Source organism: Lycium barbarum, chromosome 1 (genome assembly GCF_019175385.1).
Source record: "Lycium barbarum isolate Lr01 chromosome 1, ASM1917538v2, whole genome shotgun sequence".
NCBI classification, from domain to species: Eukaryota; Viridiplantae; Streptophyta; class Magnoliopsida; order Solanales; family Solanaceae; genus Lycium; species Lycium barbarum.
In genome coordinates, this window is record NC_083337.1 from 98,203,622 (window position 1) to 98,275,710 (window position 72,089).

Here is a 72,089-nt window from a genome sequence, read left to right on the forward strand (position 1 = left end):
GCTGCCTGCTATGACTTCGTTCGTCGGTACCCGGGCCGACTTTGTGATCGTGCGCACTATAATATATTCGGGAGTTATGATGTGTTACGGTTTCCGAGGCCTCGCCATAGGGCCGGTTACCGTTTATGGAGTTATGATGTGATATGGCATTTGATACGTTCTGATGATATGATGTGTGTGTGATATGATGTGTCTGGAGATTGTACGGAGATTTGAAACCTTCTGGAGTTATGATGTGGTGGCACCAGCGTCGGGGGGTGACCACGTTCCTAAACCCTATACATGATTTGATTTGCATTTGTACGTTCGCCTCCCGCACAGGTTTGCTTTGTTTGCGATGTTGGTGTGTTGGTTCTTTCTGACTCCAGCTGTGTTTGTGATTTCTGTACCTTCTGCTTTGCATACTCAGTACTTCTCCCGTACTGACCCCCGTTTCTTCGGGGGCTGTGTTTCATGCCCGCAGGTACAGAAGCTCTTTCGGGTGGTCCTCCAGTTAAGGCTACTCATTCTGCTGTGTTGGAGAGCTCCCCTTGATCCGGAGCCTACTTTTGGTATATATCTTTTGTTGTGTCTGTATCCTGTATATTTGGATGAGTGGGTACGGCGGGGCCCTGTCCCGTCATATGTTCATATGTTCTGTTTTGATTAGAGGCCTGTAGTCAGAATTGTGGGTCGTGGGTCCGGTGTGTGTGCATGTGAGTCTGTTTTGCATTCTTAAGCGGCCCGTACGCTGCTATGGCCAAGTCGGCCTCTGAGTTTGTATGTACTTGGGGGCGATGTGCATTCCGCCACCCTTCTGATGTGTGTGTGTGAAATTTGGCGATGTATATTCCGCCTCCTTTCTGATTTGTGATTTGTCTGATCTGTACGGGCGACTGCTTAGGATAAGTGTTCGGTAGAGATCTGATTACGATGTTGAGTTCGAATAACGTACATTGAGTTTGGTCGAGTCTGATTACGATAATCTGGGTGTGAGTTCGTTTGGGGTGTCCCGGAAGGGCACCAGTCGCGGCCCACGGGGCTGGGTCGTGACAAAAGTGGTATCAGAGCGGTTTGTCCTCGGAATGTCTACAGGCCGTGTCTAGTAGAGTCTTGTTTATCGATGTGTTGTGCACCACATCTATAAACAAGGAGCTACAGGACATCTAGGATGTTGTGTTGCCCTTTCTTTGGAATCTTAGATCGTGCGATAAAGCTATACTGTTAGGATGGTTCCTCCCAACGAATTGTTGTGTTCACAGCAAGGCTCCGAAAAGAGTGTTAGCGTCAGTATTTTGGGAAATTATTTCTGACCCTCTCCGTGCAGGTGATTGTAGGTTGGTGAAGGATGAAGAGGACGGCTTCCGACGATGAGGATGGGGGTGCCAAGAAGGCCCCCAGGCTGTCACCGGGGCCGAGTAGGCAGGGCCCCAGTTACTCGATCGAGACGGACCCTTCGGAGGATTCCCCGGAGGATAGCTACGATACGGATCCGTCGGAGGACCCCTCTACGACTCCTCCAGAGTCCCCGATTCCTGGGGCGGAGGATCCCGTGGAGGATGGCTACGACACAGATATCTCAGGGGATCTGGTGATGACCCCTCCGGAGCTTCTTACCTCCGCGGAGGAGGATAGTGATGAGGCAGGCCTATCGGAGCATTCTTCTGGGATGACTCAGGAGGAGATTTTCAAATATGCGCCAGCTCTTATCGTTAGGGAGAACCCTGATAGCCCATCCACCTCGGAGAGTGCTATGGATTTCTCCGGTTCTTGGCCTGGGTCGTCAGTGAGCCGGGATTTGACTGATCGTCCGTATCCCTCCGATTCAGATGCGGGTGATAATGGAGACCGGATAGGCAGGGAGCAGACAGATGTGGATGATAGTGGACATACCTCTCACGGCAGCTCCCCAGGTCAGACCCGATATTGATTATTTATAAGTGTATGAGTTTTTAGAATTTTCTATATGTGTATGATATTCGCAAAACGTTGTCCTATGAAGACGACGGAAATTTAAAGGAATTAGAGACCGGGTGACCCAAGGCAAGGGCGACTAAATATCCCCACCGTCCGAGTGATTTTGGAAATCCTGGATGAAGGTAAACAGGAAAACGCCTCCGATGCCGTTCGAGTTGGGCACGTGTGGTAAGTGTCGACGATGTTATAATTCCTATTTGAAGTCATCAGCCCTGTGTGGCTGCGTTACGACGTGATATGATGTGTATGTGTGTACATATGTGTTGGCCCTGTGAGGCGTGGTTGGTATTTCTGGTGTACAGGTTTCGGATAGTAAGAAATACAGAGGAAACTCTGCCCAAATTTTTCCAGAAATATAGAAGTAAATATGTAGACTAAGTACAAAAGGCCCCGCGATACTTATCGGGCTTTAGTTTTCTTCTGTCGGTGGCCAGAGAACACCTTACGGTGGCATTTCTATCGGATCACATCGACTATTTGGAGGCTTAAATTCGTGGGTTAGTTGTGATCATATGTATATGTGTATGAAAGTGAATGTTGGGAATTCAGAAAGGCGACAAGGTAATGGTACGGCTTAGCCGAGAGTGGGACCCGCTACGAAAAATTTCCGAAAGATTTGCTAAGACCCCGTTTGGCCAAAAATTGCGTGACAAAGGTCGTGCACGGCAATTGATGGAATTATAGCAGCCCTAACGCATCAAAATGCGTGAAAGTTTCGGGGTTAAGCGTGCTCAAGCCAGAGCAATTCTGGGATGGGTGACCCCCTGGGAAGTAATGCAAAATTTTGCACAAGTGCAAGTATGATTTATGTAATTGAAAATTTGGGGTAACCAAAAGGTAAATAGACTGTGTGTGGAATAATTAGTGCCCTTTCGGGAGTCGCGCGGAACGAGGCGGACTAAATGGGCACAAAGAAAAGGGTACAACACCTCTTGGGAAATTGAACGAATTTGAATAACAGCCAGAGATGTTCGCCAGTAAGGTATGAGTAAACGTGTGTATGTGTGTGTGTATGATTTTCATTCAGGGCCATGAGGGCTAAGAGCCGAGCCCCGGAAACTAATGTTGTGATAAATAAAAGATAAGCAGTGTGAGTAATTGGAATCTTTGGAGGAGTTGGTACGTAAGACGCAAGGTAAATTGTGTGACGACTTGGTGAATGAGTTTGCAAATCAAGGGGCATTCTCATGAATTATTGGAGCTTTAATATGAATGATTTGATTCTAAATTGACATCCCATCTGTGGTGCTTCTGCACTTCCGATTCCGATGAGGCTCTACCTAGTACACCTCTGTACTTCTGCGCTCGACTAGGTTCCCGTCCGATGAACCTTTTGTGCGCTTTGATTCCGAATCCGTTTCTGTCTGGCGCACCTCTGTGGGTCTGACTCTGGATATAAATCCGTCTGATATGCTTCGATGCGTTTGATTTTGACCGCGTGTGTGTTTGATACCCTTCGGTTTGTCTGATCACGATTCGGTATGAAACCACTCTGTATGTTTGCTTCTGAATTCGGGTTTGTTCGATATGATTCCGTACGACTGGCTTTGATTGTGAATCTGTTTGGTATATCTTAGTGTGTCTGATTCTGCCTACGAGTTCGTTTGATACGCCTTTATACGTCTGATTTCGATCTCAGATGTGTCTGATATGCTTCCGTACCTTCGATGTTGACTACGAATCCAACCGCCATAGTTGAGTATGTCTGCTTCCGATTATGAATCCGTTCGGTTTTAGTTCTGAATCTGTTGGGCATGAAGTGTCTGATATGAAGTAAAGTGAGATTACGACGATGTGGTAAGGAAACTCAGGAGTGTGAAAAGAAGATGATATTGACGATGATGTCTGGGAAGCGTCCGTCCCTTACAAGAATATAGTGCAGAGTTCGGTGATTACGTAAAGTATGAGAAAATGTATTATGGAGGTATTTGGGTCAGTGATGTGAAAAATCTACCCCAAGTATTTGTAAAGGAGCCATGTCGGAGAGAAATCAATAAAGGACAACTATCAAAAGAACCCCCCCAGAGTTGTACGACACCCATGAGGTCGATTCAACATTCGAGGACGAATGTTCTTAAGGGGGGGAGAATGTTATGTCCCGTATTTTCGTATAACGGGAAATCAAGAAATAAAGAAGACTTGTGTGTTGAGGAAATATTTTGATTTTGGTGAATATGAATATGTTGGTTATGGAGTTATTAATGTTAAGACGTCGGGGAAGGCCGAGGGTAAATTTGGAACTTCGGAAATTAGTTTCGGGAATTACAAAACGGGACATTTTATGAATTGGGCTAAGAAAATGGAATACAAAAATTGAGGCCCAAAGGAAGTGAAGTGGCCGGCCATTGTGGAGGCCCAAACTCAATTTAAATGGTCATGTACTATGCACATGACATCTATGTAATGGATATATACAAAGCCATGAGTTGGAATTATCAAGATCAAGATAAAAAAAAAAAAAAATCTCAAGAACACCATTGAAGGTGCTCTCGGCCGAAAAAGAAAGAGAAAGAAAAAAAAATTTCGTGGCTTGTTTCTAATCCAATCACCTAGTCTCTTTTGGAATGATTGATGAGTTCGAGGTGCTCTTCGTGGTGGTATAATTAGATTGGCGTAAGGTGCTCGTTTGCGGCAAATCGGAAATTCAAGAAAAAGGTAAGATCTTTATGTTTTAATGCTATGAAATGGATACATATGTGTTAGTGATTGAATTGGCATGAAGATTTTGGAATGTTGTTGTGTTTGTGCATGGCGTGTGTGTGCAAAAAGAGTGTGTTTGGCCGTGGGTTTTATAAGGTTTAAGGCATAAGAATTCGATCTTATTTAGCTTGAATGATGTGTTGTTGTGGTCATTATGTTGTAAAGGATTGATTAAGGAATTGAGTTGGTGTTAGAAAATAATTTCGGACGTTATCGGAAAGTGTATACCTTTGGTATATTTGTGTATATCATAGTATATATATGATACTAAAGACTTTAAATATGATTTATGGTTGATGATAATGAGTTTGGAATGAAACGACGCAAGTTAGAACGTTCGTCGTAACTTTTGGTGTTTTGAATGAAAATTGGAAAGTAGTGAACTTTGGGGAGGCTTGTATGTGGTTTGGAACTTGTTTGTTATGTAATGGAATAATCTTGAATGAATGAATACAATAATGTGGATATGAGTTGAAATTGTGAAGTTTGGAAATAGGATTACCAACTTATGGAATAAGGTGCAATTGTGAAGTTAGTGTGTTTGATTGTGATTTGTATTGTGTATTGATGTTTGGGCTGTTGATGTTGTTATATTTTGAGCCGAGCTAAGTCTCGGGGGTGTTAGATTTATAGGGGAAGTGCTGCCGAAATTTCGGTAGCCAAATATAGCCCAAAGACTAAAATGTTAATTCTCATGAATAGTAACTGGTAAAAGTGACCATTTGCAGTTTCTGGACGAAACGGGAATTGCGATTTGAGGAGCGTAAGGCGCCAACCAGGTATGTAAAGCCTACCTATCATTCTTTTGGCATGTCCTAGACATACTAGGTTAAGATCGGCCCCTCGGGAATAATCCTACTCTTGGAAATCGAGGTTCAAGTTCGAGCACTATTCACTCAGCGCGATTGAACCCTCTTTGTCACATTTTGGTTAAAAGAATGTGCGTACCTCCATAACTTGTGCTGTTGTGTCCGAAACTCTTCGAAACTTTTGTAGATGGCTCTATGGAGCCGAAAGTCTGTGATTTGTGTCCGCCACCTCAATTTGACTCGAGGTGGGCCCGCGAGCCCCGAGGCTCCCCTTATTCGGTTTGTTTGATTCATTTGTGTCCGTTATGATCCGCAACCGTCTGTTTAGGACCCAAGGATGTGTTTGAAACTTTCTATGCCATTAATGTACGTTCTGTACTTTGAATGATGTGAGATTTTCGGAAAATGACTTAGGAACAGTTTTCTTGCGAATTTGGCAGTTTGGAACTTCGTAACTTTTATACGCATACTTTGATCAGTCTGATTCCTACTCCGATCCTTCGGGCGTCAGTATATACCTCTACGTAAACTATATGTTAAATCCGACAAATTATTTTTGATATGCATATGATTTCTGCACTACTCTGTTCGTGCTGCCTGCTATGACTTCGTTCGTCGGTACCCGGGCCGACTTTGTGATCGTGCGCACTATAATATATTCGGGAGTTATGATGTGTTACGGTTTCCGAGGCCTCGCCATAGGGCCGGTTACCGTTTATGGAGTTATGATGTGATATGGCATTTGATACGTTCTGATGATATGATGTGTGTGTGATATGATGTGTCTGGAGATTGTACGGAGATTTGAAACCTTCTGGAGTTATGATGTGGTGGCACCAGCGTCGGGGGGTGACCACGTTCCTAAACCCTATACATGATTTGATTTGCATTTGTACGTTCGCCTCCCGCACAGGTTTGCTTTGTTTGCGATGTTGGTGTGTTGGTTCTTTCTGACTCCAGTTGTGTTTGTGATTTCTGTACCTTCTGCTTTACATACTCAGTACTTCTCCCGTACTGACCCCCGTTTCTTCGGGGGCTGTGTTTCATGCCCGCAGGTACAGAAGCTCGTTCGGGTGGTCCTCCAGTTTAGGCTACTCATTCTGCTGTGTTGGAGAGCTCCCCTTGATCCGGAGCCTACTTTTGGTATATATCTTTTGTTGTGTCTGTATCCTGTATATTTGGATGAGTGGGTACGGCGGGGCCCTGTCCCGTCATATGTTCATATGTTCTGTTTTGATTAGAGGCCTGTAGTCAGAATTGTGGGTCGTGGGTCCGGTGTGTGTGCATGTGAGTCTGTTTTGCATTCTTAAGCGGCCCGTACACTGCTATGGCCAAGTCGGCCTCTGAGTTTGTATGTACTTGGGGGCGATGTGCATTCCGCCACCCTTCTGATGTGTGTGTGTGAAATTTGGCGATGTATATTCCGCCTCCTTTCTGATTTGTGATTTGTCTGATCTGTACGGGCGACTGCTTAGGATAAGTGTTCGGTAGAGATCTGATTACGATGTTGAGTTCGAATAACGTACGTTGAGTTTGGTCGAGTCTGATTACGATGATCTGGGTGTGAGTTTGTTTGGGGTGTCCCGGAAGGGCACCAGTCGCGGCCCACGGGGCTGGGTCGTGACAGTTTACCAAAACTCTTATTAGGGTACTTAGAGTTGAATTCTTAATGAAACATTTGGCTACCGAAATTTCGGCAGCACTTCGACTATAAATACTCCATCCCACCAAGCTCAACTTGGCTAATTTCAATCAACAACAATCCCGGGAATTCAAACCCGGCCAAAATATCAACCACAATTCCAACAACAACAATACTAACAACTTCCATATTCAATCAACTTACTACTTCTTCCAAAAACTATCTAACTTTAATGAAAACAATAACAACCTCATAATCTATATTCCAACAACATCATACTAAATAAAATTAACTCATTCTCTTCCATTTTTTCACCATAACCACACGGCCAACACCAACATACACACTACAACTTCTCAAAATTCATTCAACTTCCATTTTCCACATATCATTCACAACAATAACAACCAAACACTAATTAAAATAATTGAAGCATGACTCCTACACATATATACATACACACGGCCATGTACTATATTTCTCTCCTTCATGAATTTCATTCATTTTAGCATACTACAACACATATAAACCATATATAACACATAAAACAAGATCAAAACTCACCTTTCTTCTTCAACTTCTAACTTGACTACAACTTGATAATTTGTATGATTTTGAATTTTTCTTGCTCCAACAACAACTCCACCTTGTTAATCACCCTTTAATTGGTAGAAAATGATTTTTGAAGAATTTTTATCAATATTTCCTTGGAAATTTGATCTTGGCCGAAATGGCCTTCAACTTTTCTCCTTCTCTTTCTTGTTCTTCAACTTCTTGAATATTCTAGAGGTTGTGTGATAAAGATGACTTAGACATCTTATTTACTAACCAAATTTTATGTAATATGGGCTTGGGCCATAACCATGGCCGGTTGGGCCTCACAAATTTGGGCCTTATTATATTTTTTGATTTTTTTTGGGCCAACTCGGTTTGGTCCCGAGTTGGGCCTAGCCCACTGACCTTTCGGCCTTAAAACGTTCATATCTCCTTGTACCGACGTCACCTGGGGACCCACGACTTATGGTTGGAAAGCTAATTCAATTATCTACAACTTCTAGTTCTTGGTACTTTTCCAAATTCGAAACTTATAATACCGTCTTTTCCCCTTGAAGTCAGATCACCCGAAAACGTTTTCTTAAAATATTCGTTTGGAGGACTTCCACTTTGATTTGGCCCAAGGGTCCTTCTTGAGTTGTGGTTAACTTCTCATATGTGATTCATATGAATTTTCAGATGTCCCAAAAAAATCTCGATGTGTGGGTCCCATCTCAGCAAATAATCTGACGTTCAAAAATACGGGATACAACATTCTCCCCCCCCCCCCCCCCCCCTTTAGAACATTCGTCCTCGAATGTTAAACTGGCCTCATAGTGTATCATAATACTTCGGGGAGGTCTCCTTCGTAGACATCTCACATGTCGCTTAGGTCGCTTTTATGTCGTAAGTCCATTGAGTAAGCTCTGAACGTTGGCCCTACGTTAATAAGTCCCCTTTCTGTCACGCTTTCTCCTCTTCCGTTAGTCTTGTCCGTCTCAGCCTACATGACTTTTATAGGGTTTGTAACCACTCCACACACTCTAATTTACATTGGACTACCTAGCTTCACATTCGTCTCTTGTTCCCACATTTGTGAAAATTTCAGCATATTTCCCAGGGGGTCACCCATCATGAAATTACTCTCACCCTAGCACGCTTAACCTTGAAACTTTAGTGCATTTCAGCGTTTTAGCGTTAGTATTTTCGCCCCCACTCCCTCGCACTACTTATATCACATATTATGGAACGAGTTGGGGTCTTAGCAGTTTTCGAAACGCCGCGTAACACATCTCTTCTTTTATTTACGGTTCTAACCTCCGCAATCTCTAGTATTCGTCTTTTTACCTGTGCGTATGGCTACCTTTCGTCCTAATTTCTGAATTCTTAATATGATCAGCAATATAAAGGCAACGTAGGATAGGATAGAATCCGAATCAATTAACATACACATCATAGAAGGTGCCGAAAAAGTACCTGTGGCCGCGTCTGCGGAAGGCTCAGGGTCCTGTCGTCCTGTCAATGCATATAGGCGGTGCGGAGGACCAGCTGAACTAGGTGTCCCTCCTCTACCTCGGCCGCGGCCCACTGGAGCTTGGGAAGTCTGTCCAAGAGGGCGTACGGTCGACGATGAACCAACCGCAGACCCGACGGGCTGGGCTTGGTCTCCCTCATACCTCAGTGGGCAATCACGCATCAAATGGCCAACCCGCCCACAAGTATAACATGCACCTGTACCTGCGCGACACTCTCCAGAATGTGGTCTACCATATCGCGCACACCGTGGCGGGGGTGGCATCATCCTGCTAGAATCAGCTCTATACTGGGATCCTGACGCCTTAGTACCCTGATCTGGTCGCGAGTGAGTAGAACGATCAAGTCCCCTATCCGTAAATCGAGGCGGTGCACTGGCCGCCGGTTGTTCTTAATGCCTGAATAGCTCTTGTGCCTGTCCCCCTCTGTACTCGCTTCTAGTCCTGGAAAACCTGCCCCTTTTTTCTGGAACCCCTATCTGGGTAACGCTCCTCTCGCCGTGGCTGATATTGTTCCTCCAGATTTTGGGCGTGGGCCTGGATTCGACTAATAGTCATCCCGTCCTGGAGTGAAGCTGTCAAACATTCCTTAACCAAATGTGGCCCTAGCCCACTCACAAATCGGTGTACATGATCTCCCTTATCCGCTATCATGGCTGGGGCATACCTGGCTAATGAATTAAAACGGAGGTTGTATTCTCGAACGCTCATATTTCCCTGTCTCAGGTTCAAGAACATATCGGCTCGAGCCCGTCGAACCTCTGGCGGTAGGAAATGTCGCAGGAACGCCTCAGTGAACTCCTGCCAAACCGGAGGGGGTGCATTTGCTCCCCTCGATGATATCCAGCTACTGTACCACAGAACTGCCACATCCCGCAGCCTGTATGAAGCCAAATCTACGGACTCCGTATCCGAAGCATGTATGATCCCCAGAGTCCTCAGCATCTCATCTATAAAACTCTGCGGGTCCTCCTCTGGTTTTGATCCACAAAACTCTGGAGGCTTCAGGGTGATAAAGTCGCGGGCCCTTGCACTTACCGCTCTGCCTCCCAGGTCTACATCTTGCCGTTGAGCCTGTGCGGCAACGAGCTGGGTTAATAACTGGATGTCCTCTGCCATATGCTGGCCCAGAACTGCTGGCGGTGGAACTGGAGGTGCGGGGGCTGGAGCTGGAACTCTTTCCTGCTCTGCTGGTGCAGGGGGAGCAGGAACAGTCTGAGGGGGAGCCTCATTATGAGATTCTTCTTCTTCTAGCTCCCGTTCAACTCTGCTAGCCGCCACCCCCTTGGCTTTCTCGGCCATCGTAGCCTTTTTTTTCGGCGGCATTACTGAAACCATAACACAGGTTTAGGAAAAGGAATATGGAAGCCTGGCAACTTAGCTCTATCGCACGATTTCAGAATGCAAAGAAGGTCACATTTCCTAAATGCCCTGTAGCCTCCTGTTTATAAGTGTGGCGCGCAACACACCCATAAACAAGACTCTACTGGACACGGCTCGTAGACAAACTCCTAGGACCGAACTGCTTTGATACCACTTCTGTCACGACCCGTCTAGGGGCCGTGACGAGTACCCGATACTTGTACCGAGCACCCCTTGTCTATCGTTTTACCTTTACCTCTTAGCAAGCCATGTAAACAGAGCCATTTGTTTTTTGAACATTAACATTAGCGGCGTCATTCTGAACATAGACTAATAAACTTCGTTATCACTTATACATCAACATTAACATGCCAAAACACCATATATCTAACTGTACTTAACTGACTGTACATAACTGTCTACGAGCCTCTAGACGTAGTACACTTATACATAGAAAGGGCTGAGTACTACCATGCCCGAATATATATACACAAAATAGTACCAAAGAAGTGAGGCTCCGGAATAACTGGAGCACTGTCAACACTGCTGGTAGAGCTTCTAAGGATCAAATCCGCCTGTCTGCTGACCTGCGCGGCATGAAACGCAGCGTCCACAAGAAGGGACGTCAGTACGAATAGTGTACCGAGTATGTAACGCATGAATAGTAATATACAGAAAATATGAATCATGTATAATGACATAAGAGAGTTACAACACATGTCCTGGGATAGAAACATAACCTGTATATATATATACCCTTGGCAGGTGCTATGCGTACTTAGCTTTCCTTTAAGAATCTTTCCTTGTTCATATACATATACATATAAAATAGGACATCTCATATTGCCGAGGCGTCGGCAGCCGATCCATTTAACCATAAATATACACATCCCGCGTCCGGGCATCCCGCGTCCGGGACGATATCACAACATGTAATGCCAACTGATCAGGTGGATATGCGTTCATAACGCTCTGCCCTTACCTCCATTTTTCCCGTATACACTTGCATATATCATGTACATATATCAGCGTCTATAGCGCTCTAGCTCTTTTATCATATACATATACGTGTGTCGTGTAGGTACATCAGCGTCTATAACGCTCTAGCCCTTTCGTCATGTGCATGTTTTAAAAAAATATATACACATATCTTACATACATTTACATGTCTTATATGCATTTACGTATCCTATATACATATGTCTCATAGGCACGCAGGAAAGCCCAAAGAAGAATCATGTAGTCATCGGAGTGACGTAAGGTCGGTGACCTCCAATTATATTATAGAATACTCGTGATCGCTTTGTCTCACCTTGAAGGAACGAGTATTTTAAGGTGAGACTACCAACGGGGAATAATATTAAAGTAAACGTAGAATGAAATCGGGGCACCATAGATGACAGTTCATAGACTTTGAAATCTTTTAGAAAATAAAGTCATAGCTAGGAAATATAAATAAGATTCAAAAATTAGTTTATCATTTTCATGTTTACATAAGATACTTAGCTTAGGCATCTTAGTCATAGAGTCATTCCGGTAGTACGTATCATAGGCATATTCTCTTATCTAACATCAATGTTATCGTTATCGTCATGGAAGTGCCCTCGTTAGAGGAGTCATAGTATTTATCATTTGGTATCGAAATCGGGATCAAAGGTTCCCTTTGGATTCACTTCAAGTAAGTCAAGCAAGACTGTAAGGAAAAATCCGAGAGTAGCGGGCCCACCTCGGGCCGGATGGGGTGACGTATATGATTTACATATATTACGTGTCATGTCATTACTTGTGAGGGTCCTAGTGTAATCGGGTTCCACTTATGCAAGTTCTAAGGGTTTAAGAGGTCTTTCCATCATTTGCACACTTTCTAGTTCAATTCTATTGAACAAAAAGTGGAAAACTTTAGGTGCGGATTCCGGGGGCTAGGGTTGTCCCCGAGGCTCGTATCCGACTTATTACATCTAAGACATGCCATAGAAAGAAGAGTGAAGCCTTACATACCTCTTTCCGCTCCTTTTGCTATTCCAAATTCACGTCGCAATCTCGTCAAAATCTGCAAATTGGTCATGTTTACCAAAACTCTTATTAGGGTACTTAGAGTTGAATTCTTAAGGAAACATTTGGCTACCGAAATTTCGGCAGCACTTCCCCTATAAATACTCCATCCCACCAAGCTCAACTTGGTTAATTTCAATCAACAACAATCCCGGGAATTCAAACCCGGCCAAAATATCAACCACAATTCCAACAACAACAATACTAACAACTTCCATATTCAATCAACTTACTACTTCTTCCAAAATTTTCTAACTTTAATGAAAACAATAACAACCTCATAATCTATATTCCAACAACATCATACTAAATAAAATTAACTCATTCTCTTCCATTTTTTCACCATAACCACACGGCCAACACCAACATACACACTACAACTTCTCAAAATTCATTCAACTTCCATTTTCCACATATCATTCACAACAATAACAACCAAACACTAATTAAAATAATTGAAGCATGACTCCTACACATATATACATACACACGACCATGTACTATATTTCTCTCCTTCATGAATTTCATTCATTTTAGCATACTACAACACATATAAACCATATATAACACATAAAACAAGATCAAAACTCACCTTTCTTCTTCAACTTCTCACTTGACTACAACTTGACAATTTGTATGATTTTGAATTTTTCTTGCTCCAACAACTCCACCTTGTTAATCACCCTTTACATGGTAGAAAATGATTTTTGAAGAATTTTTATCAATTTTTCCTTGGAAATTTGATCTTGGCCGAAATGGCCTTCAACTTTTCTCCTTCTCTTTCTTGTTCTTCAACTTCTTGAATATTCTAGAGGTTGTGTGATGAAGATGACTTAGTCATCTTATTTATTGACCAAATTTTATGTAATATGGGCTTGGGCCATAACCATGGCCGGTTGGGCCTCACAAATTTGGGCCTTATTATATTTTTTGATTTTTTTGGGCCAACTCGGTTTGGTCCCGAGTTGGGCCTAGCCCACTGACCTTTCGGCCTTAAAACGTTCATATCTCCTTGTACCGACGTCACCTGGGGACCCACGACCTATGGTTGGAAACCTAATTCAATTATCTACAACTTCTAGTTCTTGGTACTTTTCCAAATTCCAAACTCATATATTCGTTTGGAGGACTTCCACTTTGATTTGGCCCAAGGGTCCTTCTTGAGTTGTGTTTAACTTCTCATATGTGATTCATATGTATTTTCAGATGTCCCAAAAAAATCTCGATGTGTGGGTCCCATCTCAGCAAATAATCTGACGTTCAAAAATACGGGATACAACAATGATAGAAGTTATTTCAATGCTGACTCAGTTAGTAGCCGCCCAGGCTCAGCAGCAGGGTGCGAGTCAAGGTGACAAGGAAGTTAGTGCAAGAGCCTGTGATTTTATCAGCCTGAATCCTCAAGAATTTTATGGGTCAAATTCGGATGAAGACCCGCAAGGTTTTATAGATGAGATATTGAGGACGTTAAGGATAATACATGCTTTCGATACTGAGTCAGTGGAATTAGCTTCCTATAGGTTACGGGATGTAGCCGTTCTTTGGTAAAATAACTGGATATCTTCGAGAGGGGAAAATGTGCCTTCCTCGGTATGGCAAGAGTTTGTAGACGTCTTTCTTCGCCATTATTTACCTCTCGAGGTTCAACGGGCTCAAGCCGACAGATTTTTGAATCTCTGACAAGGGAGTATGAGCGCTCGAGAGTATAGTCTCGGGTTTAATTCCTGGCTAGATATGCTCCAGCCATGGTAGCCGACATGGGGACCGTATCCATCAGTTTGTTTGTGGCTTGGGCCCATATTTTATTAAAGATTGCTTGATAGCTTCACTCCAGAAGGGGATGGACATCCCCCGTATTCAGGCCCATGCTCAGAATTTGGAGTAGCAGCAGCAGCCGCACAGTAGTGAGTGTGATCTTGATAGAGGGCATAGTAAGAGGGCCAGATCTGCAGGTGCTAGTAGCGAGTATAGAGGGGGTTAGAGGCAGCAAAACTCCAGGTATTCAGGTCAGTCTGCGACTACTGCACCTCCTCTAGAGTTTTAGGTTCCCAGTATGGAGACGATCCCAGTCAGAGGAGACTGCCAGTACTATGAGGTAGCCAGTGTGGTAAGATGAGTTCGGGACAGTGTCGCCGAAGTTCTGATGCTTGTTATGCCCGTGGTCATATTAGGCATATGATGCGTGACTGCCCATTAGTGGGTGACAGAGGTAGAGTTCAGCCTGCAGGATCAATAGCCATTTCCTCATCGTCTGTACGCCCTGTGGGGCAAGGCTTGCAGGCACCATTGGGTCGTGGCAGCGGCAGAGGGGGAGCATCTAGTTCGAGTTGCCCTCCGCCCCATATCTATGCATTAGCCGGGCGACAGGATCTTGAGTCCTCCCCAGACGTTGTTACAGGAACATTATCAGTATTCTCTCTCCTCTCTCTTCACCAACGGTAAGTGGCTTCCCCCCCCCCCCCCCCACAACCCCCACCCCCAACCAAGCCACTCAAAACGGCCACTGGCAATGACGAGACCACCACTGGTAGCCAGCCAGATCACTCTCTCCCTCTTCTGTTCTGTCTTTTCTCTCTTTTTTCCTTTTTTTTTTATTTTTTTTCCCTCTTTTCCTCTCTCTTTTACCCTGCGACCGGAAATCCTCCACCAGTAGGTTTCCGGGCAGTTTCTGCACAGGTACTCGAGTTTTTCGGCAGTTCCTGGCGGTGAACAGTGATTCCGGCCAGTGATCAGTATTTTCCGGTAGAGAACAACATTTCCGACGGCGAATAGATATTTCTCGGTGGTGAACAGGTTTTATTAACTTGGAGTTGGTACCTCCAATAGCAGTTGAACCTGCAGGATCAACAGTCGTTTCCTCATCGTCCGTACGCCCTGTGAGGCAAGGCTTGCAGGTACCATCGGGTCGTGGTAGAGGCAGAGAGGGAGCATCTAGTTCGAGTTTCCCTCCGCCCCGTATTAGCCGGGCAATAGGATCTTGATTCCTCCCCAGACGTTGTTACAGGTACATTATCAGTATTCTCTCTCCACTCTCTTCACCAACGGTCAGTTGCTTCTCCCCCCCCCCCCCCAACCTCCACCCCACCCACCCCCAACCAAGCCACCCGAAACGGCCACCGACGATCGGCAACGACGACCACCACCACTGGTAGACGGCCAGATCTCTCTCTCCCTCATCTGTTCTCTCTTTTCTCTCCTTCTGTCTTTTTTTGTTTTTTTCCTCTTTTCCTCTCTCTTCTACCCTGAGACCGGAAATCCTCTACCAGTAGGTTTCCGGGTAGTTTCTGCATAGGTACTCAAGTTTTCCGGCAGTTCCTGGCGGTGAACAGTGATTTCAATCGGTGAACAGTATTTTTCGGCAGAGAACAACATTTCCGGCGGCGAACAGAGATTTTTCGGTGGTGAACAGGTTTTATTACCTTGGAGTTGGTACCTCTAATAGCCCATTTCCTGTATTTTAGCCTTATAAATTTTTCCTGCTCTGCCTATTTCACTGCCTATAGACTATTGCGAACTTGTGCCTTTGTATTGATCCTTCGTTTGTCTTAGATTAACCCTTCACTAGCGTATATTTGCTTTACTAGCTTTCGTGAGGGATGGTAAACTAGGGTCATGTTCTCGGTTGGGATCGGGTGCCAGGGTTGGGGGGGCTAAGGGGGTTGAGGGAGCTTCTAGGTTGAGAGTAGGGTCATGGAATATTGGGACTTTATCGGGAAAGTCCATTGAGATAGATAAGATTCTTAAGAAGAGGAGGATTAATATAGCTTGCGTCCAAAAGAATAAATGGGTAGGACCTAAAGTTAAGGAGGTGGACGGGTACAAGCTTTGGTTCTCGGGCAAGTCGAGGTATGGGAATGGGGTAGGGATCTTAGTAGATAGTGAGCTTAGAGATCAGGTGGTAGAGGTTAGGAGGATCAATGACAGGATGATGGCGATTAAGTTAGTTGTTGGAGGATTCACCTTGAACATTATTAGTTCCAACGCGCCACAAGTGGGTTTGGACGAGGAGGTAAAAAGGTGCTTTCGGGAGGACTTGTGTCACACCCTAACCTTACTAGGGTGTGATGGGCACCCGACCCCATATTCGGAGCCGAGCGAACCCGCGGACTCTTATTAGATACATAATCTTTTGGACTTTTTAAATCAAATAAAGATGAAATGCATAGCACAACTTTCAGAAATATTCTTTTTCGTTGCTTCCAAATCAAAAAAATCTGTAATCACATAGAACCATTATCATAACACAAAACGACACATCGGCTGATGGAGCCGCTTACAGAACTGACAACCAATACCCATGACTCTGGCTGCAAAGTCTCTAACTTCGAACGAAACATCGTAGCATAATACTCTGACCCCGCAACACTCCAGGGTGAATGGAGCTTGCCAATCCAGCTGATGCATCTTCTAGAAATGTGCTTTACTCATCTGGGTGTACCTGCGTGGCATGAAACGCAGCCCCCGAAGAAAAGGGGTCAGTACGGAAAATGTACGAAGTATGTAAGGCATGAAATACAGATGGCAGAACCAAAACCGAAACAACCAATACCAGAGTAAGTACACTATCCAGAATACCAAAATGTTTACCTTCCAAACACAAATCATGTATGCCGACGTCGTATGTCAGAAAAAATATAGAAAATAAGTGAATCATCCAGAGTGCCAAAAGAGCTTACTTTTCAAACACGGATCATGCATGTCAGAATCATATATCACATATGCATATAACGTTCCCCGGCCGTCTAGTGAGGGACACGGTAAGTCATATATCATGTATGCATATAACGTGCCCCGGCCCTCTAGTGAGGGACGCGGTGAATCAAACCATGTATGTCATCATCACGTATCATATTTGCATATAACGTACCCCGGCCCTCTATTGAGAGACGCGGTCAATGAAATCATGTATGCCAATGTCACGTATCATATATGCATATAACGTGCCCCGACCCTCTATTGCGGGACGCGGTGAATGGAGTCATCATATGCCATCCTGGCCGCCATCCCCATGCCATCATATCATCATATACATATACATATAACGTGCCCCGGGAGGGTCCCTCTCATAGTTATTCTTTTCTTCATGCCCATTCCTTATCTTTACATGAGTCCTCATTTCGTGTTATGGGTTTTCCAATCCATTGCGCCAATTCATTATCCTTGTCCTTCCCAGGTCATCTCTTCTCTGTTACTGTTTCGTTACAATACCTTAATAGAAGCCACGCCTTTGGTATGCAATCTTCACTTAACGATCCCATATGGCTACAGGTTGTTCCTTGCTCTCATTTATCTATAGTATTGCAGTCCAGTTATACCTATGGTAACTTATGATCCGAGTTCACTTATCTTCTTAGTTCGCAACATCCTTGAGTTCTTACGACAACTTTTCCTTTACTTCCTTCTCTCGCATTTCTCAACTCAAGTATACTTGTGTTTAATTTCTTTGTGTTGGCGCTCGTTTCATCCATCGTCATTCCTTGTTGGCTCTTCGGTGTGGATTCCTTATAAATATGATCGAGCATCACTTCACATCGATGGTTCATATAATTCCATAGCGTATCTTCTGATGTTTCGTATAATTAATAGTCCACGAACTATTTTCTCGTGCCCGATGAACTCTTTTATTTCAATCATAGGTGCTGCGTTCTTTCTTCCTCTCAAACATTTCAGACTACCAATTGTTGATACTTTCGTTGAAATAGTCGTTGTCATCCAAAATATCCTTTGAGTCTTATTGTTCTCTTCATTATCCATCGTGAGTTAAGCTTGTAGATCTTTCTTGCTCCCTCTGTTACCCCTTAAAGCATGTCGCTGCCTACTTAGGTACGGCGCCAATTTGCCCGATGTGAGGGATTCAAATTGTAGCATAAACATAGCATAATTTCATGTTGGCATGAAGCATTCTCTTAAGGTGTCTTCTATACTTTCCCTTCATGTCGGCTTCTACTTCTTTCAGATATCGTTGTGTTAAGACTTTTCCATTCTTAACCTATAGCGAAAATAACATCAGCTTATTTTATAACACTTGCACCATTTATTTTTGCTGCCACTCGAACTTCGGTACCCTTACTTGGTTAATGCCTTCTTTACCGTAGCGCCGGTTGCTGGGACTCACATGTCCACCGATACAAGCACATGTGGGATATCCTACGTATATATATATATATATATATATATATATATATATATATATATATATATATATATATATATATATAATTGCTACTACCTTGCCCACGCTATTCAAGCCTATCCTAATTCCAAAGGATAGATCCCATTCTTAGGCCACTCTAGCTTCCCATTTGCCTCTTATGTCTAGATCTATAGGGTTTCTTGCACACTTCCCAGGGGGTCACCCATCCTGAAATTTCTCTCACCTTAGCACGCTTAACCTCGAAACTTTGATGGAATCCAGTGCCTTAATGGTGATGTAATCGCGTTCGCTTCCTCGCATGACCTTTATTACATGATTTGGGGAGAGTCGAGGTCTTACAGATTCCGAGACATTCTCGTAACACGTCCTTTCCTTTACATTTATTATTTTACCCTTTTCACTCCTCAATATTCACTTTTCGCTTCTGTATATAACTACCTTCCGTCCTAGATTCCCAGATTCCCGATGGTAGCAAATATACCTTCTTTGCCGTTAACTATGAATACTTCGGGTATCAGCCGGTTCGGATTTGTACTCACCATCCTTACATAATAATCCTCAGCAAAAACTGATTGTCGACTTTCTCTGAATCCTTTAACAAACCTTCCTCTTGCTAAACCTCGAATGTTATCCATTTTGATCCTTCGGACTGCTAATTGTCTTTCTCGAAATTTTTCTTCATGCCATGCCCAAATCCGTAGCTCCTCTAAGATATTACATCCCGCTTATTGTCTATTTACGATATTTCCTCTCCACGCTCTTCCTGTTAGGTGTTCCAGATCAAGTAACCTGATTTTTGAAAAATTCTTCCCGGGTCTCCTTTACAAATTCTTACCATTCAAAATCTGTACGCAGAAAATACCAACAATGCCTTACAGAACATACGGCTATATGACACATCCCAACCATCCAGAGCATCCAGTTTCGGATAACAGAACAAGTATATCAAAACATACCTTTATGACTTTTCCATATCATCACTTGCCTTTTTCCGTCTTATGTAAGGCTTACATAAGGAATCTCATTTCCTGTGACTTGGCTCTATCGCACGATATATGACAGAAAGAAGGTCAACAATCCCTAGATGCCCTGTAGCCTCCTGTTTATAAATGTGTTGCGCTTCACACCATAAACAGGACTCTACTGGACACGACTTTGCAGACAACCCCTAGGACAACCCGCTCTAGGGGTGTGATGGGCACCAGACCCCATATTCGGAGCCGAGCGAACCCGCGGATGGAGCCGCTTACAGAACTGACAACCAATACCCATGAATCTGTGTGAAAAGTCTCTAACTTCGAACGAAACATCATAGCATAATACTCTGACCCGGCAACACTCCAGGGTAAATGGAGCTTGCCAATCCAGCTGAAGCATCTTCTAGCAATGTGCTTTACTCATCTGGGTGTACCTGCATGGCATGAAACGCAGCCCCCGAAGAAAAGGGGTCAGTACGAAAAATGTACTGAGTATGTAAGGCATGAAATACAGATGGCAGAACCATAACCGAAACAACCAGTACCAGAGTAAGTACACTATCCAGAATACCAAAATGTTTACCTTCCAGACACAAATCATGTATGCCGACGTCGTATGTCAGAAGAAATACAGAAAATAAGTGAATCATCTAGAATGCCAAAAGAGCTTACTTTTCAAACACGGATCATGCATGTCAGAATCATATATCACATATGCATATAACGTGCCCCGGCCCTCCAGTGAGGGACGCGGTAAGTCATATATCATGTATGCATATAACGTGCCTCGGCCCTCTAGTGAGGGACGCGGTGAATCAAACCATGTATGTCATCATCATGTATCATATTTGCATATAACGTACCCCGGCCCTCCATTGAGGGACGCGGTGAATGAAATCATGTATGCCAATGTCATGTATCATATATGAATATAACGTGCCCCGACCCTCTATTGCGGGACGCGGTGAATGGAGTCATCATATGCCATCCTGGCCGCCATCCCCGTGCCATCATATCATCATATACATATACATATAACGTGCCCCGGCCCGCAAGTAAGAGGGACGCGGTGAACAATGTAGTGGACGGCGCACGAGAACGTATCCTGGCCCGGGCTCAGTGAAGGACATATTGAGGCTTGCACGAACAGAGTAGTGCAAAACCATATGCACACAAATCAAGACTCGATAGACAAGTATACTTACCGGCACCTGAAGGCTCAGAAACAAGTTTCGGGTCAATCCGACTTAGTATAAGAGAGTTATGAGCGTTTGAAGTACAGAACCTTCTACAAGCGTTTCAGAAGTCATTTTTGGAAAATTAAAGCCACTATCATGTTAGGTACCTTTCGAATATCGTTATGGATCAAATCAATATACCGACATCATATATCATATATACATATAACATATTCATGAATGCATACTCATAGAACATCATACAGTATATTGCTGCGGAACGTGCAGCCCGATCCATAAATATATTGTATTACTGCCGAGGAACCTTCGGCCCGATCCAAGACTATATGCAAAAGTTAGAAACATTAATACTTACAGAACCATTTTGAGGACATGAACTCTTATACTTGGCTCGTTATCCAATCACGCAACAAACTCAACCATACTACGTATATTCATATCGATAGGAAAATAAGAATCAGAGACAAACTCGGAAACATATCCAATAGAACTTTGGAAATCATGGATCCGTATCACAAACATATGAAATGGCTCATGGAGGTCAAGAATATTAGCCATCCTAGTGGCTCTAAGAATAGGAGTTGCTTTGGAATCATACATATACGTCATATGTTCGTCTCATAAGGATCATGCCAAAAGAAAGAAAGGGTAAGCCTTACATACCTGCTCCACGTCCTATTAGCTACGCTTACTTGTCCAACTTGCTAGTCTACATTCAAAAGAGGTTACACAATCATTAGATTCGTCGTCACACTTGCCTTAGTTTCTCAAATAAATTCACTTATAATCTGCCGAAATTTCGGCAACATTTTCCCTGTAAATACAACAACCCCGAGAAATCAACTCGGCCAAATCATCAACAACAAATACCAACAACCTTACTCACAACTTCAACAATCAATCCAAATATATTCTAACATTACAACCCGTGTCACAAAATTCCACGACATTTCACTCATGTTCAATTCAATCACATATAGTCAAGCTAACATCAATGATCTCACATTCAAGTATTAATCCGAAATCATCCTAACATGGTTCAAGAATACTTCAAACAATTCTCATAATTTTCCAAACAACCCAATCAACATATTACTTCGTCCGAAACCTTCCAAATTATATAAGAATAATAACGACACATTTCATTCTTTCAAATTCAAACACAACAACCCAACTTACAATATTCCAAACACCTGTCTCATTTCCAAATTCATGAGTTATATTTACAACCTACACATTAGCAACTCTATTCTTATAATTATAAGGAACCATGCTAATATCACATTAGCTTCTTCCATAATCCACAAACGATTACAACTTCACTTCAAACCATTAAATCCTTATTTCACATCATGGAATTCACAACTACAACAATCAAATACTAAATAAAAATTAGTTCATCATTCCTACAACATAGCATGTACACGGCCAACACCCCAACACACCAAATTCATGATTTTCATTCATTTCTACACACTACAACATGTACAAATCACCCATAACACATGTAAAAGAAGATTAAAGACATACCTTTCTCCACTTATCTCTTCTTGCTCGGCTAGGTTCACAACTTGCACAACAATTGCTTTACTTACTCAAACAATCACTCCACGTTTAAGAGGACCTTCCAATTAGTAGAAAAGCTATAAGAAAATAAATTTTCTTGATCAATTTCCATGGCTTCAATTTGGGCCATGGCGGCCGAATGCTTCTCCATTTTTCTTCTTCTTGAACTTTCATGAACTTGTGAGGGAATATTATGTCTTATTATTTTCTCCACCACTTATCTATATTTATAATTAAGTCCCTCAAATAAAATATGGGCACATGGTCATGGTGGGGCCCCCATCTATGGTACACGGCCAAAGTGGCCTTTTTCAAGAATTTTCTTGAATGTTGTTTTTGTGAAATCCCCATTTTGCCCCTAGCCTACCACAATATTACCATGAACCTCTTTGCGAATTTCCCTTTTTACCCTTAGCAATTCACAATATTTCCATACTAATAATATTCATAAATAATATTCATAACAACTTGTACATTAAAATAATTTTTGAAAATGGACTTGCCCCCAACTTGTCACGACTATCGCGAATTATCCGAACGTACAAAATACGGGCTATAACATCCTCCCCCCCCCCCCTTTAGAACTTTCGTCCCCGAATATTCAACTGACCTCATGGGGTGTCATAATACTTCGGGAGGGTCCCTCTCATAGTTATTCTTTTCTTCATTCCCATTTCTTATCTTTACATGAGTCCTCATTTCGTGTCATGGGTTTTCCAATCCATTGCGCCATTCATTATCCTTGTCCTTCCTAGGTCATCTCTTCTCTGTTACTGTTTCGTTACAATAGCTTAATAGAAGCCACGCCTTTGGTATGCAATCTTCACTTAACGATCCCATATGGCTACAGGTTATCCCTTGCTCTCATTTATCTATAGTATTGCAGTCCAGTTATACCTATGGTAACTTATGATCCGAGTTCACTTATCTTCTTAGTTCGCAACATCCTTGAGTTCTTACTACATCTTTTCCTTTACTTCCTTCCCTCACATTTCTCAACTCAAGTATGCTTGTCTTTAATTTCTTTGTGTTGGCGCTCGTTTCATCCATCGTCATTCCTTATTGGCTCTTCAGTGTGGATTCCTTATAAATATGATCGAGCATCACTTCACATCCATGGTTCATATAATTCCATAGCGTATCTTCTGATGTTTCGTATAATTAATAGTCCACGAACTATTTTCTCGTGCCCGATGAACTCTTTTATTTCATTCATAGGCGCTGCGTTCTTTCTTCCTCTCAAACATTTCAGACTACCAATTATTGATACTTTCGTTGTAATAGTCGTTGTCATCCAAAATATCCTTTGAGTCTTATCGTTCTCTTCATTATCCTTCGTGAGTTTAGCTTGTAGATTTTTCTTGCTCCCTATGTTACCCCTTAAAGCATGTCGCTGCCTACTTAGGTACGGCGCCAATTTCCCCGATGTGAGGGATTCAAATTGTAGCATAAACAGAGCATAATTTCATGTTGGCATGAAGCATTCTCTTAAGGTGTCTTCTATACTTTTCCTTCTTGTCGGCTTCTACTTCTTTCAGACATCGTTGTGTTAAGACTTTTCCAATCTTAACCTGTAGCGAAAATAACATCAGCTTATTTTATAACACTTGCACCATTTATTTTTTCTGCCACTCAAACTTCGGTACCCTTATTTGGTTAATGCCTTCTTTACCGTAGCGTCGGTTGCTGCGACTCACATGTCCACCGATACAAGCACATGTGGGATATCCTACGCATTCATATATATATATATATATATATAATTGCTACTACCTTGCCCACGCTATTCAAGCCTATCCTAATTCCAAAGGATAGATCCCATTCTTAGGCCACTCTAGCTTCCCATTTGCCTCTTATGTCTAGATCTATAGGGTTTCTTGGACACTTCCTAGGGGGTCACCCATCTTGATATTTCTCCCACCTTAGCACGCTTAACCTGGAAACTTTGATGGAATCCAGTGCCTTAATGCTGATGTAATCGCGTTCGCTTCCTCGCATGACCTTTATTACATGATTTGGGGAGAGTCGAGGTCTTACAGATTTTGAGACATTCTCGTAACACGTCCTTTCCTTTACAATTACTATTTTACCCTTTTCACTCCTCAATATTCACTTTTCGCTTCTGTATATAACTACCTTCCGTCCTAGATTCCCAGATTCCCGATGGTAGCAAATATACCTTCTTTGCCGTTAACTATGAATACTTCGGGTATTAGCCGGTTCAGATTTGCACTCACCATCCTTACATAATAATCTTCAGCAAAAACTGATTGTCGACTTTCTCTGAATCCTTTAACAGACCTTGCTCTTGCTAAACCTCGAATGTTATCCATTTTGATCCCTCGGACTGCTAATCGTCTTTCTCGAAATTTCTCTTTATGCCATGCCCAAATCCGTAGCTCCTCTACGATATTACATCCCGCTTATTGTCTATTTACGATATTTCCTCTCCACGCTCTTCCTGTTAGGTGTTCCAGATCAAGAGCTTCCAGTTTCGGATAACAGAACAAGTATATCAAAACATACCTTTATGACTTTTCCATATCATCACTTACCTTTTTCCGTCGTATGTAAGGCTTACATAAGGAATCTCATTTCCTATGACTTGGCTCTATCGCACGATCTTTTGAAAGAAAGAAGGTCAACAATCCCTAGATGCCCTATAGCCTCCTGTTTATAAATGTGGCACGCTTCACACCATAAACAGGACTCTACTGGACACGACTTTGCAGACAACCCCAAGGACAACCCGCTCTGATACCACTTTGTCACACCCTAACCTTACTAGGGTGTGATGGGCACTCGACCTCATATTCGGAGCCGAGCGAACCCGCGGACTCTTATTACATACATAATCTTTTGGACTTTTTAAATCAAATAAAGATGAAATGCATAGCACAACTTTCAGAAATATTCTTTTTCGTTGCTTCCAAATCAAACAAAATCTGTAATCATATAGAACCTTTATCATCATAGAGAATTGACAACCAATACCCATGAATCTGTCTGCAAAGTCTCTAACTTCGAACGAAACATCATAGCATAATACTCTGACCCGGCAACACTCCAGGGCAAATGAGCTTGCCAATCCAGCTGAAGCATCTTCTAGCAATATGCTTTACTCATCTGGGTGTACCTGCGTGGCATGAAACGCAGCCCACGAAGAAAAGGGGTCAGTACGGAAAATGTACTGAGTATGTAAGGCATGAAATACAGAAGGTAGAACCATAACCGAAACAACCAGTACCAGAGTAAGTACACAATCCAGAATACCAAAATGTTTACCTTCCAGACACAAATCATGTATGCCGACGTCGTATGTCAGAAGAAATACAGAAAATAAGTGAATCATCCAGAGTGCCAAAAGAGCTTACTTTTCAAACACGGATCATGCATGTCAGAATCATATATCACATAAGCATATAACGTGCCCCGGCCCTCCAGTGAGGGACGCGGTAAGTCATACATCATGTATGCATATAACGTGCCTCGGCCCTCTAGTGAGGGACGCGGTGAATCAGACCATGTATGTCATCATCATGTATCATATTTGCATATAACGTACCCCGGCCCTCCATTGAGGGACGCGGTGAATGAAATCATGTATGCCAATGTCATGTATCATATATGCATATAACGTGCCCCGACCCTCTATTGCGGGACGCGGTGAATGGAGTCATCATATGCCATCCTGGACGCCATCCCCGTGCCATCATATCATCATATACATATACATATAACGTGCCCCGGCTCGCAAGTGAGAGGGACGCGGTGAACAATGCAGTGGAGTGCGCACGAGAACGTATCCTGGCCCGGGCTCAGTGAAGGACATACTGAGGCTTGCACGAACAGAGTAGTGCGAAACCATATGCACACAAATCAAGACTCGATAGACAAGTATACGTATCGGCACCTGAAGGCTCAGAAACAAGTTTCGGGTCAATCCGACTTAATATAAGAGAGTTATGAGCGTTTGAAGTACAGAACCTTCTACAAGCGTTTCAGAAGCCATTTTTGGAAAATTAAAGCCACTATCATGTTAGGTACATTTCGAATATCGTTATGGATCAAATCAATATACCGACATCATATATCATTTATACAGATAACAAATTCATGCATGCATACTCATTGAACATCATACAGTGTATTGCTGCGGAACGTGCAGCCCGATCCATAAATATATTGTATTACTGCCGAGGAACCTTCGGCCCGATCCAAGACTATATGCAAAAGTTAGAAACATTAATACTTACAGAGCCATTTTGAGGACATGAACTCTTATACTTGGCTCGTTATCCAATCACGCAACAAACTCAACCATACTACGTATATTCATATCGATAGGCAAATAAGAATCAGAGACAAACTCGGAAACATATCCAATAGAACTTTGGAAATCACGGATCCGTATCAAAACCATATGAAATGGCTCATAGAGGTCAAGAATATTAGCCATCCTAGTGGCTCTAAGAATAGGAGTTGCTTTGGAATCATACATATACGTCATATGTTCGTCTCATAAGGATTATGCCAAAAGAAAGAAAGGGTAAGCCCTATTCTAACATTACAACTTCAACAATCAATCCAAATATATTCTAACATTTCAACCCTTATCACAAAATTCCACGACATTTCACTCATATTCTATTCAATCACATATAGTCAAGCTAACATCAATGATCTCACATCGAAGTATTAATCCTAACATGATTCAAAAATACTTCAAACAATTCTCATAATTTTCCAAACAACCCAATCAACATATTACTTCGTCCGAAACCTTCAAAATTCAATAAGAATAATAACGACACATTTCATTCTTTCAAATTCAAACACAACAACCCAACTTACAATATTCCAAACACCTGTCTCACTTCCAAATTCATGAGTTATATTTACAACCTACACATTAGCAACTCTATTCTTATAATTATAAGGAACAATACTAATATAACATTAGCTTCTTCCATAATCCACAAACGATTACAACTTCACTTCAAACCATTAAATCCTTATTTCACATCATGGAATTCACAACTACAACAATCAAATACTAAATAAAAATTAGTTCATCATTGCTACAACATAGCATGTACACGGCCAACACCCCAACACACAAAATTCATGATTTTCATTCATTTCTAAACACTACAACATGTACAAATCACCCATAACACATGTAAAAGAAGATTAAACACATACCTTTCTCCACTTATCTCTTCTTGCTCGGCTAGGTTCACAACTTGCACAACAATTGCTTTACTTACTCCAACAATCACTCCACGTTAAAGTGGACTTTCCAATTAGTAGAAAAGCTAGAAGAAAATAATTTTTCTTGATCAATTTCCATGGCTACAATTTTGGCCATGGTGGCCGAATGCTTCTCCATTTTTCTTCTTCTTGAAGTTTCTTGAACTTGTGAGGGAATATTATGTCTTATTATTTTCTCCACCACTTATCTATATTTATAATTAAGTACCTCAAATAAAATATGGGCACATGGTCATGGGTGGGGCCCCATCTATGGTAGATGGCCAAAGTGGCCTTTTTCAAGAATTTTCTTGAATGTTGTTTATGTGAAATCCCCATTTTGCCCCTAGCCTTCCACAATATTACCATGAACCTCTTTGCGAATTTCCCTTTTTACCCTTAGCCTTTCTCAATATTACCATACTAATAATATTCATAAATAATATTCATAACAACTTGTACATTAAAATAAATTTTGAAAATGGTCTTGCCCTCAACTTATCACGACTATCTCGAATTATCCGAACGTACAAAATACGGGCTATAACATCCTCCCCCTCCCCTTTAGAACATTCGTCCTCGAATATTCAACTGACATCATGGGGTGTCATAATACTTCGGGAGGGTCCCTCTCATAGTTATTCTTTTCTTCATGCCCATTCCTTATCTTTACATGAGTTCTCATTTCGTGTCATGGGTTTTCCAAGCCATTGCGCCAATTCATTATCCTTGTCCTTCCCAGGTCATCTATTCTCTGTTACTGTTTCGTTACAATACCTTAATAGAAGCCATGCCTTTGGTATGCAATCTTCACTTAACGATCCCATATGGCTACAGGTTGTCCCTTGCTCTCATTTATCTATAGTATTGCAGTCCAGTTATACCTATGGTAACTTGTGATCCGAGTTCACTTATCTTCTTAGTTTGCAACATCCTTGAGTTCTTACTATAGCTTTTCCTTTACTTCATTCCCTCGCATTTCTCAACTCAACTATACTTGTCTTTAATTTCGTTGTGTTGGCGCTCGTTTCATCCATCGTCATTCCTTGTTGGCTCTTCGATGTGGATTCCTTATAAATATGATCGAGCATCACTTCACATCGATGGTTCATATAATTCCATAGCGTATCTTCTCATGTTTCGTATAATTAATAGTCCACGAACTATTTTCTCGTGCCCGATTAACTCTTTTATTTCATTGATTGGCGCTGCGTTCTTTCTTCCTCTCAAACATTTCGGACTACCAATTGTTGATACTTTCGTTGTAATAGTCGTTGTCATCCAAACAATCCTTTGAGTCTTATCGTTCTTTTCATTATCCTTCGTGAGTTTAGCTTGTAGATCTTTCTTGCTCCCTCTGTTACCCCTTAAAGCATGTCGCTGCCTACTTAAGTACGGCGCCAATTTGCCCGATGTGAGGGATTCAAATTGTAGCATAAACATAGCATAATTTCATGTTGGCATGAAGCATTCTCTTAAGGTGTCTTCTATACTTTCCCTTCATGTCGGCTTCTACTTCTTTCATATATCGTTGTGTTATGACTTTTCCATTCTTAACCTGTAGCGAAAATAACATCAGCTTATTTTATAACACTTGCACCATTTATTTTTGCTGCCACTCGAACTTCGGTACCCTTACTTGGTTAATGCCTTCTTTACCGTAGCGCCGGTTGCTGGGACTCACATATCCACCGATACAAGCACATGTGGGATATATATATATATATATATATATATATATATATATATATATATATATATATATAATTGCTACTACCTTGCCCACAAAATATCTCCAACGCTATTCAAGCCTATCCTAATTCCAAACGATAGATCCCATTCTTAGGCAACTCTAGCTTCCCATTTGCCTCTTATGTCTAGATCTATAGGGTTTCTTGCACACTTCCCAGGGGGTCACCCATCCTGAAATTTCTCTCACCTTAGCACGCTTAACCTCGAAACTTTGATTGAATCCAGTGCCTTAATGCTTATGTATTCGCGTTCGCTTCCTCGCATGACCTTTATTACATGATTTGGGGCGAGTCGAGGTCTTACAGATTCCGAGACATTCTCGTAGCACGTCCTTTTCTTTACAATTACTATTTTACCCTTTTCACTCCTCAATATTCACTTTTCGCTTCCGTAAATAACTACCTTCCGTCCTAGATTCCCAGATTCCCGATGGTAGCAAATATACCTTCTTTGCCGGTACCTATGAATACTTCGGGTATCAGCCGGTTCGGATTTCCACTCACCATCCTTACATAATAATCTTCAGCAAAAACTGATTGTCGACTTTCTCTGAATCCTTTAACAGACCTTGCTCTTGCTAAATCTCAAATGTTATCCATTTCTCGAAATTTCTCTTCATACCATGCCCAAATCCGTAGCTCCTCTAAGATATTACATCCCGCTTATTGTCTATTTACGATATTTCCTCTCCACGTTCTTCCTGTTAGGTGTTCCAGATCAAATAACCTGATTTTTGAAAAATTCTACCCGGGTCTCCTTTACAAATTCTTACCATTCAAAATCTGTACGCAGAAAATACCAACAATGCCTTACAGAACATACGACTATATGACACATCCCAACCATCCAGAGCTTCCAGTTTCGGATAACAGAACAAGTATATCAAAACATACCTTTATGACTTTTCCATATCATCACTTGCCTTTTTCCGTCGTATGTAAGGCTTACATAAGGAATCTCATTTCCTGTGACTTGGCTCTATCGCACGATATATGACAGAAAGAAGGTCAACTATCCCTGGATGCCCTGTAGACTCCTGTTTATAAATGTGGCGCGCTTCACACCATAAACAGGACTTTACTGGACACGACTTTGCAGACAACCCCTAGGACAACCCGCTCTAGGGGTGTGATGGGCACCCGACCCCATATTCGGAGACGAGCGAACCCGCGGACTCTTATTACATACATAATCTTTTGGACTTTTTAAATCAAATAAAGATCAAATGCATAGCACAACTTTCAGTAATATTCTTTTTCGTTGCTTCCAAATCAAACAAAATCTGTAATAATATAGAACCTTTATCATAACACAAAATGACACATCGGCTGATGGAGCCGCTTACAGAACTGACAACCAATACCCATGAATCTGTCTGCAAAGTCTCTAACTTCGAACGAAACATCATAGCGTAATACTCTGACCCGGAAACACTCCAGGGTAAATGGAGCTTGCCAATCCAGCTGAAGCATCTTCTAGCAATGTGCTTTACTCATCCGGGTGTACCTGCGTGGCATGAAACGCAGCCCCCGAAGAAAAAGGGTCAGTACGAAAAATGTACTGAGTATGTAAGGCATGAAATACAGATGGCAGAACCATAACCGAAACAACCAGTACCAGAGTAAGTACACTATACAGAATACCAAAATGTTTACCTTCCAGACACAAATCATGTATGCCGATGTCGTATGTCAGAAGAAATACAGAAAATAAGTGAATCATCCAGAGTGCCAAAAGAGCTTACTTTTCAAACACGGATCATGCATGTCAGAAACATATATCACATATGCATAATGCGTGCCCCGGCCCTCCAGTGAGGGACGCGGTAAGTCATATATCATGTATGCATATAACGTACCCCGGCCCTCTAGTGAGGGACGCGGTGAATCAAACTATGTATGTCATCATCATGTATCATATTTGCATATAACGTACCCCGGCCCTCCATTGAGAGACGCGGTGAATGAAATCATGTATGCCAATGTCATGTATCATATATGCATATAACGTGCCCTGGCCCTCTATTGCGGGACGCGGTGAATGGAGTCATCATATGCCATCCTGGCCACCATCCCCGTGCCATCATATCATCATATACATATACATATAACGTGCCCCGTCCCGCAAGTAAGAGGGACGCGGTGAACAATGCAGTGGAGTGCGCACGAGAACGTATCCTGGCCCGGGCTCAGTGAAGGACATATTGAGGCTTGCACGGACAGAGTAGTGTGAAACCATATGCACACAAATCAAGACTCAATAGACAAGTATACTTACCGGCACCTGAAGGCTCAGAAACAAGTTTCGGGTCAATCCGACTTTGTATAAGAGAGTTATGAGCCTTTGAAGTACAGAACCTTGTACAAGCGATTCAGAAGCCATTTTTGGAAAATTAAAGCCACTATCATGTTAGGTACATTTCGAATATAGTTATGGATCAAATCAATATACCGACATCATATATCATATATACATATAACAGATTCATGAATGCAAACTCATAGAACATCATACTGTATATTGTTGCGGAACGTGCAGCCCGATCCATAAATATATTGTATTACTGCCGAGAAACCTTCGGCCCAATCCAAGACTATATGCAAAAGTTAGAAACATTAATACTTACAGAACCATTTTGAGGACATGAACTCTTATACTTGGCTCGTTATCCAATCACGCAACAAACTCAACCATACTACGTATATTCATATCGATAGGCAAATAAGAATCAGAGACAAACACGGAAACATATCCAATAGAACTTTGGAAATCATGGATCCGTATCACAACCATATGAAATGGCTCATGGAGGTCAAGAATATTAGCCATCCTAGTGGCTCTAAGAATAGGAGTTGCTTTGGAATCATACATATACGTCATATGTTCGTCTCATAAGGATCATGCCAAAAGAAAGAAAGGGTAAGCCTTACATACCTGCTCCACGGCCTATTAGCTACGCTTACTTGTCCAACTTGCTAGTCTACATTCAAAAGAGGTTACACAATCATTAGATTAGTCATCACACTTGCCTTAGTTTCTCAAACAAATTCACTTATAATCTGCCGAAATTTCGACAACATTTTCCCTGCAAATACAACAACCCCGAGAATTCAACTCGGCCAAATCATCAACAACAAATACCAACAACCTTACTAACAACTTCAACAATCAATCCAAATATATTCTAACATTACAACCCGTGTCACAAAATTTCACGACATTTCACTCATATTCAATTCAATCACATATAGTCAAGCTAACATCAATGATCTCACATCCAAGTATTAATCCGAAATCATCCTAACATGGTTCAAGAATACTGCAAACAATTCTCATAATTTTCCAAACAACCCAATCAACATATTACTTCGTCCGAAACCTTCCAAATTATATAAGAACAATAACGACACATTTCATTCTTTCAAATTCAAACACAACAACCCAACTTATAATATTCCAAACACCTGTCTCATTTCCAAATTCATGAGTTATATTTACAACCTACACATTAGCAACTCTATTCTTATAATTATAAGGAACCATACTAATATCACATTAGCTTCTTCCATAATCCACAAACGATTACAACTTCACTTCAAACCATTAAATCCTTATTTCACATCATGGAATTCACAACTACAACAATCAAATACTAAATAAAAATTAGTTCATCATTCCTACAACATAGCATGTACACGGCCAACACCCCAACACACCAAATTCATGATTTTCATTCATTTCTACACACTACAACATGTACAAATCCCCATAACACATGTAATAGAAGATTAAACACATACCTTTCTGCACTTATCTCTTCTTGCTCGGCTAGGTTCACAACTTGCACAACAATTGCTTTACTTACTCCAACAATCACTCCACGTTAAAGAGGACCTTCCAATTAGTAGGAAAGCTAGATGAAAATAATTTTTCTTGATCAATTTCCATTGCTTCAATTTTGGCCATGGTGGCCGAATGCTTCTCCATTTTTCTTCTTCTTGAACTTTCATGAACTTGTGAGGGAATATTATGTCTTATTATTTTCTCCACCACTTATCTATATTTATAATTAAGTCCCTCAAATAAAATATGGGCACATGGTGATGGGTGGGGCCCCCATCTATGGTACACGGCCAAAGTGGCCTTTTTCAAGAATTTTCTTGAATGTTGTTTTTGTGTAATCCCCATTTTGCCCCTAGCCTTCCACAATATTACCATGAACCTCTTTGCGAATTTCCCTTTTTACCCTTAGCCTTTCTCAATATTTCCATACTAATAATATTCATAAATAATATTCATAACAACTTGTACATTAAAATAATTTTTGAAAATGGTCTTGCCCCCAACTTATCACGTCTATCTTGAATTATCCGAACGTACAAAATACGGGCTATAACATCCTCCCCACCTTTAGAACATTCGTCCTCGAATATTCAACTGACCTCATGGGGTGTCATAATACTTCGGGAGGGTCCGTCGCATAGTAATTCTTTTCTTCATGCCCATTCCTTATCTTTACATGAGTCCTCATTTCGTGTCATGGGTTTTCCAATCCATTGCATCAATTCATTATCCTTGTCCTTCCTAGGTCATCTCTTCTCTGTTAATGTTTCGTTACAATACCTTAATAGAAGCCACGCCTTTGGTATGCAATCTTCACTTAACGATCCCATATGGCTACAGGTTGTCCCTTGCTCTCATTTATCTATAGCATTGCAGTCCAGTTATACCTATGGTAACTTATGATTCGAGTTCACTTATCTTCTTAGTTCGCAACATCCTTGAGTTCTTACTACAACTTTTCCTTTACTTCCTTCCCTCGCATTTCTCAACTCAAGTATATTTGTCTTCAATTTCTTTGTGTTGGCGCTCGTTTCATCCATCGTCATTCCTTATTGGCTCTTCGGTGTGGATTCCTTATAAATATGATCGAGCATCACTTCACATCGATGGTTCATATAATTCCATAGCGTATCTTCTGATGTTTCCTATAATTAATAGTCCACGAAATATTTTCTCGTGCCCGATGACCTCTTTTACTTCATTCATAGGCGCTGCGTTCTTTCTTCCTCTCAAACATTTCAGACTACCAATTGTTGATACTTTCGTTGTAATAGTCATTGTCATCCAAAATATCCTTTGAGTCTTATCGTTCTCTTCATTATCGTTCGTGAGTTTAGCTTGTAGATCTTTCTTGCTCCCTATGTTACCCCTTAAAGGATGTCGCTGCCTACTTAGGTATGGCGCCAATTTGCCCGATGTGAGGGATTCAAATTGTAGCATAAACAGAGCATAATTTCATGTTGGCATGAAGCATTCTCTTAAGGTGTCTTCTATACTTTCCCTTCATGTCGGCTTCTACTTCTTTCAGATATCGTTGTGTTAAGACTTTTCCATTCTTAACTTGTAGCGAAAATAACATCAGCTTATTTTATAACACTTGCACCATTTATTTTTGTTGCCACTCAAACTTCGATACCCTTACTTGGTTAATGCCTTCTTTACCGTAGCGCCGGTTGATGGGACTCACATGTCCACCGATACAAGCACATGTAGGATATCCTACGCATTCATATATATATATATATATATATATATATATATATATATATATATATATATATATATATATAATTGCTACGCTATTCAAGCCTATCCTAATTACAAAGGATAGATCCCATTCTTAGGCCACTCTAGCTTCCCATTTGCCTCTTATGTCTAGATCTATAGGGTTTATTGCACACTTCCCAGGGGGTCACCCATCCTGAAATTTCTTCCACCTTAGCACGCTTAACCTGGAAACTTTGATGGAATCGAGTGCCTTAATGCTGGTGTAAACGCGTTCGCTTCCTCGCATGACCTTTATTACATGATTTGGGGAGAGTCGAGGTCTTACAGATTCCGAGACATTCTCGTAACACGTCCTTTCCTTTACAATTACTATTTTACCCTTTTCACTCCTCAATATTCACTTTTCGCTTCTGTATATAACTACCTTCCGTCATAGATTCCCAGATTCCCGATGGTAGCAAATATACCTTCTTTGCCGTTACCTATGAATACTTCGGGTATCAGCCGGTTCGGATTTGCACTCGCCATCCTTACATAATAATCTTCATCAAAAACTGATTGTCGACTTTCTCTGAATCCTTTAACAGACCTTGCTCTTGCTAAACCTCGAATGTTATCCATTTTGATCCTTCGGACTGCTAATCGTCTTTCTCGAAATTTTTCTTCGTGCCATGCCCAAATCCGTAGCTCCTCTAAGATATTACATCCCGCTTATTGTCTATTTACGATATTTCCTCTCCACGCTCTTCCTGTTAGGTGTTCCAGATCAAACAACTTGATTTTTGAAAAATTCTGCTCGGGTCTCCATTACAAATTTTTACCATTCAAAATATGTACGCAGAAAATACCAATAATGCCTTACAGAACATACGGTTATATGACACATCCCAACCATCCAGAGCTTCCAGTTTCGGATAACAGAACAAGTATATCAAAACTTACCTTTATGACTTTTCCATATCATCACTTACCTTTTTCCGTTGTATGTAAGGCTTACATAAGGAATCTCATTTCCTATGACTTGGCTCTATCGCACGATCTTTGACAGAAAGAAGGTCAACTCAACCTTCAATCACATATAACAGATTCATGCATGCATACTCATAGAACATCATACAGTGTATTGCTGCGGAACGTGCAGCCCGATCCATAAATATATTGTATTACTGTCGAGGAACCTTCGGCCCGATCCAAGACTATATGCAAAAGTTAGAAACATTAATACTTACAGAACCATTTTGAGGACATGAACTCTTATACTTGGCTCGTTATCCAATCACGCAACAAACTCAACCATACTACGTATATTCATATCAATAGGCAAATAAGAATCAGAGACAAACTCAGAAACATATCCAATAGAACTTTGGAAATCATGGATCCGTATCAAAACCATATGAAATGGCTCATGGAGGTCAAGAATATTAGCCATCCTAGTGGCTCTAATGTCACGACCCAACCCCGTGGGCCACGACTGGTACCCTAACTGGGTACCCATACGTATCTACCCGACCGAATTTCGAATCATACGGATTTTTTTTTTTTTTTTTTTTTTTTTTAAAACAGAAATTACAAAAGTAGGCCGATACAATTACGGCACGCGCGTAACTTACATATATATATATACATATACCTGAACATACAGACATTTACAGATAAGCCGATAAGGCTAACATACAGACGAAACCCGTAACCCACACATCTATCTACAGGCCTTTACAGACATACAAATTCATATGGCGGGACAGGGCCCCGCCGTACCCAGAATATACACACATACGGAGTACACAGAAGACAAAAAATATATACCAAAAGATATGCTCCGGGTCAAAGGAGCTCTTCAAAAAGCAGAGTCGGAAACCTACGCGGGCGGCGTATCACCTGGTGCGTCTGTACCTGCGGGCATGTAGCGCAGCCCCCGAAGAACGGGGGTCAGTACGAAAAATGTACCGAGTATGTAAAGCAGAAACATAACAGATATAAACATAGTCCGAACCGGAGTCACAGAAATATAACGGACAGAACCATAAATCAGACTGACGGACAGAGTTATGATCCAGACAGACATACAGAATCGTGTTCCATACAAATAAACAGAATTATAGTTCGGACAGACAGACGGAATCATAATACGGACGGACGGGCAGAATCAGAACCCATACGGACATACAGAGTCAGAATCCATAAGGACATACAGAAATAGTCGAAGCACAGACGGACAGACAGTAGTATGTCGGACAGAATTATGCATGCAGAGTAGCACAGAGTCATACAAAATCATACAGAGGCGTGTGCTTTATAAGTACAGATAGCACACGCATATATTCATACAGATCCCGGCCCTGTCTGGGGGCGCGGTAACAGAACCCGACCCTCTTAGTACGGGACGCGGTGGACAGACAGAATCAAATCAGATCATATGCCATCCTGGCCGCCATCCCCATACACAGATTATACAGACATACAGATCCCGGCCCGTACGCCGAGGGACGCGGTGAACAATTGAGAGAAATGTGCACGATAACAGAACCTGGCCCGGGTCGCAGTGAAAGAATGCATTGAGACAGACACGAATCGATAAATGAGAAACCACCTACCTACAGACTCAACATACAGACTCAATCAAACTGAAGGGTGCCAAACGGCGAGCCAAAATCAGAATGTCCAGATAGTATGCATAGTACGCGCCTATAACCTAGTTGGGAAGGCACGACAGATTATCAGAATGGGATGCTCAGATGTTCAGAAAGCATGTTATATAGATTACACAAAAATAGCCATAATATACACAAAATAATAATTCAGAAGTTTTTAGAGAAAATCGGACCCGAAACAGAAGTATTTAAAATCGTACCGGAATTATCGGGCCTTATGGGCCCACCTCGGACCAACCCGAGGCTATATACGTAAATTATTGCTAATTGACCTTATGAGGTAACCCATACTCATTCGGAAGTGTTCCGACTCCGTTTGGGGAAGTTTTGTACAAAATCTCACTTTAAGGGCAATTTGTAAGAAAATAGGTTCAATTGAATTGAAGGAATTGGAGCGGTTTTCCGTCTCGAATTTCGGGGAACGGAGTCGGACCTAAGGCTCGCGGCCGAGCCTACCACATCCAGAACATGCCTAGGAACGTAGAGAAGTGCTTCACATACCTCGATGGCGCCTTATGCTCTCTTGGCGTCAATCCAAATTTCGCCCAAAATCTGGAAATGGTCAAGTTTACCATTTGGTTAGTTCCATTCTTTCAATATTCTAACTTTACACATAATTGCCTACCGAAATTTCGGCAGCATTTCCTCTTTATATACGACATCCCCGAGACTTAGCTCGGCTCAATTTAGCAACACAACAACCCAGAGGAGACATCCAAACAACAACAAACATCAATAAACACTAAATCATACCCTGTGGCATTATTAGCCACCTTTCGACACGACGAATTATCTTTCGTTTCAAACTTACATTTCCAACCAAAACTTATTATTTTCATAGCCATTATCCATCAAAATCATTACGACATACATCGGAGGCATCCATAACATGTTCACATAATATTCACAAGATATTCATAAAATTCACAAACATTCAACTTTCCATCAAGTCACTACTTTTCCAATCCCTTCCTAACTTTCAACATGCAAACTCATCAACACATTTTTATATTCCAAGTTCATTGTCATAAGCATAATTTGCCTCTTAACACTTTCATTTTCACTTATACACAAGTCATAACAAAGTTCAATAATTTCCTTCAACAACTTAATAACCAATCTTCCATAACAACATAATTAACATGCTAACAAGATTCAATTCACCTTCCAACACCAACACACACCACACGGCCACATGCTATATTTTCCAAATTTCACTAGTTCATTCCACTTTCATTTCTAATACAATTTCCACCACACTACAACTAACTTACACAAGAATTCAAACCATTAAAATCATGCAATAACCCTATATGCATTCGGCCACACATCCAAAAATTCCAACACACCAAATTTCCATATTTTTCATTCATTCACACACACTACAACATACATACATCATTTTTAACACAACAAAATCATGAAATCCTTACCTTTCTTCAAGTTCTTCACTTGGGGTTGAAGTTGTTTCCTTGTCAAGATGCTTACATCAACTTGTAGAGAATCTTGTGCTTAGCAATAATCTCTCAAGAGTTGGACTCTTTAGACCAAAGGATTGGCTCCAAAAAATTTTTCTTTATTTTCTTTCTTTCTTTCTCCAAAACCCGAAATGGCTTCTTTCCCCTTTTTTTTGCTTCTCTTTGATTTCTTTCTTGAATATTCTTAAGGATAGGGATGCTATATATTAGCACATGGGAATTAATTAATTCCATGGGCTTTGGATCAATGTACATGGCCGGTTGGGCCTTCCCACTTGGGCCTAATTTTCTCCCTTTTTTTTTTGAGCCCACTTGGCTAATTTTGTAATTTTATGGGACAAGTTTCCAAAATTCCAATTTTTGCCCTTGGCCACCTTTTGTAATTCCACACCATTGCATTCATAACCTACACATTCATACCAAGTAAGGTCCAATTGTGGCCTTATCCATCACAAGTCATTTTATCTTGAATTTTTCGAATGAACAAAAATGTCGGATGTAACATCCTCCCCCCCTTTAGAACATTCGTCCTCGAATGTTAAATTGACCTTATGGGGCGCCATACTACTCCGGGAGGGTTCTCTTTGTAGTCGTCCTTTGCTAACCTTCCGACATGGCTTCTTTACCAACATTATGGGGTAATTTTTCACATCACTGATTCAGATGCCTTCATAATATATCTTCTCGTACCCCACGCAATCGTCGAACCATAAGCTATATTCTTGTAACTGACGAACGCTTTCCAGACGTCATAGTCCGTATCATTTATTGTTACACTCCGGAGATTTCTACCACGTTATCGTAATCCTTCTTCATACCAGACACTTCATACCAACAAATTCAGCACTAGAACCGGACGCGTAGAAGTATATCGGACGGATTCGTAATCGGAAGCAGACATGCTAAACTATGGCGGATGGATTCATAATCAAAAGAAGAGATACGGAAGTATGTCAGACAAATCTGAGATCAGAGTCAGATGTACAGAAAGGTATCGGGCGGATTTCGAAGTCGGAATCAGGCTTACAGAAATGTATCATACAGAGTCACACTTAGAATCAGACATGCGGAGATGTATCAGACAGATGCGTGATCAAAATTAGACGTACAGAGGTACACCAGACGGATTTATATCCGGAGTCAGAAATACAGAGGTGTGTCAGACAGATTAGTAATCGGAGTTAATCGTACAGAGACATGTCAGACAGGAACGTATTCAGAATCAATCATACAAATCGTCTTGGGTGTCGCTTATCGACTTTTTCAAAGATTCTGCTTACTCGCTCTACTTATCTCTCTCCTTCCCTACTATCCATACTCTTTTTCCTTTTACAACTATCGTCATACCATACTAACTTACGATGTAATTGGGCGTTTTCTATCCCCTGACAACATTCGGGTCGTCGCTGACTGTTATCCAGATTCGCTAAATTTTCCGAGTGGTATCGCACCCTTGGCTTTTTGCCCATGTACCGCATCGGACTGTGTGGTGTTTGTAAAGGCACTAATTACTCCATACATTCTCTTTTCCTTTAGATTACCCCAAACTTTCATTTATATCAGTCATACCTACACTTGTGCAAAACTTTGCATTACTTCCCAGGGGGTCACCCATCCCAGAATTGCTCTGGCCTGAGCACGCTTAACTCCGAAACTTTCATGCATTTCGACGCGTTAGGGAAGATATAATTTCGTCGATCGCCCCGCACGACCTTTGTCACGAAAATTTAGAGCAAATCGGGGTCTTCGCAAATTTTCGGAAAATTTTTGTAGCGGGTCCCACCCCCGGCTAAGTCGTACCACTACCATGTCGCCTTTCTGAATCTTAAACATTCACTTTCATACACATATACATATGATGACAGATAACCCACGGATTTAAGTCTTCGTCACACGAATTCCGCCTCCAAATAATCGGTGGAATCTGATAAAATGTCACCGCAAGGTGTTCTTCGGCCACCGACAGAAGGAACTAAAGTCTGACAAGTATCGCGGGACCTTTTTGTACTTAATCTACATGTTAACCTCCATATTCCTGGAAAAATTTGGGCAGAGTTTCCTCTGCATTTCTTACTATCCAAAACCTGTACACCAGAAATACCAATCATACCTCACAGGGCCAACTCATATACACATACATACATATCATATCATGTCGTATCGCAGCCACACGGGGCTGATAACTTCAAATGAGAATTATAATGTCGTCGACACTTACCACACGTGCCCAACTCAAACAGCATCGGAGGCACCTTCCTGTTTACTTTCATCCAGGATTTCTAGACTCACACTGACGGTGGGGACATCCCCGTCGCCCTTGCCTTGGGTCACTAGGTCTCTAATTCCTTTAAATTTCCGTCGTCTTCATAGAACAACGTCTTACAAATATCATACACACATAGGAAGTTCTAAAAACTCATACACTTATAAATAATCAATATCGAGTTTGACCTGGGGAGCTGCCGTGAGAGGTATGCCCACTATCATCCACGCCTGTCTGCTCCCTACCTACCCGGTTTCCATTATCACCCGCATCTGAATCGGAGGGGTATGGACGATCAAACAAATCCTGGCCCACTGGTGACCCAGGCCAAGAACAGGAGAAATCCATAGCACTCTCCGAGGTGGCCGGGCTATCAAGGTTCTCCCTAATAATAAGAGCTGGTGCATACTTGAAAATCTCCTCCTGCGTCATCCCAGAAGAATGCTCCGACGGGCCTGCCTCATGACTATCCTCCTCCTCAGAGGTAAGAAGCTCCGGAGGGGTCATCGCCAAATCCTCCGAGATATCTGTATCGTAGCCATCCTCCACGGGATCCTCTGCTCCAGGGTTCGGGGACTCTGGAGGAGTCGTAGATGGGTCCTCCGACGGATCCGTATCGTAGCTATCCTCCGGGGAATCCTCCGAAGGATCCGTCTCGATCGAGTAACTGGGGCCCTGCCTACTCGGCCCCGGTGACAACCTGGGGGCCTTCTTGGCACCCCCATCCTCATCGTCGGAAGCCGTCCTCTTCATTCGTCACCAACCTACAACTACCTGCAAGGAGAGGGTCAGAAACATTTTCCCGAATACCGACACTTCTGCTCCTTTGGAGCCCCGCTGTAGATACAGCAATTCGTAAGGGAGAATCATCCTAACCATACAGCTTTAACGCACGATCTAAGAATTCAAAGAAGGGTAACATCCTAAATGCCCTGTAGCTTCCTGTTTATAGATGTGGTGCACAACACATCGATAACCAAGACTCTACTAGACACGGCCTGTAGACATACCGAGGACTAACCGCTCTGATACCACTTTTGTCACGACCCAACCCCGTGGGCCGCGACTGGTACCCTAACTGGGTACCCATACGTACCTACCCGACCGAATTTCGAATCATACGGATTTTTTCTATTTTTTTTTTTTTTTTTTTTTTTTTTAAAACAGAAATTACAAAAGTAGGCCGATACAATTACGGCACGCGCGTAACTTACATATATATATATATACATATACCTGAACATACAGACATTTACAGATAAGCCGATAAGGCTAACATACAGACGAAACCCGTAACCCACACATCTATCTACAGGCCTTTACAGACATACAAAATCATATGGCGGGACAGGGCCCCGCCGTACCCAGAATATACACACATACGGAGTACACAGAAGACAAAAAATATATACCAAAAGATATGCTCCGGGTCAAAGGAGCTCTTCAAAAAGCAGAGTCGGAAACCTACGCGGGCGGCGTATCACCTGGTGCGTCTGTACCTGCGGGCATGTAGCGCAGCCCCCGAAGAACGGGGGTCAGTACGAAAAATGTACCGAGTATGTAAAGCAGAAACATAACAGATATAAACATAGTCCGAACCGGAGTCACAGAAATATAACGGACAGAACCATAAATCAGACTGACGGACAGAGTTATGATCCAGACAGACATACAGAATCGTGTTCCATACAAATAAACAGAATTATAGTTCGGACAGACAGACGGAATCATAATACGGACGGACGGGCAGAATCAGAACCCATACGGACATACAGAGTCAGAATCCATAAGGACATACAGAAATAGTCGAAGCACAGACGGACAGACAGTAGTATGTCGGACAGAATTATGCATGCAGAGTAGCACAGAGTCATACAAAATCATACAGAGGCGTGTGCTTTATAAGTACAGATAGCACACGCATATATTCATACAGATCCCGGCCCTGTCTGGGGGCGCGGTAACAGAACCCGGCCCTCTTAGTACGGGACGCGGTGGACAGACAGAATCAAATCAGATCATATGCCATCCTGGCCGCCATCCCCATACACAGATTATACAGACATACAGATCCCGGCCCGTACGCCGAGGGACGCGGTGAACAATGCAGAGAAATGTGCACGATAACAGAACCTGGCCCGGGTCGCAGTGAAAGAATGCATTGAGACAGACACGAATCGATAAATGAGAAACCACCTACCTACAGACTCAACATACAGACTCAATCAAACTGAAGGGTGCCAAACGGCGAGCCAAAATCAGAATGTCCAGATAGTATGCATAGTACGCGCCTATAACCTAGTTGGGAAGGCACGACAGATTATCAGAATGGGATGCTCAGATGTTCAGAAAGCATGTTATATAGATTACACAAAAATAGCCATAATATACACAAAATAATAATTCAGAAGTTTTTAGAGAAAATCGGACCCGAAACAGAAGTATTTAAAATCGTACCGGAAGTATCGGGCCTTATGGGCCCACCTCGGACCAACCCGAGGCTATATACGTAAATTATTGCTAATTGACCTTATGAGGTAACCCATACTCATTCGGAAGTGTTCCGACTCCGTTTGGGGAAGTTTTGTACAAAATCTCACTTTAAGGGCAATTTGTAAGAAAATAGGTTCAATTGAATTGAAGGAATTGGAGCGGTTTTCCGTCTCGAATTTCGGGGAACGGAGTCGGACCTAAGGCTCGCGGCCGAGCCTACCACATCCAGAACATGCCTAGGAACGTAGAGAAGTGCTTCACATACCTCGATGGCGCCTTATGCTCTCTTGGCGTCAATCCAAATTTCGCCCAAAATCTGGAAATGGTCAAGTTTACCATTTGGTTAGTTCCATTCTTTCAATATTCTAACTTTACACATAATTGCCTACCGAAATTTCGGCAGCATTTCCTCTTTATATACGACATCCCCGAGACTTAGCTCGGCTCAATTTAGCAACACAACAACCCAGAGGAGACATCCAAACAACAACAAACATCAATAAACACTAAATCATACCCTATGGCATTATTAGCCACCTTTCGACACGACGAATTATCTTTCGTTTCAAACTTACATTTCCAACCAAAACTTATTATTTTCATAGCCATTATCCATCAAAATCATTACGACATACATCGGAGGCATCCATAACATGTTCACATAATATTCACAAGATATTCATAAAATTCACAAACATTCAACTTTCCATCAAGTCACTACTTTTCCAATCCCTTCCTAACTTTCAACATGCAAACTCATCAACACATTTTTATATTCCAAGTTCATTGTCATAAGCATAATTTGCCTCTTAACACTTTCATTTTCACTTATACACAAGTCATAACAAAGTTCAATAATTTCCTTCAACAACTTAATAACCAATCTTCCATAACAACATAATTAACATGCTAACAAGATTCAATTCACCTTCCAACACCAACACACACCACACGGCCACATGCTATATTTTCCAAATTTCACTAGTTCATTCCACTTTCATTTCTAATACAATTTCCACCACACTACAACTAACTTACACAAGAATTCAAACCATTAAAATCATGCAATAACCCTATATGCATTCGGCCACACATCCAAAAATTCCAACACACCAAATTTCCATATTTTTCATTCATTCACACACACTACAACATACATACATCATTTTTAACACAACAAAATCATGAAATCCTTACCTTTCTTCAAGTTCTTCACTTGGGGTTGAAGTTGTTTCCTTGTCAAGATGCTTACATCAACTTGTAGAGAATCTTGTGCTTAGCAATAATCTCTCAAGAGTTGAACTCTTTAGACCAAAGGATTGGCTCCAAAAAAATTTTCTTTATTTTCTTTCTTTCTTTCTCCAAAACCCGAAATGGCTTCTTTCCCCTTTTTTTTGCTTCTCTTTGATTTCTTTCTTGAATATTCTTAAGGATAGGGATGCTATATATTAGCACATGGGAATTAATTAATTCCATGGGCTTTGGATCAATGTACATGGCCGGTTGGGCCTTCCCACTTGGGCCTAATTTTCTCCCTTTTTTTTTTGAGCCCACTTGGCTAATTTTGTAATTTTATGGGACAAGTTTCCAAAATTCCAATTTTTGCCCTTGGCCACCTTTTGTAATTCCACACCATTGCATTCATAACCTACACATTCATACCAAGTAAGGTCCAATTGTGGCCTTATCCATCACAAGTCATTTTATCTTGAATTTTTCGAATGAACAAAAATGTCGGATTTAACATCTAAGAATAGGAGTTGCTTTGGAATCATACATATACGTCATATGTTCGTCTCATAAGGATCATGCCAAAAGAAAGAAAGGGTAAGCCCTATTCTAACATTACAACTTCAACAATCAATCCAAATATATTATAACATTTCAACCCTTGTCACAAAATTGCACGACATTTCACTGATATTCAATTCAATCACATATAGTCAAGCTAACATCAATGATCTCACATCCAAGATGAAATGCATAGCACAAATTTCAGAAATATTCTTTTTCGTTGCTTCCAAATCAAACAAAATCTGTAATCATATAGAACCTTTATCATTACACAAAATAACACATCGGCTGATGGATCCGCTTAGAGAACTAACAACCAATACCCATGACTCTGTCTGCAAAGTCTCTAACTTCGAACGAAACATCATAGCATAATACTCTGACCCGGCAACACTCCAGGGTAAATGGAGCTTGCCAATCCAGCTGAAGCATCTTCTAGCAATGTGCTTTACTCATCTGGGTGTACCTGCGTGGCATGAAACGCAGCCCACGAAGAAAAGGGGTCAGTACGGAAAATTTACTGAGTATGTAAGGCATGAAATACAGAAGGCAGAACCATAACCGAAACAACCAGTACCAGAGTAAGTACACTATCCAGAATACCAAAATGTTTACCTTCCAGACACAAATCATGTATGCCGACGTCGTATGTCAGAAGAAATACAGAAAATAAGTGAATCATCCAGAGTGCCAAAAGAGCTTACTTTTCAAACACGGATCATGCATGTCAGAATCATATATCACATATGCATATAACGTGCCCCGGCCCTCCAGTGAGGGACACGGTAAGTCATATATCATGCATGCATATAACGTGCCTCGGCCCTCTAGTGAGGGACGCGGTGAATCAAACCATGTATGTCATCATCATGTATCATATTTGCATATAACGTACCCCAGCCCTCCATTGAGGGACGCGGTGAATGAAATCATGTATGCCAATGTCATGTATCATATATGCATATAACGTGCCCCGACCCTCTATTGCGGGACGCGGTGAATGGAGTCATCATATGCCATCCTGGCCGCCATCCCCGTGCCATCATATCATCATATACATATACATATAACGTGCCCCGGCTCGCAAGTGAGAGGGACGCGGTGAACAATGCAGTGGAGTGCGCACGAGAACGTATCCTGGCCCGGGCTCAGTGAAGGACATACTGAAGCTTGCACGAACAGAGTAGTGCGAAACCATATGCACACAAATCAAGACTCGACAGACAAGTATACGTATCGGCACCTGAAGGCTCAGAAACAAGTTTCGGGTCTATCCGACTTAGTATAAGAGAGTTATGAGCGTTTGAAGTACAGAACCTTGTACAAGCGTTTTATAAGCCATTTTTGGAAAATTAAAGCCACTATCATGTTAGGTACATTTCGAATATCGTTATGGATCAAATCAGTATACCGACATCATATATCATACATACATATAACAGATTCATGCATGCATACTCATAGAACATCATACAGTGTATTGCTGCGGAACGTGCAGCCCGATCCATAAATATATTGTATTACTGTCGAGGAACCTTCGGCCCGATCCAAGACTATATGCAAAAGTTAGAAACATTAATACTTACAGAACCATTTTGAGGACATGAACTCTTATACTTGGGTCGTTATCCAATCACGCAACAAACTCAACCATACTACGTATATTCATATCAATAGGCAAATAAGAATCAGAGACAAACTCAGAAACATATCCAATAGAACTTTGGAAATCATGGATCCGTATCAAAACCATATGAAATGGCTCATGGAGGTCAAGAATATTAGCCATCCTAGTGGCTCTAAGAATAGGAGTTGCTTTGGAATCATACATATACGTCATATGTTCATCTCATAAGGATCATGCCAAAAGAAAGAAAGGGTAAGCCCTATTCTAACATTACAACTTCAACAATCAATCCAAATATATTATAACATTTCAACCCTTGTCACAAAATTGCACGACATTTCACTGATATTCAATTCAATCACATATAGTCAAGCTAACATCAATGATCTCACATCAAAGTGGACCTTCCAATTAATAGAAAAGCTAGAATAAAATAATTTTTCTTGATCAATTTCCATGGCTTTAATTTTGGCCATGGTGGCCGAATGCTTCTCCATTTTTCTTCTTCTTGAAGTTTCTTGAACTTGTGAGAGAATATTATATCTTATTATTTTCTCCACCACTTATCTATATTTATAATTAAGTACCTCAAATAAAATATGGGCACAGGGTCATGGGTGGGGCCCCCATCTATGGTAGACGGCCAAAGTGGCCTTTTTCAAGAATTTTCTTGAATGTTGTTTTTGTGAAATCCCCATTTTGCCCCTAGCCTTCCACAATATTACCATGAACCTCTTTGCGAATTTCCCTTTTTACCCTTTGCCTTTCTCAATATTTCCATACTAATAATATTCATAAATAATATTCATAACAACTTGTACATTAAAATAATTTTGAAAATGGTCTTGCCCTCAACTTATCACGACTATCTCGATTTATCCGAACGTACAAAATACGGGCTATAACATCCTCCCCCCCCCCCCCCCCTCTTTAGAACATTCGTCCTCGAATATTCAACTGACCTCATGGAGTGTCATAATACTTCCGGAGGGTCCCTCTCATAGTTATTCTTTTCTTCATGCCCATTCATTATCTTTACATGAGTCCTCATTTCGTGTCATGGGTTTTCCAAGCCATTGTGCCAATTCATTATCTTTGTCCTTCCTAGGTCATCTCTTCTCTGTTACTGTTTCGTTACAATAGCTTAATAGAAGCCACGCCTTTGGTATGCAATCTTCACTTAACGATCCCATATGGCTACAGGTTGTCCCTTGCTCTCATTTATCTATAGTATTGTAGTCCAGTTATAACTATGGTAACTTATGATCCGAGTTCACTTATCTTCTTAGTTTGCAACATCCTTGAGTTCTTACTACAACTTTTCCTTTACTTCCTTCCCTCGCATTTCTCAACTCAAGTATACTTGTCTTTAATTTCTTTGTGTTGGCACTCGTTTCATCCATCATCATTCCTTGTTGGGTCTTCGATGTGGATTTCTTATAAATGTGATTGAGCATCACTTCACATCGATGGTTCATATAATTCCATAGCGTATTTTCTCATGTTTCGTATAATTAATAGTCCACGAACTATTTTCTCGTGCCCGATGAACTCTTTTATTTCATTCATAGGCGTTGCGTTCTTTCTTTCTCTCAAACATTTCGCACTACCAATTGTTGATACTTTCGTTGTAATAGTCGTTGTCATCCAAAATATCCTTTGAGTCTTATCGTTCTCTTCATTATCCATCGTGAGTTTAGCTTGTAGATCTTTCTTGCTCCCTCTATTACCCCTTAAAGCATGTCGCTACCTACTTAGGTACGGCGCCAATTTGCCCGATGTGAGGGATTCAAATTGTAGCATTGACATAGCATAATTTCATGTTGGCATGAAGCATTCTCTTAAGGTGTCTTCTATACTTTCCCTTCATGTCGGCTTCTACTTCTTTCATATATCGTTGTGTTAAGACTTTTCCATTCTTAACCTGTAGCGAAAATAACATCAACTTATTTTATAACACCTGCACCATTTATTTTTGCTGCCACTCGAACTTCGGTACCCTTACTTGGTTAATGCCTTCTTTACCGTAGCGCCGGTTGCTGGGACTCACATGTCCACCGATACAAGCACATGTGCGATATCCTACGCATTTATATATACATATAATTGCTACTACCTTGCCCACAAAATATCTCCAACGCTATTCAAGCCTATCCTAATTCCAAAGCTGTGATGCACTTTCTTTCTCTACACCAATCTAGTTTGTCTCGTCCTTAGGCCACTCTAGCTTCCCATTTGCCTCTTATGTCTAGATCTATAGGGTTTCTTGCACACTTCCCAAGGGGTCACCCATCCTGAAATTTCTCCCACCGTAGCACGCTTAACCTCAAAACTTTGATGGAATCCAGTGCCTTAATGCTGATGTAATCGCGTTCGCTTCTTCGCATGACCTTTATTTACGATATTTCCTCTCCACGCTCTTCCTGTTAGGTGTTCCAGATCAAATAACTTGATTTTTGAAAAATTCTGCTCGGGTCTCCATTACAAATTCTTACCATTCAAAATATGTACGCAGAAAATACCAATAATGCCTTACAGAACATACAGTTATATGACACATTCCAACCATCCAGAGCTTCCAGTTTCGGATAACAAAACAAGTATATCAAAACTTACCTTTATGACTTTTCCATATCATCACTTACCTTTTTCCGTCGTATGTAAGGCTTACATAAGGAATCTCATTTCCTATGACTTGGCTCTATCGCACGATCTATGACAGAAAGAAGGTCAACAATCCCTAGATGCCCTGTAGCCTCCTGTTTATAAATGTGGCGCGCTTCACACCATAAACAGGACTCTACTGGACACGACTTTGCAGATAACCCCTAGGACAACCCGCTCTGATACCACTTTGTCACACCCTAACCTTACTAGGGTGTGATGGGCACCCGACCCCATATTCGGAGCCGAGCGAACCCGTGGACTCTTATTACATACATAATCTTTTAGACATTTTAAATCAAATAAAGATGAAATGCATAGCACAACTTTCAGAAATATTCTTTTTCGTTGCTTCCAAATCAAACAAAATCTGTAATCATATAGAACCTTTATCATAACACAAAATGACACATCGGCTGATGGAGCCGCTTACAGAACTGACAACCAATACACATGACTCTGTCTGCAAAGTCTCTAACTTCGAACGAAACATCATAGCATAATACTCTGACCCGGCAACACTCCAGGGTAAATGGAGCTTTCCAATCCAGCTGAAGCATCTTCTAGGAATATGCTTTACTCATCTGGGTGTACCTGCGTGGCATGAAACGCAGCCCACGAAGAAAAGAGGTCAGTACGGAAAATGTACTGAGTATGTAAGGCATGAAATACAGAAGGCAGAACCATAACCGAAACAACCAGTACCAGAGTAAGTACACAATCCAGAATACCAAAATGTTTACCTTCCAGACACAAATCATGTATGCCGATGTCGTATATCAGAAGAAATACAGAAAATAAGTGAATCATCTAGAGTGCCAAAAGAGCTTACTTTTCAAACACGGATCATTCATGTCAGAATCATATATCACATATGCATATAACGTGCCCCGGCCCTCCAGTGAGGGACGCGGTAAGTCATATATCATGTAAGCTTATAACGTGCCCCGGCCCTCTAGTGAGGGACGCGGTGAATCAAACCATGTATGCCATCATCATCTATCATATTTGCATAGAACGTACCCCGGCCCTCCATTAAGGGACGCGGTGAATGAAATCATGTATGCCAATGTCGTGTATCATATATGCATATAACGTGCCCCGACCCTCTATTGCGGGACGCGGTGAATGGAGTCATCATATGCCATCCTGGCTGCCATCCCCGTGCCATCTAATCATCATATACATATTCATATAACGTGCCCCGGCCCGCAAGTGAGAGGGACACGGTGAACAATGCAGTGGAGTGCTCACGAGAACGTATCCTGGCCCGGGCTCAGTGAAGGACATACTGAGGCTTGCACGAACAGAGTAGAGCGAAACCATATGCACACAAATCAAGACTCGATAGACAAGTATACTTACCGGCCCTGAAGGCTCAGAAACAAGTTTCGGGCCAATCCGACTTAGTATAAGAGATTTATGAGCGTTTGAAGTACAGAACCTTCTACAAGCGTTTCAGAAGGCATTTTTGGAAAATTAAAGCCACTATCATGTTAGGTACCTTTCGAATATCGTTATGGAACAAATCAATATACCGACATCATATATCATATATACATATAACAGATTCATGCATGCATACTCACAGAACATCATACAGTGTATTGCTACGGTACGTGCAGCCCGATCCATAAATATATTGCATTACTGCCGAGGAACCTTCAGGCCGATCCAAGACTATATGCAAAAGTTAGAAACATTAATACTTACAGAACCATTTTGAGGACATGAACTCTTATACTTGGCTCGTTATCCAATCACGCAACAAACTCAACCATACTACGTATATTCATATCAATAGGCAAATAAGAATCAGAGACAAACTCGGAAACATATCCAATAGAACTTTGGAAATCATGGATCCGTATCACAACCATATGAAATGGCTCATGGAGGTCAAGAATATTATCCATCCTAGTGGCTCTAAGAATAGGAGTTGCTTTGGAATCATACATATACGTCATATGTTCGTCTCATAAGGCTCATGCCAAAAGAAAGAAAGGGTAAGCCTTACATACCTGCTCCACGGCCTATTAGCTACGCTTACTTGTCCAACTTGCTAGTCTACATGCAAAAGAGGTTACACAATCATTAGATTCGTCGTCACACATGCCTTAGTTTCTCAAATAAATTCACTTATAATCTGCTGAAATTTCGGCATCATTTCCCCTGTAAATACAATAACCTCGAGAATTCAACTCGGCCAAATCATCAACAACAAATACCAACAACCTTACTAACAACTTCAACAATCAATCCAAATATATGCTAACATTACAACCCTTGTCACAAAATTCCACGACATTTCACTCATATTCAATTCAATCACATATAGTCAAGCTAACATCAATGATCTCACATCCAAGTATTAATCTGAGATCATCCTAACATGGTTCAAGAATACTTCAAACAATTCTCATAATTTTCGAAACAACTCAATCAACATATTACTTAGTCCGAAACCTTTAAAATTCAATAAGAATAATAACAACACATTTCATTCTTTCAAATTCAAACACAACAACCCAACTTACAATATTCCAAACACCTGTCTCACTTCCAAATTCATGAGTTATATTTACAACCTACACATTAGCAACTCTATTCTTATAATTATAAGGAACCATACTAATATCACATTAGCTTCTTCCATAATCCACAAACGATTACAACTTCACTTCAAACCATTAAATCCTTATTTCACATCATGGAATTCACAACTACAACAATCAAATACTAAATAAAAATTAGTTCATCATTCCTACAACATAGCATGTACACGGCCAACACCCCAACACACCAAATTCATGATTTTCATACCTTTCTCCACTTATCTCTTCTTGCTCGGCTAGGTTCACAACTTGCACAACAATTGCTTTATTTACTCCAAGAATCACTCCACGTTAAAGAGGACCTTCCAATTAGTAGAAAAGCTAGAAGAAAATATTTTTTCTTGATCAATTTCCATGGCTTCAATTTGTCCATGGTGGCCGAATGCTTCTCCATTTTTCTTCTTCTTGAAGTTTCAAGAACTTGTGAGGGAATATTATGTCTTATTATTTTCTCCACCATTTATCTATATTTATAATTAAGTCCCTCAAATAAAATATGGGCACATGGTCATGGGTGGGGCCCCCATCTATGGTACACGACCAAAGTGGCCTTTTTCAAGAATTTTCTTGAATGTTGTTTTTGTGAAATCCCCATTTTGTCCCTAGCCTTCCACAATATTACCATGAACCTCTTTGCGAATTTCACTTTTTACCCTTAGCCTTTCTCAATATTTCCATACTAATAATATTCATAAATAATATTCATAACAACTTGTACATTAAAATAATTTTTGAAAATGGTCTTGCCCCCAACTTATCCCAACTATCTCAAATTATCCGAACGTACAAAATACGGGCTATAACAACTTGGACGAAGTGGTGGTAAGTATACCGCCTACTGAGAAGTTATTCATAAGAGGAGATTTTAATTGCCACATTGGGTCTGTTTCGAGGGGTTATGACGAGGTGCATGGAGGATTTGGCTTCGGGGACAGGAATGGAGGAGGAGTCTCACTCCTGAATTTCGCAAAAGATTTTGGATTGGTGGTAGCCAACTCGAGTTCTCCGAAGAAGGAGGAGCACTTGGTAACCTTCAGTAGCTCGGTGGTTGCGACGCAAATAGACTTTTTGCTTCTTAGGGAAGATGATAAAGGCCTCTGTAAGGACTACAAAGTCATAACGAGTGAGAATCTTACAACCCAACATAAGCTATTGGTGATGGATTTGGAGATAAGAAGGAAGAAGAAGAAGAGGTTCGTGGATGACCGACCGAGGATTAGGTGGGGAAGTTTGACTCTGGCTAGTGCCCTAGAGATGGGGGAGAAGTTGATGGCTATGGGAGTGTGGGATAGTAGGGGGGATGCGAGCAGTATGTGGGATAGGACAGCTAGTTGCATTAGGGAAGCAACTAGAGAGGTATTGGGGGTCTCACGAGGCCACCGTGGTGGGCACTGAGGAGATTGGTGGTGGAATGGAGAAGTCTAAGAGAAGGTAGAAGAAACGAAGCAGGCATATGTGAAGTTGGTAGATAGCAAGGATGATGAAGAGAAGCGGACGAACAGGGAAGAGTATAAGATGGCGAGAAAGGAGGCGAAGTTAGCAGTTTCGGCGGCTAAAACGGCAACTTTTGAACTCCTTCATGCAGAACTAGAGGACAGAGGTGGGGATAAGAAGTTATTTAAGCTCGCCAAGGCGAGAGAGAGGAAGGCACGCGACTTGGATCAAGTGTAGTGCATCAAGGACGAGGATTACCAAGTGTTGGTACAGGAATCTCGCATTAGACAGACATGGCAGTCATACTTTCATGAACTCTTGAACGAAAGAGGGGACAGAGACATTGTGTTGGGAGACTTGGAGCACTCGGATAGGCATCGCAACTTTGGATATTGTAGGAGTATAAAGGTTGAGGAGGTTAAGGGAGCTGTTCGTAGGATGCCCAGGGGAAGAACAACCGGACTTGACGAGATTCCTAGGGAATTTTGGAAGAATGCAGGCAGGTAGGCTTGAAGTGGCTGACTGGGTTGTTTAATGTCATTTTCAAGACAGTGAAGATGCCGGAAGAATGGAGGTGGAGTACAATGATTCCCATGTACAAGAACAAGGGAGACATTGAAAGCTGCAACAACTATAGAGGTATCAAGCTGCTAAGTCACACTATGAAAGTTTGGGAAAGGGTGGTGGAAATGAGGGTGAGGAGAGGTGTGTCTATTTTAGAGAACCATTTTGGATTGATGTCGGGGTGCTCGACTATAGAAGCCATTCATATTGTAAGGAGATTGGTGGATCAATATAGGGAGCGGAAAAGGGACTTGCTCGTGGTATTCATTGACCTAGAAAAGGCCTACGACAAAGTGCCAAGAGAAGTCCTATAGAGATTCTTGGAGGCTAAAGGTGTACCTGTGCTGTACGTTAGAGCGATAAAGGACATGTATGATGGATCTAAGACCAGGGTAAGGACGGTAGGAGGAGACTCGGAGCACTTCCCTGTTATGATGGGCTTGCATCAGGGATCAGCTCTTAGCCCGTTTCTATTCGCCCTGGTGATGGATGAATTGATGCGATAAATACAAGGTGAGGTTCCTTGGTGTATGTTGTTCGCAGATGACATAGTCCTGATTGACGAGACTTGCAACGGAGTTAACGGATAAGCTGGAGGGCTAGAGACAGATATTGGAGTCTAAAGGATTTAAATTGAGTAGGACCAAGACAAAATACTTGGAGTGCAGGTTCAGTAGCCTACCGCCTGAGGCTGACGAGGAAGTGAGGCTTGGTACCCATGCCATTCAAAAGAAAGGAAGTTTCAAGTATCTTGGGTCTATTATGCAGGGAAATGGGGATATCGACGACGATGTTTCACATCGTATTGGTGCAGGGTGGATGAAATTGAGGCTTGCCTTCGGAGTGCTGTGTGATAAGAATGTGCCACCAAAACATAAAGGCAAGTTCTACAAAGTGGTGGTTAGACCGGCTTTATTGTACGGGACGGAGTGTTAGCCAATCAAGAAATTTCACGTTCAGAAGATGAAAGTCGCGAAAATGCGAATGTTGCGGTGGATATGTGGGCACACTAGGAGGGATAGAATTAGGAATGAAGATATCCGAGACAAGGTGGGAGTGGCATCGGTGGAGGACAAGATGCGGGAAGCGAGGCTGAGATGGTTTGGGCATGTGAAGAGGAGAGACACAGATGCCCCAATGCATAGGTGTGAGAGGTTGGCTATGGACGGTTTTAGAAGAGGCAAAGGGAGGCCGAAGAAGTATTGGAGAGAGGTGATTAGACAGGATATGGCACAGTTTCGACTCACCGAGGACATGAACTTAGATAGGAGGTTGTGGAGGACTCAAATTAGGATAGAAGGCTAGGTGGCTTCTCCTTTCACCATAGTAGGTATAGTTTGCTCATTTGTTTACTGCCATTTGATTTTTGCATTTGTTGGGCCGTTGTACTTTGGTTGTCTTATTTATCTATAATAAGTAATGCTCCTTTCTTTCCGGACTATTCTACCATGACTTTCTCATTTTTGTTATTCCTTGTTTTCATATTGTTTTCGATATGCTTGGTCCTATCTGAACTTTTGTCTTGTTTTTCCTCTCTTGTTATCCTCTCTTGAGCCGAGGGTCTTTCGAAAACAGCTGCCCTACCTTTCAAGGTGGGGGTTAGGTCTGCGTACACTCTACCCTCCCCAGACCCCACATGGTGGGATTATACTGGGCTTGTTGTTGTTGTTGTTGTTGTTGTTGTCTCATGATGTTTATGCATTGATTGATTCGGTTTCTACCTTATCATATATTACTTCTTATATCGCTGATCGTATTGTATCGGGGTGAAACCTGAGCCAATCGTACCTTTTGAGGTGTCTACTTCTATCGGTGACCCGGTAATAACTAGACAAGTATATAGAAATTATGAGATTGTGATTGGTGGTCGTCATACTTTAGCTGATTTGATCGAGTTAAGTATGTTAGACTTTGATGTTATTATGGGCATGGATTCGCTGGCTTACTGTTATGCCAACATTGACTGTAGAACAAAAATGGTCCGATTCCAGTTTCCGGGAGAACCCGTGTTAGAATGGAAAGGTAATACAGCATCTCCAAGCGGTAGGTTTATTTTCTATCTCAAGGCGAGGAAGATGATTGCTAAAGGATATATTTATCATTTAGTTTGGGTTCATGAGACCGAAGCAAAGCCACCATTCTTCAAACGGTTCTGGTAGTAAATGAATTTCCAGATGAGCTCTCAGGTCTTCCATGTTGTATCCCGTATTTTTGCGTATTCGGGAAAATTTGAAATAATTTTGATTTGTAAGGAATAAGGTCATTTGGTGATTTGAACTAGTATATGTGTGTGCTGTTCATGAAAAATATTGATGTGGAAGTGCGGAGGAAGGCCAAGGGCAAAACTGGAATTTTGGAAATTAGTTTCGGGAATTACAAAACGAGAATTATCACTAATTGGGCTCAAAATAAAAGATGAAAATTGAGGCCCAAAATGAGGTGGGTGGCCGGCCAAGCACCATGGCCCAACCCCTCATTTTAATTAATTTTCCATGTGCCATAATTCACATATATATATATATATATATGGTCCTTATCCCTTAGAAGCTTCATGATATTAACAAGGAGCAAAACAAGAACAATAAGAGCTAAGCAAAGGGGCCATTCGGCCATAGCTCCAAGAAATCACCATAAAAAATCTTCCTCCAAAAATTTGTATCTCGTGATTTTCCTACTAAATTGAGTGTCCTCTACAACATGGTGCAATTGTTTGGGAGAATAGAGCACTAGTTCCTTCAAAATGACAACATGTTTGGGTGAAGATGATTGGAGAAAAAGGTAAGAATTTATTCCATGTTATTGTGTTATGAAGGTTTGTTTGTGTTATAGTATATGGAAATGAGTAGAATTCATGAAAAAATGGAAGTTTGCAAAGTGGGTGTGGAATATAGAATGTGGCCGTGTGTATATATACATTGTATGCTTATGGTGGATTGAATTTATGTTGTATTCTAGTTGTGTGTAGGATGGAATTCATATTAAGAATGAAAGTGGAATGAATTTGATGGAAGATGGAAAAATTGAATGTTGGCCGTGTGGTATTTGATGTTGGAATGAGAATGAATTAATTTGGTTTAACATGTTAGTTGTGTTATTGTGATGCTTGCAATGTAAATGAAGATGAAATGATATAAGTTTGCATTGAAATGGAATGTAGAAGTTTATGTCGTTTTAGTATGATTTTATGACATTATGAAAATGGAGTTGTTAAGGTGCAAATTATGATAATTGTTGATGAGTTTGGGATATGGAAGCGTGTTAGGAATAAGCATGTTAAAGATTAGAAGTTTTAAACGAATTATGGTTTTGGTGGAACTTTTATACACTTTACGGAATAATGTGAAATGGTTCCGAATCGTATGTAAATGGTCTTAAGTTAGTTAATGAATATGGAAATGTTGATATTAGTTTGAAATTATTAAGTTGCAATGGAAGTTGTTGGACTATGTGGAAAGGAAGACTAGTTATGTTATAATGTATTTTATGATGATTGTTGATGTTGTTGGTATTGTTGTGTTGCCGTTGTTGATGTTTTGGGACGAGTTGAATTCTCGGGGGTGTTATATGTATAGGGGAAGTGTTGCCGAAATTTCGGTAGACAAATGCATAGTTAAATGAATTCTTGGAGTCTTGAAATTCTTAATTGGTAACTTTGACCATTTACAGATTCTGAGCGAAACGGGATTTGAGTTTTGACGAGCGTAAGACGCACGAAAGGTATGTAAGGCTACCCCATTCCTTCTTTTGGCATGTCCTAGGTATACTAGGTCGATATCGGAGCCCTGGGGGCAATTCTGTTCTTGGAAATCCGAATTAGAAATTGGGTACTATTCATCCAATTCAATTGAAGCATAAAACTCTCATTTGTGTTACAAAGTGATCTAATGCCCGAAATTTTTTAAATGTATTCGAATCGCTTCGGAACCTTCATGTATGATTCCATAGACCCCAAATGTCCGTGATTCATGTCCGCCACCTCGACTTGACCCGAGGTGGGCCCGCTAACCCCAAGACTCTTCTGTTTGTTCTATTAGTCTCATTTTTGTATAATGTCGGTAAAGGACTTTTGTTTATGAATTTGGCTATCGTAAAATAATGTTTGGATCGCCACGATATCCTAAACTATATTTTGAACCATAATTACCATTTTGGAAATATTTTGGTGAAATGAACCCCGCTTTGATTAATTGTTCGAACTATTTTGACTAATGAGTCAACATATGATTTTATCAAGTTTGCAAAAGTATTTTGATATATAAATTGCATTGTCTGCTCACGACTCCGCTCGTGCCCTTATTATGACTTCGTTCACCGGTTCCCGGGCCGGTTATGATTCGTGCGCCCTACGATTAATTCGGCCGTATGCTGTGTTACGGTTCCCGAGACCTCGCCATAGGGCCGGGTTCCGTTTGGAGTTATGCTGTGATATGGCTGGCGATATGCTATGATGATATGTGTGTTCGGGGATGTACGGAGATTTGGACCTTCTGGTGTTATGCTGTGTGTGGCACCAGCGTCGGAGTGGTGACCACGTTCTTGAGCTTTGCATGATTTTATCTGCATTATGTATATATATGTTTTGGTACAGATTTTGATATACTGGTCAGTATTCCCCTTTTGTATCCGGTTTGTTTTTCAGTTGTGATTTACATTTCTGTACTCTATGCTTTACATACTCAGTACATCTTTCGTACTGACCCCCTTTCTTCGGGGGCTGCGTTTCATGCCCGCAGGTACAGAGATCAGTGATCTGCCAGTGTAGGCCACATGTTCTGCTATTACAGAGTGCTCTTTTGATCCGGAGCCCATATGTCGGTATAAATCTTTTGTGATGTATATGTATCGGTATATTTGACTATTTGGGGTACGGCGGGGCCCTGTCCCGTCATATGTTTTCGTTTTGTATTTGTAGAGGCCTGTAGTCATGTTTGTGGGTCGAGGGTCCAATATGTGTCTGTTTGATTACGATTTGTGTCTTAATGCGGTCCGTCTGTTATGGTGGCCAAAATGGCCCTTATGTTTATATTTGTACATATGATCGGCGACGTGCATTCCGCCGCTTCTATTTGTTCCGATATGATATTTTGGTATGCGACCGCTTAAGACAAGTTTTGTTTTAAATTATGTTTAAAATAATTATTATGAAATCTGAGTTAAGTTTTGATTTGACGATTTGGCTCGTATGTCCGTTTGGGGTGCCCAAGTAGGGCGCCAGTCGCGGCCCACGGGGATGGGTCGTGACAAAAGTGGTATCAGAGTGGTTTGTCCTCGGAATGTCTACAGGCCGTGTCTCGTACAGTCTTGTTTATCGGTGTGTTGTGCACCACATCTATAAACAGGAGGCTACAGGGCATTTAGGGTGTTCCCTTTCTTTGGATCTTAGATCGTGCGATAGAGCCAGCTGTAGGAAATGAATTCCTTTTTTTTTAACCCTTGATTGCAGCTGGATAGCGGTATCGACGTAAGACAACAACTGCTGATGTTGGAAGCTACACAGTACTCAGGTAAGCGATGGTATGAAAGACGTATGCTGGTAAGGTATTCTGAAGTGCGATTAAAACATAAAGTCAAACATTGAAAAGAGAAATAAACGGGAAGGTGTAGCAGGTGCAGTTTGAATTGGGCATGTGAGGTAAGCCTCGACATCTGTATACTTTTATCTGTAATTGTTAGCCCCGTGTGGCTATGATGTGATATTATATGATATGTATATACGTATATGTGTTGGCCCTGTGAGGCATGGTTGGTATTTCCTGTGTACAGGTTTTGGGATAGTAAGAAATACAGAGGAACCTCTGCCCAAATTTTTCTAGAAATACGAAAAGGGAAATGAGATATAAATTCTTAACCTGTCTTGAAGGTCGATACCGATATGATAAATCTATTATGGTGGATTAAAAGTTTAAGAGGTACCCTCCATGTTACTTGTAAGAAGTATTACCCTTATCGGAAAAAACAAATTCTATCTCGATGAAGCATATACGAGTAGCAAATTCGTAATTTATTTGGAGGGACCAGAAATATGTTCCAACCCATTTTGTTTTAGCACAGCCATGTGAAGGGCAAAAATGTCCGACGACCAAGTTTCCTCTAATTGAAAGAATACAAAGCGTATGACAAGCAGTCGGGAACTGAGCGGTTCGCTCTCGACTACAATATATGGATATATATATATATATATATATATATATATATAAACGTGGAGGTAATTATGTGAATTAAGTACTAAAAGATTCCGCGAGGTTCGTCAGACTCTAGCTTTCTGTTGCTGGTGGTCGGAAGATACCCTACCGTAACATTTTATCAGTTCTCCTCGACTGAGTGGAGATGAAATTTATGGAATAAAAATCTAAACTCGTGGGCTGTCTGAAATTATATATATACGCATGAAGGTAAATATTGAGGATTTACAAGGGGCGACACGGAAATCATAAAGTCAGAAAAGTAATAGAATTCTCGTTAGGCCGGGGTGGGACCCGCTACGAGGACGTTTGAAAAGTTGTTAAGGCCCCGATTTGTCTTAAATTACGTGAAAAAGGCTGTGTGGGGCAATCGGTGCAATTATACCGGTCTTAACGTGCCTAAATTCATTAAAGTTGTAAGGTTAAGCGTGCCAGGGCCAGAGCAATTCTGGGACGGGTGACCCCCTGGGAAATGTACAGAAATTTTCGCAAACCTAGATATGGGAGGCAAATGGAAAATTCGGGGTAACCTGAAGGTAATTAGGATATATGGAACGGTAAGAAACTTTATAGGGGCCACACGAGCTGAGATGGATTAGATTGCTAAAAAGGGAAGAAAAAGCAGCGCAGCTTCGAAAACTAGGGTAAGTATGAATAAGTGATTGAAGATGTATTGTAAAAGAAATGGTAGTGATATATATGTGTATGTATAGGGCCCCATTTATGACTGTGTTGATTGATTGGCGGATCTTGATAGCCATTATTGTAATATATGGAAAACATTAACCGAACAGAATCTATGAGATAAAGTGAAAAGTATGGTACAGATGTTACGAAATAAACTAAGATTCATTTTGCTACCGGTTGAGATTGGAAGATTCTAATACGACGATGGTTGGAAAGAAAAGAGAATGATTGAGTGGAAGGATATAATTATTAAAAGGTAAATTGCTATATTAATTACGTTATCTGAGTGTCAGCTATTGGATAAGATGGTGTACTATGTAATTATGATTCTGTTAAGGCTTCGTACGAAGATAACCAAGTTGTAGATTAGAAAGAAAAGATACGAATATGGTGTAAGTATGACTGCAAAGAGGGGTAACGAAGGAGAGTGAGCAAAGTAAGTGCACATGCAAACAACTGACATACAGAAGACTGAAGCGATAAAGGACTGGCTTAGGCCTTAGATATCGACAGAAATATGTAGTTCTCTGAGAATGGTCAGATTATGGCCTATATTCCCCTGCAGCAGACTGCACGAGGGAAAGTTAATTCGCTCATGATCTAGAATTAGCTACAGTAATTCATGCTTTAAAGGTATAGCGGTATTACCCACATGGGGTCCGCGTTGATATTTACACGGGCCCTAAGAGCCTCCAGTATATTCTAAGCCAAAAGGAGCCGAATTCGCGGCAGAAAAGATGGTTCGAATTATTGAAAGATTATGATGTTAATATTTTGTGCCACCCTAGACGGGCTGACGTTGTGACAAATGCACTTAGTCGTGAACCTATGGACGTCATTGACCGGCCTACATTCGGAAACAAAGAATTGGTTTGTAAAACTCATCAGTCGGCTAGCCTGGGAGTCCGTTTGGTCGGTTCTGAGGATATTGGAATTTTCATCTGAGAAGTTGCAGAATTATCGATTATAGAAGAAGTAAAAACAGCGTCAATTTGAGGGGACTATTCTGGTATGGTATAGAGATACGACCTCTGACAATGAAAAAGACCCAGTTCGAGGTTTTACCGGATGAGTGTTGTTATACCGAGGTAGATTAGGGATGCCCAACGTCGTAAGGCTGCAACGGCCAATTCTGAGCGGAGCGCATATGTTTGGTATTCTGTTTATCCTGAATCCACTAGAAGGTACCATGACCTCGGACGTCTATATTAATGGAATGACATGAAACAGGACGTCGCAAGGCTCCTTGCCCAGTGCCCGAATTGTCAGCAAGTCAAAATTGAGCATCAGAAACCGGGCAGATTGTTTCAGGGAATGGAAATTCTGATTTGGAAGTGGGAGATAATTAATATGGATCTCATTACGGATTTGTATCACACTCTGTGGAAGTATGATTTCCAGATGGGATATGGTTAACAGGCTGACAAAATCAGTCCAATTTCTTCACGTCGGAACCACCTACTCAGCTGAGAATTATGTCGGACTATATGTATTAAAGGGATAGTGAGACTCCACGGAGTTCCTATATCTATCGTCTCTGACAAAGGTACTCAGTTTATGACTAATTTCTGGAGATTTGTTTTCAGGAAGGATTAGGGGCTCAGATAAGTCTGAGCACAGTATTCCACCCTCAGAGCGATAGACAGGCCGAGCACACTATATAGACGCGAGAAGATATGCTGCGGACCTGTATTATTGATTTCGTTGGTAGCTGGGATGATCGTCCACCATTGATCGAGTTTGCTTATAATAACAGCTACTATTCTAGCATCCAGATGGCCCCTATGAGGCTTTGTATGGCAGAAAATTCAGGTCACTGATCGGCTAGTTCGATACCGGCGGAGCAGAATTAATCGGTCTAGATATGACCCAGCAGGCCGTTGATAAAGTGAAACCTATCCGAGGGAGATAATTAGCAACTTAGAGTCGGCAGAAATCGTGTGCTGATATACGACGTCGACCCTTGGAATTTCAGCTTAGTGATTGGGTGTTTTTGGAAGTATCAACTATGAAAGGTGTAATGTGATTCGGCAAAAAGAGTAAGCTCAGTCCGCAATATATCGGACATTATCAGATTATTTAAAGGATTGAGAATGTCACTTACGAGCGAGATCTACCATTTGATCTGGAAATGGTACATCCGGCATTTCATGTATCCATGTTCCGTAAATGTGTTGGTGATCCCTTCAGAACATTTCCAGTGAACATATTCAAGTGACGGAAGAATTGTCTGATGAAGAACAATCTGTAATTATTCCGAATCGCCAGGCGCAGAGATTACGCCCTAAAGATATACCCCTATTAAGGTCTTATGGTAAAAAGCAATGACCTTGGAAAGAGAGGACGGAATGAAAAAAAAAAAAGAGGTGTCCTCGCCTATTTCTTATGCCCACAGGTAATCTAAATTCCTTACTTGATTATATTCAGGGACGAATGTGTATCAATTGTGCGGGCCGTAAAAGAAGCTCCCTCGAAGTACTTACAGACCCTATAAGACTAATCTAACATTCGAGGATGAATGTTCTAAAGGGGGGGAGGATGTTGTATCCCGTATTTTTGCGTATTCGGGAAAATTTGAAATAATTTTGATTTGTAAGGAATAAGGTCATTTGGTGATTTGAACTAGTATATGTGTGTGCTGTTCATGAAAAATATTGATGTGGAAGTGCGGAGGAAGGCCAAGGGCAAAATTGGAATTTTGGAAATTAGTTTCGGGAATTACAAAACGAGAATTATCACTAATTGGGCTCAAAATAAAAGATGAAAATTGAGGCCCAAAATGAGGTGGGTGGCCGGCCAAGCACCATGGCCCAACCCCTCATTTTAATTAATTTTCCATGTGCCATAATTCACATAAGTATAATATATATATATATATATATATATATATATATATATATATGGTCCTTATCCCTTAGAAGCTTCATGATATTAACAAGGAGCAAAACAAGAACAATAAGAGCTAAGCAAAGGGGCCATTCGGCCATAGCTCCAAGAAATCACCATAAAAAATCTTTCTCCAAAAATTTGTATCTTGTGATTTTCCTACTAAATTGAGTGTCCTCTACAACATGGTGCAATTGTTTGGGAGAATAGAGCACTAGTTCCTTCAAAATGACAACATGTTTGGGTGAAGATGATTGGAGAAAAAGGTAAGAATTTATTCCATGTTATTGTGTTATGAAGGTTTGTTTGTGTTATAGTATATGGAAATGAGTAGAATTCATGAAAAATGGAAGTTTGCAAAGTGGGTGTGGAATATAGAATGTGGCCGTGTGTATATATACATTGTATGCTTATGGTGGATTGAATTTATGTTGTATTCTAGTTGTGTGTAGGATGGAATTCATATTAAGAATGAAAGTGGAATGAATTTGATGGAAGATGGAAAAATTGAATGTTGGCCGTGTGGTATTTGAAGTTGGAATGAGAATGAATTAATTTGGTTTAACATGTTAGTTGTGTTATTGTGATGCTTGCAATGTAAATGAAGATGAAATGATATAAGTTTGCATTGAAATGGAATGTAGAAGTTTATGTCGTTTTAGTATGATTTTATGACATTATGAAAATGGAGTTGTTAAGGTGCAAATTATGATAATTGTTGATGAGTTTGGGATATGGAAGCGTGTTAGGAATAAGTATGTTAAAGATTAGAAGTTTTAAACGAATTATGGTTTTGGTGGAACTTTTATACACTTTATGGAATAATGTGAAATGGTTCCGAATCGTATGTAAATGGTTTTAAGTTAGTTAATGAATATGGAAATGTTGATATTAGTTTGAAATTATTAAGTTGCAATGGAAGTTGTTGGACTATGTGGAAAGGAAGACTAGTTATGTTATAATGTATTTTATGATGATTGTTGATGTTGTTGGTATTGTTGTGTTGCCGTTGTTGATGTTTTGGGACGAGTTGAATTCTCGGGGGTGTTATATGTATAGGGGAAGTGTTGCCGAAATTTCGGTAGACAAATGCATAGTTAAATGAATTCTTGGAGTCTTGAAATTCTTAATTGGTAACTTTGACCATTTGCAGATTCTGAGCGAAACGGGATTTGAGTTTTGACGAGCGTAAGACGCACGAAAGGTATGTAAGGCTACCCCATTCCTTCTTTTGGCATGTCCTAGGTATACTAGGTCGATATCGGAGCCCTGGGGGCAATTCTGTTCTTGGAAATCCGAATTAGAAATTGGGTACTATTCATCCAATTCAATTGAAGCATAAAACTCTCATTTGTGTTACAAAGTGATCTAATGCCCGAAATTTTTGTAAATGTATTCGAATCGCTTCGGAACCTTCATGTATGATTCCATAGACCCCAAATGTCCGTGATTCATGTCCGCCACCTCGACTTGACCCGAGGTGGGCCCGCTAACCCCGAGACTCTTCTGTTTGTTCTATTAGTCTCATTTTTGTATAATGTCGGTAAAGGACTTTTGTTTATGAATTTGGCTATCGTAAAATAATGTTTGGATCGCCACGATATCCTAAACTATATTTTGAACCATAATTACCATTTTGGAAATATTTTTGTGAAATGAACCCCGCTTTGATTAATTGTTCGAACTATTTTGACTAATGAGTCAACATATGATTTTATCAAGTTTGCAAAAGTATTTTGATATATAAATTGCATTGTCTGCTCACGACTCCGCTCGTGCCCTTATTATGACTTCGTTCACCGGTTCCCGGGCCGGTTATGATTCGTGCGCCCTATGATTAATTCGGCCGTATGCTGTGTTACGGTTCCCGAGACCTCGCCATAGGGCCGGGTTCCGTTTGGAGTTATGCTGTGATATGGCTGGCGATATGCTATGATGATATGTGTGTTCGGGGATGTACGGAGATTTGAACCTTCTGGTGTTATGCTGTGTGTGGCACCAGCGTCGGAGTGGTGACCACGTTCCTGAGCTTTGCATGATTTTATCTGCATTATGTATATATATGTTTTGGTACAGATTTTGATATACTGGTCAGTATTCCCCTTTTGTATCCGGTTTGTTTTTCAGTTGTGATTTACATTTCTGTACTCTATGCTTTACATACTCAGTACATCTTTCGTACTGACCCCCTTTCTTCGGGGGCTGCGTTTCATGCCCGCAGGTACAGAGATCAGTGATCTGCCAGTGTAGGCCACACGTTCTGCTATTACAGAGTGCTCCTTTGATCCGGAGCCCATATGTCGGTATAAATCCTTTGTGATGTATATGTATCGGTATATTTGACTATTTGGGGTACGGCGGGGCCCTGTCCCGTCATATGTTTTCGTTTTGTATTTGTAGAGGCCTGTAGTCATGTTTGTGGGTCGAGGGTCCAATATGTGTCTGTTTGATTACGATTTGTGTCTTAATGCGGTCCGTCTGTTATGGTGGCCAAAATGGCCCTTATGTTTATATTTGTACATATGATCGGCGACGTGCATTCCGCCGCTTCTATTTGTTCCGATATGATATTTTGGTATGCGACCGCTTAAGACAAGTTTTGTTTTAAATTATGTTTAAAATAACTATTATGAAATCTGAGTTAAGTTTTGATTTGACGATTTGGCTCGTATGTCCGTTTGGGGTGCCCAAGTAGGGCGCCAGTCGCCGCCCACGGGGATGGGTCGTGACATTCCACCAGAATGGGTGATTGATTTTACTACTGATGTGTTGTTGGATACAAAGCTTATATCGATTCCTCCTTACATAATGGCTCCTGCAGAATTGAAAGACCTGACAGTACAATTGAAGGATTTGATCGAGAAGGGATTTATTAGACCCAGTTCATTGCTATGGGGAGCACCTGTATTGTTCTTAAGAAAGAAAGATGGCTCCTTGCTAATGTTCATTGACTATAGGCAGTTGAACAAGGTGACAATATAGAATAAATATCCGCTTCCCAGGATCGATGATTTGGTCGATCAGTTGCTGGGTGCCAAGTGGTTTTCAATGATAGACTTGCGATCGGGATACCATCAAGTGAGAGTCAAAGAAGAGGACATTCCGAAGATAGCTTTCCGAACTAGATATGGTCATTATGAGTTTCGGGTGATGTCATTTGGATTGACTAACGCCCCGGCGGTATTCATGAACTTGATGAATAATGTGTTTAGGCCTTCTTCGATCTATTCGTGATTGTGTTCATTGATGATATTCTGGTATATTCTCGATCAGAGGCGGAGCATGCAGATCATTTCTGTACAGTCCTTGGAGTTCTTCGAACTCGAGAACTATATGCTAAATTTTCAAAATGTGAGTTCTGATTGAATTCTATAACTTTTCTGGGCCATATGATATCAGCTGATGGCATTCAAGTAGATACTCAGAAGATAGAGGCTGTGAAAACTTGGTCAAGGCTTACAACACCTACGAAAGTCCATAGCTTTCTGCGGTTGGCAGAATATTATAGAATATTTGTAGAGGGATTTTCTTCAGTTTCTGCACCATTGACGAAGCTAACTCAGATGTCAGTGAAGTTTCAGTAGACCGACACTTGTGAGCGAAGTTTTCAAGAGCTGAAAGATTGATTAACTTCGGCTCCGGTCCTGACACTTCCAGAAGGATCATAATGTTATGTTGTGTATTGTGATGCCTCTGGTGTACAGTTTGGCTGTGTGTTAATGTAGCACGGTAAGGTCATTGCCTATGCTTCAAGGCAGTTGCGGAAACATGAGAAAAATTACCCGACCCACGATCTCGAATTAGCTGTAGTTATTCATGCGTTGAAGATGTGGAGATATTACTTATATGGTGTTCATGTCAATAAATATACAGATCACAAGAGTTTTCAGTATATCTTCACACAGAAGGAGTTGAATCTACGGCAGAGGCGATGGTTAGAGTGGTTAAAGACTGTGATGTAGCATTCTATATCATCCTGGAAAAGCAAATGTGGTAGCGGATGCTCTTATTCGCAAATCAATGGGCAACCTATGAGATGTTCAACCCAAGAAGAGTGAGTGAGCCCATGAGCTTCAACAGTTAGCTAGCCTAGGAGTCCGCTTAATGGACTCGAGCAGTGCAGGAGTTGTTGTCGATAACGTAGCTATTTCATCTTTAGTGCTGGAAATGAAGAAGTGCCAATGTGAAGACCCCAAGTTGAATTATTATAAAGATACATTTCCTCAGAAAGAAAAATCACTATTTGGGATTTCTACAGATGGAGTTCTTAGATATCGAGACAGACTATGTGTTCCTGATGTTGCAGGGCTACGTCAACAGATTTTGGAAGAATCCCATTATTCCGGTTATTCTGTTCATCCGGGAGCGATGTACCATGATCTCAAGTCCATGTATTGGTGGGACGGACTGAAGAGAGATATAGCAGGGTTTATAGCTCAATGTCCTAATTGTCAACAAGTGAAAGGAACGCAGGTGAGACTTAGCACAACCTTTCATCCACAGACTGATGGCAGGCTGGGTGCACCATCCAAACCCTCCAAGATATGTTGCAGGCATGTGTTTTGGACTTCAGAGGTAGTTGGGAGAATCATTTGCCATTTATTGAATTTGCATATAATAATAGTTATCACTCTAGCATTCGAATGGCTCCATATGAATCTCTGTATGGGAGGAAGTGTAGATCGCCAATTGGGTGGTTCAAAGTAGGGGAGACGAAGTTAGTGGGGCCAGAATTAGTTCAACAAGCGGTAGAGAAGATCAAACTTATTCGAGATCGATTTTTGATAGTTCAGAGTCTTCAGAAATCATATGCCAATAATCATCGACGAGACTTGAAATTCCAAGTTAATGATTGGGTATTCTTGAAAGTGTCACTGAGGAAAGGTGTGATGAGATTCAGCAAGAAGGGAAAGCTTAGTCCCCGGTATATTGGGCCTTACAAGATTGTACACAAGGTGGGCCAAGTAGCTTATGAACTAGAGTTGCCTTCGGGCGTAGAGGCAGTTCACCCAGTTTTTCATGTGTCAATGTGTCACGACCCGTCTAGGGGCCGTGACGAGTACCCGATACTTGTACCGAGCACCCCTTGTCTATCGTTTTACCTTTACCTCTTAGCAAGCCATGTAAACAGAGCCATTTGTTTTTTGAACATTAACATTAGCGGCGTCATTCTGAACACAGACTAATAAACATCGTTATCACTTATACATCAACATTAGCATGCCAAAACACCATATACCTAACTGTACTTAACTGACTGTAAATATCTGTCTACGAGCCTCTAGACATAGTACACTTATTCATACAAAGGGTCGAGTACTGTCGTGCCCGAAAATACATACACAAAATAGTACCACGAAAGTGGGGCTCCGGAATAACTGGAGCGCTGTCAACACTGCTGGTAAGGCTTCTAAGGATCAAATCCGCCTGTCTGCTGACCTGCGCGGCATGAAACGCAGCGTCCACAAGAAGGGACGTCAGTACGAATAGTGTACCGAGTATGTAAGGCATGAATAGTAGCATACGGAAAGTATAAAACGGAAATAACGACATAAGAGGATAATAGCACATGTCCTGAGGTAGAAACATAACCTGTATATATATACACCCTTGGCAGGTTCTATGCGTACTTAGCTTTCCTTTAAGAATCTTTCCTTGTTCATATGCATATACATATAAAATAGGACATCTCATATTGCCGAGGCGTCGGCAGCCGATCCATTTAACCATAAATATACACATCCCGCGTCCGGGCATCCCGCGTCCGGGACGATATCATATCATGTAATGCCAACTGATCAGGTGGATATGTGTTCATAACGCTCTGCCCTTACCTCCATTTTCCCCGTATACACATGCATATATCATGTACATATATCAGCGTCTATAGCGCTCTAGCTCTTTTATCATATACATATACGTGTGTCGTGCAGGTACATCAGCGTCTATAGCGCTCTGGTGCTTTTATCATATACATATACGTGTATCATGTGCATGTATCAGCGTCTATAGCGCTCTAGCTCTTTCGTCATGTGCATGTTTTAAAAATATATACACATATCTTACATACATTTACATGTCTTATATGCATTTACGTATCCTATATACATATGTCTCATAGGCACGCAGGAAAGCCCAAAGAAGAATCATGTAGTCATCGGAGTGACGTAATGGTCGGTGACCTCCGATTATATTATAGAATACTCGCGATCTCTTTGTCTCACCTTGAAGGAACGAGTATTTTAAGGTGAGACTATCAACGGGGAATAATATTAAAGTAAACGTAGAATGAAATCGGGGCATCATAGATGACAGTTCATAGACTTTGAAATCTTTTAGAAAATAAAGTCATAGCTAGGAAATATAAATAATATTCAAAAATTAGTTTATCATTTTCATGTTTACATAAGATACTTAGCTTAGTCATCTTAGTCATAGAGTCGTTCCGGTAGTACGTATCATAGGCATATTCTCTTATCTAACATCATTGTTATCATTATCGTCATGGAAGTGCCCTCGTTAGAGGAGTCATAGTATTTATCATTTGGTAACGAAATCGGGATCAAAGGTTCCCTTTGGATTCACTTCAAGTAAGTCAAGCAAGACTGTAAGGACAATTCCGAGAGTAGCGGGCCCACCTCGGGCCGGATGGGGTGACGTATATGATTTACATATATTACGTGTCATGTCATTACTTGTGAGGGTCCTAGGGTAATGGGGTCCCACTTATGCAAGTTCTAGGGGTTTAAGAGGTCTTTCCATCATTTGCACACTTTCTAGTTCAATTCTATTGAACAAAAAGTGGAAAACTTTGGATGCGGATTCTGGGGAAGAGAGTTGTCCCCGAGGCGCGTACCTAACTTATTACGTCTAAGACATGCCATAGAAAGAAGGGTGAAAACTTACATACCTCTTTCCGCTTCTTTTGCTATTCCGAATTCACGTTGCAATCTCGTCAAAATCTGCAAATTGGTCATGTTTACCAAAACTCTTATTAGGATACTTAGAGTTGAATTCTTAAGGAAACATTTGGCTACCGAAATTTCGGCAGCACTTCCCCTATAAATACTCCATCCCACCAAGTTCAACTTGGCTAATTTCAATCAACAACAATCCCGGGAATTCAAACCCGGCCAAAATATCAACCACAATTCCAACAACAACAATACTAACAACTTCCATATTCAATCAACTTACTACTTCTTCCAAAAACTTTCTAACTTTAATGAAAACAATCACAACCTCATGATCTATATTCCAACAACATAATACTAACCACATTACCTTCCATGCATGCAAGAACATTACATTCAATTCACATAACTTCTAAAACAAACCTCCACCTACTTCAACTTCACAAGATTATTATGCATTCATTAGCAATCTAGCATCCACAATTCAACTACAACCAAAACATTAAATAGAATTGACTCCTTTTCTTCCATATTACTCTACAACTACACGGCCAACATCAAGCATACACACTACAACCTCTCCAAATTTATTCAACTTCCATTTTCCACATATCATTCACAACAATAACAACCAAACACTAGATAAATTAATTAAAATACAATTTCTACACACATATACATGTTCCATACCTCACGGCCACACCCCTATTTTTATCTCTTTCATGAATTTCATCCATTTTAACATACTACAACACATATAAACCATTCATAACAC